Source organism: Mytilus californianus, unplaced genomic scaffold (genome assembly GCF_021869535.1).
Source record: "Mytilus californianus isolate M0D057914Y unplaced genomic scaffold, xbMytCali1.0.p SCAF_14, whole genome shotgun sequence".
Classification (NCBI taxonomy): Eukaryota; Metazoa; Mollusca; class Bivalvia; order Mytilida; family Mytilidae; genus Mytilus; species Mytilus californianus.
Genome location: NW_026262626.1, coordinates 6,505,749 through 6,577,837, shown reverse-complemented (window position 1 = coordinate 6,577,837; position 72,089 = coordinate 6,505,749). Strand labels below are relative to the sequence as shown.

The following is a 72,089-nucleotide window of genomic DNA, read 5'->3' as shown; positions in this document are numbered from 1 at the left end:
CCTGTTATTAATTTTCATGTATTTTTTACCATTAATGACATTAACGGTACCAATTTTAATGCACCAGATGCGCATTTCGACAATCGATGTCTCTTCAGTGATGCTCAAGGCCAAAATATAAACTAAAGAGGACAAACATATAGCCAAAGCCGGACTTAAAGTATTTATCTTGTCATAATATTGCTTTTACCTACAAAAACCATATGCAAATTTTGAGAAAACATTGCTCCTTCCAACTCATTTAGGTTTTTGTGTATTTCTATACATCGTTGACTCCTACAGGTGGAAACATTAGACTCGCTGTTACAGCAACTTTTATTACTCACCCCTGACGGTGAGCGGACAGTTAATTCTTAAGTTCGATAAGTAAGCGTAATTTTGAATCGTGGAGATGGTTGTGATCCTAAAACAGGAAAGTTCACTGCTCCCAATTTCGACCTCTATCAGTTTCCATTTATAATTATGTCTAACGATCGGTCCGAATTGAATATGGCTGTGGCAAAAATGGAAAATTGATAATGTTTTTGTATGGGGCAAAAAATCAGGGTGGGACTGAAACTGCAAATCCGGTCTTGGAGGTAAAAGAAGGCGACCGCGTGTATCTTGATACATGGGTCCTCTACAACGCAGAACATGGCTGGTCATCACTTTTCTCATATGTCTGGATATTACATAGGCGAATGAGAAAAGTGGTTTTTGGTTCAATAATTCAAATAAATAATAATGTTGTTATTGTCTTTTTCTATTATTTTTCAACTACAGACAAATAATAATTATCATATTTGCATCGATATAATTTTACTGGCTATTTAAAGAAAGAGTAACTTCAATATTTTCATCCTGATGCTTCTGGTAATGTTTTTAATTTTTGTTGGATAATCTGGTACAATGTAGAACCGCAAAAGCTTCCAATATTGTTTTATTTAAAGTTCTATAATGTTCATAATAATAAACATCAAAACGTAAATTTGATATATTAAATTAAATTTAAGATTGATTCAAACACCTGTCGTAAATTTTCAGGAATTTTTTACCATAAATAACATAACGGTACCAATTTTACTGCATCGGATGCGCATTTCGACATTAAGTGTCTCTTCAGTGATACCCAAGGCCAAAATATAAACTAAAAAGGACAAACATATAGCGATAGCGGGACTAAATGTATTTATCTGCTTATAATGTTGCATTTATCTACAAAAATCATATGAAAATTAAAAGAAAACATTCCTCCATCTCATTTAGGTTTGTCTATATTTCTTTACATCGTTGACTCTTACAGGTGGAAACAATAGACCTGCCTTTACAGTAACTCTTAATACTCACCCCCTAACGGTGAGCGGACAGTTTATTCCTAAGTTCGATAACGTAATTTTGAATCGTGGAGATGGTTATGATCCTAAAACAGGAAAATTCACTGCTCCAAAGTCCGGTCTCTATCAGTTTTCATTCACAATAATGTCAAATGGTGGATCCGATTTGAATATGGTTGTGGCAAAAAATGGAAAATTGATAATGTCTTTGCATGGGGCAAAAATTCACGGTGGGGCTGAAACTGCAAATCCGGTCTTGGAGCTAAAAAAAGGCGACAGCGTGTATCTGATACATGGGGCCTCTGCAACGCAGAATATGGCTGGTCATCACTTTTCTCATATGTCTGGATATTACATAGGTGAATGAGATAAGTTGGTAAAATAAATATTTATGTAAATAGTGTCTTTTTCTGTTATTTTTCTACTACAGGTAAATAATAACTATCATACTGCATCGACAGAAGTTATGTGGCTATTTAAATAAGGCGGACATACAAAATTTTTCATCCCATCATGCTTCTGGTATAAAGTGGTACAAGAATCTTATATCTTTGATTCTTTAACTTACAGAATTTTTTTATTCCCTTTGATCATGTGAATGTTCCTTTAACACATTTTAATCGTTAAGAAAATAGGGTGATCCAACACCCTCAGATAAAGGTGACCTTATTTTGATTTGGCTATTGTTTGAAGGTTCTTATTGGTTATATTGCTCATCAAGTATTCAAGTCTTAAGGATGTTCGCTACTCTGTTTCAAAATAACAAGCATTTTAAAAGACTGTTATAAATTGATAGTATGTAAATAAATGAACTTAAAAAGCAGAAAAAATGAGAGGTCCGTGTGCTTGTTTTCGAGATATAAGCCATTGAAAATTTGGCGGGAAATGATTCTCTCTAGATTTTTCATTCATTTAACAATGGCACCTTTTGTCTTTCAAAAATAGTGAAAAAATAACAAGGATTTTATAAGATTTTCAAATATGGCTTTTTAAACTATATGTAATAAAATTATGAAAAGAAAAGTAGCGGTTAGCGGGGAAAATTTTAATGGCACTACATGAATAAAACCATAGGATTCCGAATATCTGGCAAAAAATCAAAAACAATAAGAGCGAACATCCTTAATATATCCTTTGCGGTCAATTTATAAGCGTTCCTGCTGAAGATAAATCAAGAACTGTGTTATTTCAATTTTTAATGAAATTCAATATTGATCAGCCTAAAGTTCGTTTCCTTTCTGTTCTAAGTTATATTGACAGTTGAAAGTCACAATCATTGGTTAAATCGTTTGAACTTAGAATATAAAACAAAATGGATTAAATGTTTTCTTTATGCTGACGATGTTTGCAATGTGAAGCAAATTGTCTAGAAATCAATTGTTAGAAAAGATAGCTATCCGCCAAAGACCATACTGATGAAATAAATATCAACCAAAGACCAAATGATAAGGATGAAAACAACTACAGGTCACCATTTTAAAAATTGAAATATGTACAAGTCAAATATATAGATTAAGTTCAATGAATATGAAACCATCATATAAAAGACAATTTATTTAAAGTACATGAAGTACACGGTATCCAAACTAAACCTGCCCAAAATATTACCAAAAGGGATGAAAATTAATGTATATATGATAATTATAGTAGGGTAGGACGGAGTGGGGGTAGATATAATAAGATTAGAAGTATAAATAGTGGATACTGTGTACGTTAGTAACATTGCATTGTGTGACCAACATTTCTTGAAAAGTTTGACTCATTATTAGAAGAGAAACCTATTTAAAAATATCGAAGAATATGTTCTTCTCATATTTTGAAGTTAATTTATGATAATTGTAGCCACTTCATGTTTTTTTTGTTTTTTTTTAATAATTTTGCCAAGAAAACTTCTATGTTTCGTAATGTTCAAAATAATATATAAAAGGAGTAAACTTCAACTTCAACATTATTAAACGGCTACTAATGAAACATGAAAACTATATATTCTGCCCCAAGCTTACAAAGTCTCTATTTATGATTTTTTTTTATTCTTCTTCCAACTTTTAAAACCCTCATATATAGTGACTAAGTGTATAAGGGCGATTTGTATTTATTTTGTAGAGCAATGGATTGTAATTGGATTTCAAAGTATATTATTCGTATGCTACTGTAGGGCAACATATTGAATTATAAACAAATCTCTCATCCCTCACGATGATATCAATCATGTTAAAAATAAGTCAAGTGCTTATCCACGAATAACAAACATATACTTACGATTTTGTAGTATAAGGCAGTATGAAATAATTTTGTATTGCGATAAGATTTTTGAGCATAAGAATTGAAAATTCGACACAGAAGTAAATAAAAAAAAAAACTCGTATGCTAGTGTAGAGCAATCTATTGAATTCTAAACAAATCTCTCGTCCTTCACGATGATATCAAACATGTTAAAAAAAGTCATGAGAATGTTGCACGAATAACAAACATATGTTTACGAATTTATAGTATAAGGCCGTATGAAACAATATTTTATTGCGATTAGATTTTTAAGCATAAGAAATTGAAAATTCGGCACAAAAGTAAATAAAAAAAAAGTGTGTGTGAATAAGTAATCTGCGAAAGACTAGATGACATAATGTTATAAACTACTTGCCATCGTACGACCTTCACAATAATAATGAAAAGTTGGTATCTAATGTGATTTTAGTATATTGTGTTTCTAATTTATGATATAAAAGTGGATTATTTTCGTGAAATGTTTCGCGAAACTAAAAAAGAACAAAAGTGGAGACTGGATATACAGCTACCCAATTATACATTTTTTCACAATATTCATGACGGGGCTTGAGTGTTATATTTCATGATTTAATAAAACTTTCTGTAACTTTGAGCATTTTTATACTGTCTTATTTAGTAATGTTTTACTTGTTTTAATATTTTATCGTCGTTTACAATTTTACGGATTTTTTTTTTTTTTTTTTTTCTGCATTAAATATTGTGTCCTTTTACGTGCCACTTTTTACAGGTTGTATATTTTGCAATTCTGCCGATCTTGTTTGTAATAACGATTGAGAATGGAAACGGGGAATGCGTCAAAGCTTGAGACAATAACCCGACCAAAGAGCAGAAAATAGCCCAAGGCGACAAATGGATCTTCAATAGAGCAAGAAAATCCCGCACCCGGAGGCGGGCTTCAACTTACCCAAATAATAATGTATACTAGTTCAGCGAAAATGGGCCTCACACTAAATATTTCGGGTTATTTTATAGCTTGCTATGCGATATGGGTTTTACTCACTGTTGAAGGCCATGTGGTGACAAGTAGTTGCTAATTTCTACGTCATTTGGTCTCTTGGTAAGAGTTGTCTCAATGGCAATTATACCACATCTTCACATTTGTATATCAGACGACTGATCCAGCAATCTGAAAAGGGGGCTTCTAATCCCCGGAAAACCATGAAACGTTCACAGAATAAAATAAAAGTGTAAAAACAAAAGGGGGGTCCTACTTCCAGAATAACACCCCTTCCCCTCCCCAGGATCCGCCAATGTATATTATATATAGTTATTTTTATCTAGACAGATGATTGTTGTACATAAACATACTTATTTGTACCATAATTTTTCTGCTGATATACATTTTTGTACAGAAAGGCTTCAGTTCTAAGAAAAATAGCGGCAAGTTTTCATGTATCTAGCACAAGTCAGGAACCTAGGCAATTGTTGCACGTTTTCGTCTTTATTTTATAATTTTACTTTTACGCATGCATGCATGCGATTTTAATGTCAGCTGCTTAATTCATTGATAACGTCTTCAGATTTTTGACGCTTCAAAGCTTCCATATGGTTTCGACATTTGTTCCGTCTGTTTTGCTTTCCTTGGTCTTGAATAAAATAAATGGGTACAATGAGGCGAAGTTTTATACCAGTATTGTATTTAATGTCTTGCAAAAATGGTATAAATGTATATAATCTTCGGTTCTTTTTGCTTTTTAACCTATGTACGTGCAATTGGTTGCTTTGGATGAATACGATTTTTTTTAAATCACTTACCAGAAAAATGTTAATGGTGTTCTTGTAATAGGGTTGCTGTCTCATGTTCTTTCATTTATTTTTTCAAAGTAATATTTTTCTTCCAGAGCAGTTAGTTCGTGAGTATTAGTACTAGTGCACAACCCTTTCCAAACCTAAACGACCTTCAATAATAGCTATTAACTATAAATTTGACAAAACAGAGTGGCTATCAGTGATCTTGGATAACTCACTTATAGGCACCATTCTCTGCAAATTAATACATAAAGACTGGTTTTATAATTGCATAAGTCTCTACATGATGATTAATCAACAGACACGTGCAGTTATGAGATAATACTTAAAGGCTTGGTAACTTATAGACAATTTAATAGCCCGTTTTCTCATACTGTCTAAATCAATTTTGTATACTTGAGCTGTTTCAGAGTTTTATTACATTGAAGCTTGAATCGGGCAAGAATTGGTTTTAAGTTATTTTTGTATGTTCAGTCTAATTATTAAACAAATTATTCCTTAGTACAAACACGTTATCACGTGTGCATATTCGTATGCGCAGTTTGATATAAAGTTGGCACAAAATTAACAAAACTTTGGTTTAAACTTATAAAATTATGTATGCTTACTGTCTGTAAAATTGTCTTCAGACATCAACTTCCGTTTCCTCATTGAATCAGTGATGTGTATAGTGGATAATAATTGCATGAAAACATTGTAATAAACAATCATCATTAATCATTAAACGAAATGCGAATTCGATCAGTAACTTACCGTTTTAAACGACGAATTCAGAAGTATGGACGGCCGGACGGACATGGGTAATAACATACGCCCTACTCACTGAGTGGTGCTGCATAAAAAGTGTTACTTAATTGATTAAGAAATAACTAATATAAATCCAAGAGTTGACTTGCGTATAGAAATGTGGCAACCTTGATTTTTCGCGTCCGTCAGTAAAACTCGTGAAAAAGAAGGGAGTCCATTTTTAACAACACTCAGAGGGGTCCAAATGGGTAGGCACATTTCTGTCCTTATCCAACTTCGATATCCATTACTTCAAGTAGCAGTCCAGATATCCCCACTTCTTTCCGATGGAACACCAGTACAGATCCAACCTTTTGTTGTATTGAATATTCATGAAATATTTGCCCCTGAACGTTCGACAAACAGCAACCAATCCATTAACCTATATATATATATATAATAAATTAAGTGTGTTTAGCCTTGTCTACGGGCAGAATATTTCACTAGCAGTATTACAAATGAATCAACTCGGTTGAAGTAGCCTCGGTAGAATCAGAAAGGTACATGTATGACCTTATCCCCTGTTTTTGTTTCATTCAGAAGTTCAAGCAACTGTTACAGACAAGTGATTAAACCTAGTTAAATTTGAATATCGAAGAGTCGGTAAGAAATTCTTTGAAGATTTTTCAAATAATTTTTAATGTATTCGTGTAATAAGCTCTAATTTAAACATTTTATTATTATTTTTTGGGATAATTGTAATCCAAATTTGTAGTTGTTATTTAACTTGATACATTTACATTTTAATAGCATGTGTATGATTAACATAAGATAAAGTCTAACAAATAATTAGATATGTTTGGACCATTTACATGTCCTATTAATTAAATATCAACATCTGCTAAATACATAAACCCCAAGGCAAGCTATACCATCCTCACTTCATCCTTATACACAGGGAGAGAAAACTGACAAGCTAAAGATATTGAGTCAACTAACAGTATTATTGCAAGGAAAAGACGTCACTTTTTTGTGGTTACTTATATCCTCATGATCGATGCAGTTTAGATAAAAAGTTAAGAATGAAGTACAAGCATGCAAGTATATATGTTTTGTAAAACTTGTCTTTTAAAGCTGTTACATTTTAGCTCACCTGGATCAAAGCTTACTCGTCACTTGACATGCGTCGTTGTCAGCGTCCGTAAACTTTTTCAAAACTCTTCTATACAACTACTGGTCAAATTAAACCTAACTGGGCCATAATCATCATTGGGGTATTTAGAATTAAAAAATGTGTCCGATGACTCCGCCTGCCAACCAACATGACTAGTGTGGCTAAAAAATAGAAGATGGGCCGGGTAAAATTCATGCTTTGTCTATTATATTGAAAATCTGACAAGGACATTGCTCTTATGACGATTTTCACCAATTGTTTGCGTCTTTGCCTATTATCTTTGAAACTTAAATACATTAATATGGAGAAACTTTAAACACCAAAATGATCTACATGTACAAGGCAAGATCTACAAATAAGTCAATATTACTGAAATCGGAGTTACTAGTAGTGTCCTTAATGTATTTACCATTTTATGCGTTTATGCTTATTATTTTGAAAACTATAATAGATAGATAAAAGTTTAAAAAAAATGATCAACCAGAAAAAGATCTGCAAATAGATCAGCAAAGATGAAATAGTCAGTTGTTTTCTTATAGGAAATAAACTCATCATAGATACCAGTGATCACTTTAAAAACTTACAACTAAAGTTGATCGTAAGTCATGAACAATTCAGTATACTTACGATCAACTTAAGTCGTATTTTTATTGGTGAAACTGATCACAGGATAAAAGTTACATATATTACCCTTAAATGACGATGGTTAGCCCCCCCTTTTTTTTGGGGGGGGGGGGGGGGGGGGGGGGGGGGGGGGGGTTGGCAAACGCCATAGAAGATTCGGAGAAATTGTAAAGATATAAAAGAGATTTTAATCATGAATTAACTTATCTACAATGTCGCAGATATAATATAAACTGTACCAATTTTAATGCACCGAATGCGCATTTCGACAATGAATGCCTCTTCAGTAATGTTCCGAGGCCAAAATATTTGAATATCCAAATCTAATACAAATGTTGAAGAGCGGATCAAACCAAAAAGGACCCAAAGTATAGCCAATTCTGGACAAGAAATCAGAGCTTTGCATGATGGAGATATAATCCTTTATTTACAATTACTGCAGAGTGTCCAATGTTGAAAATGTAAATAGACGTAGGTGAGTGACAGAGTCTATTTAGATCTTCTTGTTTTTAATCTTTTTGAATACAGCTAGTGCAAAAATTATTTATTCAAATTACGAAAGCTCAAAATTCAGTAGACTTTAAATCAAATTTAAACCAACACAAAAGTTAGAAAATTATCATTTTATTGAATTTGTTACTTTGTAAATTGTTATTAATGAAGCAAAAGATTTCATTAAGATACATTGGTGAAAGTGACATATATTCAACTAGTAGTACTCGTTAAAATGCGTTCAAAAGATGTAGATTCTTAATATTTAGCAATACATAATATAATTTAATTTGTTAGTCAATAGAATTGCAATATCGAATACGAAACTGCTATACGAGATAAATCATAATGAAATTACAGTTGTAGAATCAAACAAGATTAATTCAGAGCAAAGTGACACTAGAATTTATGATACAGCATTAATTTAGTTATTATGGCAAGCATATGGTAAAAACATTCTGAAGGAAAACAGAACTTACAAAGTGTGCAATCATAATAACATATTAACATGAAAATATTACTGTCGTCTTGCATATATATTTTTCACTGCAGATCGAAATATAGAAGAGCTTGTATTAACAGCTAATATGTATTCAATAAATGAGATACTTTGAAGTAAAGAATCTTATGACTTGATGCAAAAAGACAAAACTGAGAAAGTTGTTTTAAATAAATCATTGTGTAAATATAAATGAAAGTATATAATGGTTTACTTTTTTAAATTTTGACTTGGATGGAGAGTTGTCTCATTGGCACTCATACCACATCTTCTTATATCTAATGACTGTAAATCTGACATTTTTTGTAACCACTATGGTGTAAGTGATTTGTATTGTATTGTTTGGAGGAAACCACGGGCTTTGTGCTTATTCTAATTTTATCGTTGGGTTCTAGTCTTCACGTTATGGGTTCCGGGCTCCTTTAAGTAATATTTGGGTCTCCGGGCTCTACTGTTATGACATGGGGCTCCACTTAAAGGGTTACAGGCTTCAATTATAGGACTATCAGCACCGTACGTATGGATCCCGGGTCAAGATAGGTGGGCTCCGGCTTCTAAGGAACTGTGGGGCGCGTGCTATTATCCCATATCAAATATCATTTTTTTAATTTTCTACTTTTATTTTAAGTTTCTTTGCATGGTCATCTGAAATTCACATGGACTTGTTGTCTCTTTGTCACATTCCCCGTTTCCGTTCTCAATTCGTTTTTGTGGTTTGACTTTTCTATGGAAGTTTGGGATTTAGAATTGCAAAACAATAAATATAATCTAGATATATATGTTTTTCGTGTTTGGTACATGAAGATCTCATTTTATTCATTGGTTTCCTCATTTTAAATATTGAACAGTCTGTTATGTAGGGATCTTTTATAGCTTGCTATGTGGTATGGATTTTGCTCATTGTGAAAAGCCGTACGGCGATCCATAGTTCCTAACATCTTCGTCATTTGGTCTCTCGTGGATATTCTGTCACTGACACTCATACCACATCTGCTTATTTTAATATTATATACATAACTGTGCTAAACAAGACCCTATGGTTACAATCTATGTCCTATTCGCTCTGGGGTAGACTGAATATAGCTACACATAAACTAGTTATTGTGTTAGCTTTTTAAATAAAGGAAGAAATAAAAAATAATACATTTTGAGTTTTATTTTTAAAAAGTGACTGATTGAATTAATGTAATTGAAAGATGTACATTTCTCTAGATTTATTTTCATTCAATTCCCTGAACATAAAGGACAGTTTCCTTAATTTAAATGATGTAAAATACAATAATCCAAAACCTCCAGATTACTTGAAAATAGTTATGATGTCTTATAATTTTTTTATAGTATAATATGACTGTTAATATGTAATGCATTTAACACGCATTCAGGAATATTGAAGGAAAATCTGTTGTTTATAAAATGAACCATTTCTCTGATTAAAATACAAAATGGTGCTTTACAAGGATTCATTAATACTGCTCCTTTATTTTGTGACAGCCTTCCCGATATAAAAATCATGTTTCGATTAACTTCCAAGTCATTTAGTAGGTGCTCAGTCTAATCTTTTAGAGGTTTCATTTGGTAAAAAAAATCTAATTTTGTATAATTTCTAAATTGTGGTTTAAGCCGCTCTGAATTTGAATAAAAATGTCTCAATCTTAGCTGCTTTAAGTTTTGATTTGTATACAAAATAAAACTGTGACAAACAAATTGCTGAATTGTTTACCTACGAAAAATAATCCACCTACATGAAAATAACACTTTATAAATTTCGTGCGTCCGACGCCGAGTTTTTCTGGATTCACCTTCATCAAGAACGCTCAAACCTTAAAATCTTGAAGCCAGGGATGTATAAATACGTAGAAACATTATGTGTGTTAACCTGTACGTTGTTCTGGTAATTATTCATTTAAAAAGTTAAAAATAAATTATTCTCTCTCTCTCTCTCTCTCTCTCTCTCTCTCTCTCTCTCTCTCTCTCTCTCCCCCTTTGCTGATAGATTTAAACCGTACGCAAACCCCTTTAAAAATGTTTCAAAAGCGATACAATTTAACAATCATCCTTTGCATTCGGTCAATATGTATGACAATGGAACCATGAATCCGGGGGTTACACATTATCACATCTGGCAGAAATAGGGTTACTTTATATGTATTGGTCCAGTGGTACAGGTATCACATTTTATATGAACAATATTTTTATGAGTTTTGCTTTTTAACCCGATGAGACTTACAACAAATTTTAAAACTGAAAGAATAGATGCGAGACCACACGTTGAAGTAACGTCTAGCCTTGTTTGGAGGATTGTCCGATAAGACCATTGTTTGTCAAAACTGTCAAACTTGGAGACTAGAGAGGATTGAAATTTGACGTGTTGCGTTTCTGTTGACACATTGTTTATATTTTAGTGTTTTCTATAAGAAATATCTCCCTGATTGAAGAGTCAGACAAACACTGGGAAACATTAACACGACGCGTACTATGGATTAGTGTTGCTCAGTCTTTAGTTTTTTATTTAAGGTTTGCTACTTTTGTTTGCTATTTGCCGTTATTAAATGTATTGGAATTTTGTTTTGCAAATGGACGTCACACTAAACTCCAAAACATATAAATGAACTAAAATTGAAAAACATACAAGACTAACAAAGGCCAGAGGCTCCTGACTTGGGACAGGCGCAAAAATGCGGCGGGGTTAAACATGTTTTGTGAGATCTCAACCCTCCCCTATACCTCTAGTCAATGTAGAAAAAAGAAACACATAGCAATACGCACAGTAAAACTAAGTTTAAAAGAAGTCCGAGTCCGATGTCAGAATAGGTAACAAAAGAAACTAAGAAAAATGACAATGATACATAAATGAACAAAGGACTACTAGCAGTTACTGACATGCCAGCTCCAAACCTCAATTAAACTGATTGAAAGATTATGTCTTCATCCTATGAAAATCAAGTACAATCCCTCCCATTAGGGGTTTAGTATCATACCATCATAAAATATATGAGAAGAACATAACCCGTATCATGCCAACAACTGGTTTTAGAATAAATGTGTTTTTTTTCCGATGCAAAGACCCTATGAGTGAATCAATATTAATACCAAAATATGCAATCCTTAATGACTTGACAACAGTATCGTAACTATATCCTTTCCGAATAAGTCTGTTTAAGGGTTTGGTTAGCTTTTCATGTGAATGCCGACACTTTTGTGCTTTGTAAAGAATATTACCATAAAATATTGGATGTGAAATACCTGAACGTATAAGATGTCTGCATGTTGATTTATATTTACGAATGATGTCCTTGTACCGATGATAAAATTTAGTAAATGTTTTGACTAGTTTGTGATATTGAAAACCCTGGTGTAATAATTTTTCAGTAATGCAGAGATTTCTTTCGTTGAAATCAAACACGTTGTTACATACACGAGCGAATCGAACAAGTTGAGATATATAAACACCATAAGATGGCGACAAAGGAACGTCACATCTAAAAATGGATAATTAACAATAGGAAATGAAAAATAGTCTCTTTTATCATAAATTTTGGTATTAAGTTTCCCGTTAAAGATAAAGATATCAAGACCCAGGAAAGGGCAGTGTTCATTGTTAGTATTAGCTTTATTTAAAGTCAGTTCGGCAGGATAAATCTCTTTAGTGTACATACTGAAGTCGTCATTATTGAGAGCCAATATATCATCTAAATATCTAAAAGTGTTATTAAATTTTTGAATCAGATGTTGTTTCGATGGGTCTTTGCTTATTTCAGTCATAAATTGTAACTCATAACAATACAGAAACAGGTCCGCAATAAGTGGTGCACAGTTAGTCCCCATGGGAATATATGATATACACGTAAGTATATTATGTTAATTAATATGTGTTATAAACCACAGGGACCTAGACGCAATATATAAATTTAGCATCACGACAATTCTTTCAGCATGACAATTTACTTCTTTACTTCGGTTGCAGTTTACAATCAAGAAGGTACCAATTTATAATAGCAATGCATGGTGTATGGGGATACACATTAATCCATTGGTACAATTTTAAAATGCTTTAACATTTGCATAACAAACTATTGCGTCTTCTTTTTTGGTTAATGATATGATGTCTAACTTATAAAATTATACAAAATTTAATGCTAGAGTATAGAACGACATAATCTGAGATCAGCAGCTTTGAGTTTGCTTTCGGTATCTGCAAAAATTCTTTAATACGGCATAATTCACGGACTGTTGTTGAACACAGCCTATTGGCCTGAAGATGTCTTTTATTGGTTAATTCGGTCGTGACGTATTACACACATCTCCTTTATTCAAATCAATTGCTGTTTTTCTTGTACTTGTACTTGTTTTTTTTTTTTTATTGATTTCAAGAGATTTGTGCTTTTCTTGAGATATTATTTTACCTTTCTTTTATGTACCATTTGTGGTTTTAATGGATGAGATTAATAGGAGGAAGTAAGAGATATATAAACAATCTTGTTTAATTTAAAAATAAAGAGATACGGTATGATTGCTAATGAGAACATTCTCCTCCGAAAAGGACAAATGTAAAACAAATTAAACCAGAAAAATAGATTGATTTAAGTACAAAACAATAAACGATAAACAATCATGATATACATCAACAAACGACAGCACTTTATTACAGGCACCTGATTTGGGACAGGAAAATGTGGCGGGGTTAAACAAGTTTGCGAGAGCCAGACCCTCCACCTTACCTGGAACAGTGCACAATATCAACTAACAAAATACTATAGATAGTATATTTACAGATCTGTCAGTACTCGCAGTTACTTAAAGCTAGTTCAAAGCCAATAAAAATTAATAAAGAAATCATGTATCTTAGTCTTAAATCTCAATCAGTTCACATCCAACATCCAATGGAGTGAGTGTAAAGACGTCACTTACAGTCAGTGAAAAACATGATCTAGTGCAATGCCAATATATAGGAATCGACAGAATGTAGAACCGTGATTTTTCGTAGTTGTATAGCAATAATATTTCGTTGGATTTTAATTTATTGATAACAACATCACATGACTTGCCTGTTTCAAGTCAGAGATCTTGTCAATGGCTGTCTTTTGTTTAGACATAATATTATTGAATTTAGGGAATTCGGCATTGATGGCAGATCTTTGATAATCTCTGTTACACACAAATGTTTTAGACACGGTGCGATTTTGAGCATGAAATATTGTATAGACATTTACCTACTTGTTGGATATCATATGTGGACCTCTAATGTTGTAGATGCCTTTTATTTTGTGTCGTTTGGTTTCTGTCGTAACGACGGTTGCACTACATGTACGTCTTTTGTTTTCCCATTTTACCTTTGCAAATGCAAAAAATGTAAAACCTTGACCCCCTCCCCCCCCCCCCCCAAAAAAAACCCCCCAAAAAACAAACAAAACAAACAAAGAACAACAAAAAAAAAACCCATTAACTACCTTTTCTTTTTATTCGTTTTATGTTGTTTCAGGTATTTGAATAAATGAACACAGACATATATATATAAAAACATGTTTGGATATGAAATATGAAATAATTAGCAAACACTACTTTACTGGTTTAATTTCAAATAAAATGCAGGCTTTCTTACAAGCGCATTTGCAATTCTCGCTTTTTCTTATTCCGAAACGAATTTAATGTACACTATTGAAATGAACTTTTCATATAATCAAAATTCTTTCACAAATTGAAATTAAGCCAGGCAAAAAATTAAGAGGACAATGACAATACCTAATCAAAGATAAAATTATATAACATTCAATCAATCAGTTCAAATTATTCCAATGATGGCTTATTTTGGAATGCAGCATGTTACCCAATTAATTTTTAAATTATGTAAACACCCGTTTCATGACGTCACCGGTATGGATTTGCTGATGAAAGTTTTGATGATGGCATAATTTAAGTGTATTTTAATGGAATTATAAGTAATACAGATACTATGTAATTTATCATTATTTGTATTTAAACTATTAAGGTTTACTGATTATGTTTAGAGACCATTTAGTCTGTATGAAAATATAGCATTGGATATTTTAAAATGTTACCAGTTATAAGCAAAAGAAATAATAATATAAGTTTTAGAAAACTTTTTCAATTGTAATGAGTATACATATGTAATATTGAACAAACATACATTTAAATTATCGTGCAATTCAACTAATCAGAATTATGTTATAGATATTACAAACTGATCATGAATTCATGAAACTGAGTTTATCTAAAGGCAAGTTTATTCGAATGAAAAACATGATAAAAGTTAATTTTGTGCCATTCTTGCTTGGTGTTACTTTCAACAAATTTGTCTTATGTCATGGCCGTAACATCATTATTTAAAAACTGATTTTCCATCTTCTTTGAGTGAATAAATGTCATCAAAAACGCAATATTTCTCAAGCATCCACACCATACTTTGCACACGAACATAGGAAATTGAATTCAAATTTACATGACAAGTGGGCTCAATCGTTAACCTCAGTAACAGATACTTTAATCCTTTAAATCCATGGGACGTTTCCACTACAATAAAACACGAAACTATAGTCGGACATTACATTTCCTGTGTAATTCAATAAGTTGAAGTAGAACGCCTCGTGTTCGTTCGCAACCGGAAATCTTAATCTCCAAATGGTTTTAACGTTTATGTTTATACGCATTTACAACAAGGTTTGTTCTTGAGACTGACTGTTGGCAACCAAAGTTCGTGTTATATTTATAGTTTGCTTTGCCTTTGAAATAAGCTCCTTAAAATGATACCTGAAAGACCTGGAGACAATCATATAGACCAATGGTTTGACGGCAAAGTAAGTGTAAAATATATATTGGATGAAATTTTCGATAATTATATCCTTGAAATTGTAAGTTGGAGTTTTATCATGTGTCATCCGGAATAAAACTAATATCTTTGAAATACATCCCGGACCAACAAATATATGAAAACAAATGGAATATGCAAAGATCACTTTGAAATAGTCTCTGCAAAGATATGATCTTCCTATACTCTTGGTAACAACAGTTTTCAGGATGAAATTGATAACTGTAAGAATTTGAAAGAATATCAACAAGAAAAATGGCAACAGGAGTAGAACAACCATGTCCAAAATGTTTAAGATGCTCATGGCTGCTTCCGTTTCCGGTAGAATCGTACAGAATTTTACTCCATTTACGCTTACAACTCCGTTTGTCCAAGTCTTATAGATGTATATAGTAAACGTAAATATCGAAAGAGAAATTACCAATGTTCTTGCTTTGCCAACATTGTTGCAAGTATGTGTCAAACAATGATTTTTAGGACATATCATTATAATGAAACATGTAGCAATCATATGCCAAAATGACAAAAACGGAAAGAAATGACTCATGAATATGACCATTTGACATAATCCGGGAACTCTGTATATTTCAATACCCTGATCCTTAATCCAAATAAATAGCAAAGCCACTAAAAATCCAATGTCGCAAATTGCAATGGCCGCGACAATATGTGAGTGAAATCTCTTTCGTAAACGTGTTTTCAATAACACCAGAGTAATGAACAGGTTTAAAAGCGTCCCGAGGCAAATGATAACTGGAACATAATATATGTATAAATCATGTGCAATGGTCAGCAATGGTAGGATGGAATCGTCATATGCTTCATTGTCGTCTGCTACTGTGAAATTCCCGCTCATTCTTCTGCGTTCATATTCTCGAAGTTCTGCTAAGGAAACCCATAACGGCGTCATTGTTAATTACAACATGAACGTTGCTGTTTTCTTCTGTGCAGTTTATCAAGTTCTTGCCATTTCTAAAACAGATAATACACATTGAAATAAATATACAAATGCTACTACAATTTGGAAGTTTTTACAACTAATATGTTGGATACATTTTATAGTAGTTAATTTGTTATTGTAATTTACTGCGACTTAAAATATGGTCCTGGTACAAATAACCTCGCTACTGTCTTTATAAAAGTTTAGCTGACAATATTTGTTTTCAACATATACGAAGAATAGACAAATATTAATGAAGGAATAACACTGAATAGGTTTTATTATGGTTGATGAAATCCTGCTTATTACATTCAAAGAGCAGAAATAGATGTCATTAACCCATAGCTGTTCGTGCAAACTTTCAATACAATGTATGAATGGATAAGAATATCATACCTCAGGGAATTAAGATACTTAATTGAATTCATTACTGCGAAGATAATTTTCTTGTAAAATGAAAAAGTTTAATTATATATACTATAATATCGTAATAGATTAAATGGAAATTTCTTGATATCATATTTCAACCAGGTGCAGGTCACAGAAACTCTCCCAAAAGCGGCAGTTTGTTTACTCAGGTCGGATTTTAAAAACCCAGGATTGGCTTGGGTAAAGAAATCGGACCAACTGTACAGTTCTTCTCCCTATAGACAGTAACATTATAGTGGAAAGGGGCTCTTTCATTGTTTGTGGTGTATTAATACACACCAAAATTTGGTCCAAAAGGTGATGCCTCGTGTAGAGAGGGTGCAGTAAATACGTCAGGGTCCTTAGGTCATATTTAAAATGTTTCCCGCTATTTCAAATATACTCCCACTTTCAAGTTGTAGTCAAAATGTCACCCGTAATTCAGTTTGACAGACTCTGTCCTGACATTACATGAAATATTGCTACTGAGGGTTATAATTAAATAAACAATAACCCATCAATTCACACCGTTGTTCCGTTTGATGTATATAGTTAAACTAATAAACAGTTCAGAAGCATAATAATGGTATTAAGGTAGATCGGGTGTCTTCCGCCATCTTTTATTGTAAAATAGCAGAACAAAATAGGTCTAGATATTTAATCAAACATACAAAAGTTGAGAACAGAAATGTATTTTATTGGTAAGACTTTCATTCAAATGAAGAAAATTTAGTGTTTTCTGTTATTATTACGACTGTTAAAAAAATACAGAACATTTGTTGTATGATCCATTTATTTAGCGACTAAGCCTAATAAGGGGAGATTACTCAGATAACCTCACTTTTATGAACGAATGTGTAGGGAATTTCCTTATTTTCTTTTTAATGCACGAATATAAGTCCTGTGGCACCAGTTTTCTATTCATTTTCTAAAAGGATATCATTGTATTTTTTTCATATTTTATCTTACAAGTATATCATTTGCTTTCTTTTTATCAGACAAAATTGTTTTGCATGTATACTTTAAACAAAATCTGACAATTTTACACTACCTGCAGCTCGAATAAAAGCTCCGTTATGCATAGTAATTATTATATTTAAATAAAAATTCCGCAATCTTGTATCGGTCTGTTGGAAAATTATATATAAAAAAATCTATTGATTTAAATTAAAATCCCTGATTCACCTTACAATATTGAATTGTACTTTACCTAATGCATTCTGTTTTCACAATTGTTATATGCACACAAAACAATACAGACAAATTAATATTTCTTTATATTTCGTTGCAACCCTCACTGTATACACGTATTTGATATTTAAGAGTATTCTATAAAAGCTACATGTTTCATAAATTCGATTACATTAACATAAATAAATAAATATAAATATAAGAAGATGTGGTATGATTGCAAATGAGACAACTCTCCACCAGAGCCCACTTGACGTTGAAGTTAGCATACATATAGGTCACCGCACGACCTTCAACAATGAGCAAAACATATACGACACAGCAAGCTATAAAGGACAAATTTAAAACAGTTGAAACGAGACATTTGTTTATGTACAAAACAATATACGAAAAACAAGTATCATTTACAGCAGCAAACGACCACCACTGAATTACAGCCTTTGGACAGGCGCATACAGAATATGGCGGAGTTTAACATGCTTGTGGGCGCCCAGCTCTCTCCATAACTTGGGGCAAGTGTTTAACAGTAAAGCATAAAACAAACTATATAAATCAGTTAAAAAGGGTTTAACTCATCAGAACGATACAAAGCACCAAAAAATAAAGACAAAAAGGACAGATCTGAGAGCACTATCAATTTACGGAGGTTATTTTAAAGTCAGTTACAATTAATAACAAAATCATGTATCCTGACAAAGGAAAATTAACAGGGAACGAAAATTGTCCCTTTTGTCATAATTGTTTCTTGTAGAGTTTTCCGTAACGTGAAATATCTACATGTTATAAGGAAAGGACATTTATTACTGTTTATATTTGATTTATTTTGAGTAAGTTCCTTTAGGTTAATTTCGGTAATATATATTTACGGAATTCTTGATTATTCTTTATAATTTAAAAAAAAAACGTATTATCAATATAACAGTAAGTGTTGTTGAATTTATCAAATAAATGAAATTTAGACGCGTTTTTACTGAATTTGGCCACACACCGTGATTCATAATAATACAGAAACAAGTCTGTTATTTAAGTGGTACAATTGATGCACATAGGAATGCCTACAACCTGTCGATAACCACTTAAGTAGTATAAGAACTTCAGCAGAAACACTTGCAATCAGTTTTTTCCAACGGTCCATATAATATAATTCAAAAGAAAAATTTTTAGTTGATAAGATTGTATGGAAGTGTAGTGTCGAAAAGTCAAAATCAACCTAATTAAAAGGTCCACCACTTAATTATCTACAACATTCAACGATTGTTTTACGCTCCAAAAATAATTAATTCCACTTTTTCATATGCTTTATTACTAAAGTTAACGATACGTTATTTGATTGTAGTTAAGGAACTAGACAAAAGCACGGAAAGATTAGTTGTAGAACACTTACTAGAAATCGAGATGAAATGTATGTGCGCTTTTCAACCCTAGTGTACCTAGTTTAAAAATTGATTTTGAAAAGGCCTCGTAATAATATCTATAATCGTAGATTCTGTCGGGAAAATAGGCAACATGGAACATGGGCTTGATACAAATTACCACTTTTACTATCCTCTTTAAGGTTGTTTTGTTATAATTCTTTTCTTCACATAATTGGGAAAAGCATATAACCGATTGAGGTCAATTCAGTTGCACCGAAAAAGGAATAAAACACTTTCTAAATTAAGTTCGTATAAAGCGCTGTCTGTGTATACCTTAGTACTTCATCCATTTTCTCGGAGGAGACGGGTGTTGATTAATTTGGTCTTTCATACTGTCCAATTTTTTTTATTGCTGTTGGGCTTTTTACGTATTATTTAACTATGATGTTACAATTTTCCTCCCATTTCGAACGTTTTTAAATAAGTAACACTGGACACTTTTAATTTGCAAAACACTCATTTGCAAATCCGCCGCCGCCTCTCCTTAGAGCTTCAGTGTCGTGTATATAACCAAAATGTGCGGAATTACATGGGATTCTATAAATTGATTGTTTTTCTGCTGTTATTATTATATATATTTTGCAATTTGAATTAGAAAAACATGGGATTTTCAATATCCCATGGGACAGGGTAAAATCCCATGGGACTATAATTATCTCATGGGAACCCCAAAAAAAATCCCATGGAACTACAAATATCCCATGGGACCCAAAAAAATCCCATGGGATAATGGTTAATCCCATGGGATTTTCCCCTGTCCCATGGGATATTGAAAATCCCATGTTTTTCTAAATCAAATTGCAAATTAAAAGTGTCCAGTGTTTAGTGTTCAGTTATTGGACTGAACCTCTTTGTTCTATTCTATTTTAACAGATTAAAAAATTATTCTGCAGAATAAAGGGTGTTTATCTTTCAGACAGAATTTCATTAATTTCTCTATGTCATAATGCAAAAGATACATTATCAATAGATAATCAAGAAAATGGAAATAAAAGACATTAAAATTCAATGTGAAATCTGATAATAATCTACAACAAAGAAAAGGATCACAACAAGTAATTCAAAAGAAGAAACTAAAGGGAAAAATATCTTTAAATGCTGTTTATAATGAAAACAAATTATAAAGTCGTGAATTATTTGTTCTTTTTTGCCTATTCTCCTGGGATATGATTTGACAATGTAAACAAGAAACCCCCTTTATCATATTCGTTATGAAAACAATGAATTGCTTTTCTTTCTCTACATGATTCTGTTCGTACCAAAGATCGATCATTATATGGATATGATCTATTTTATGGACACCAGAGAAGACTTAATCTGACCATTGCAATCACAAAGTCTAACAAATGTATTAAAATATTCATTATCTTGTAAATTTCCCCCTCTGGCCTTCACAATGAGCAAAACCTATACCGTATAACACATGCACGCACTTCTAACATTAAAAAATTAAAAACAATTTTTACATAAAAAAATACTACACCGTCTAACAGTTCAAAAATGCAAATTACATTCGAAATAATAAGACCAATACTACATCCGCAAATTATTCCGAATATGCACTGAAAAATAAAGTTAATTCAAATAGAGAACTAGAAATAATAATTTAGCCTCCTTGTATATTCAGTAATGCTCTTGCACCTGTTGACCCTAACTGCCCCTTTCCATGACTGCGCGGTGATGTATTACACTATTTTGATTAACTTAGGAGGATTCGTAGACATAAACAGATAAGGTTAAAGATACAAATTTATCTAACTCAATCAAATCTTGTTACAAAATAATCAAATTTCAATCTAAAATTTCTCTCTTTCTAAACTAACAGAACAACAACTGTTCAAGTGGTATTCTTTTAAAACTACGTCAGAAGACCTACCTCCTAAATGTTTCTGTTAAATACTTTCAATTTGTTTTCGTAATTCAATATTCTCTGATAATTACACAAAGTGTCATGTTTAGCTTTTCTGCAATGATATTGATATTGCTTTAAAATCAATACAGTTTCAAGATTTATCTTAAAGATACAAATTTGGTAACCTTAATTAAAACAAGCTTAGCCGACAAAAGCGGTTTTATAATTAATTTCAGATTCATTTGAAAAATATACAATTATGAGGTGTTTTTTCTTGTCGGCTGTTACCAGGCTTTTCCCTACCGCTCAAGTTTCTATTAAATCTTAACTGGTCTCGATGTGTTCTTCTTCGAAAAATGACTGTATTTTTATCTTTTTGTTGTTGATTTTTTGTCATTTAGAGAATTTTGTACAGTTTGCACTCCTTTGATACTCTCTGATTTTGATTCGCATGGTGGGTAATGCGTGCATAGAAGAAGACGCTTACCCTGTCAACGTACTCGGTCTCGTTCCTTTTATAGTACATGTGATTCCCTCTGTAATTGATTTTTACCTTTTTTTGTCTTTGTCTTATATGTATATCAGTAAACTACTATTGGATACATGATTAGGGACTTTCCTTTTTGAATTTTCCTCGGAGTTCAGTATTTTTGTGATTTTGCTTTTAACTTGGTATGAAGTCTCCTTATTGTCATTTTGTTTATTTTCTTTCGTTTCCTATTCTGACATCGGACTCGGACTTCTCTTAAACTGAGTTTTACTGTGCGAACTGTTGTACGTTTGTTTTTTCTACATTGGCTAGAGGTATAGGGGGAGGGATGAGATCTCAAAAAACATGTTTAACCCCGCCGCATTTTTGCGCCTGTCCCAAGTCAGGAGCCTCTGGCCTTTGTTAGTCTTGCATCATTTTTAATTTTAGTTTCTTGTGTATAATTTGGAGTTTAGTATGACGTCCATTATCACTGAACTAGTATACATATTTGTTTAGGGGCCAGCTGAAGGACGCATCCGGTTGCGGGAGTTTCTCGCTGCATTGAAGACCCATTGGTGGCCTTCGGCTGTTGTCTGCTCTATAGTCGGGTTGTTGTCTCTTTGACACATTCCCCATTTCCGTTCTCAATTTTATTATCCTTAGGATGTTCTATATCGTTGAAATACCATTTGATATAAGTACGTGTGTACCACCACATCTTCATGTGCTTGGTTCTAAAAGTTTGTAAACCTCGTAAATAAATTCTATCTTCATAAGACTAGAACATGTTATTAACTTTGGTAGAGAAAACTATAATTCATCACACAATGCGTTAATAAGACCAGTAAATTACAACCAACTGTCTCATGGTATCTTAATGTTCATTGCATGAACAAATAAGGTGGTAGTCACATGCTAAATAAAAAAAATGTAAAAACAATGTTTTTCGTTTTTCTAACAAAGGTAACAATCTATAAAATGTAAAAATAAATATTCTAAAGGAACAAACATTACGTTATTTGGTGATTCCAATAAAAAAGAAATGGATCTGCTTACCCTTCCCGAGTACCTGAGATCACCACGGTTTTTGGATGGTTAATTTTGCCCAGGCTGTTGATTTCTATTTTGTGTTTTGTGTACTGTTGTTTGTTTGTTTGTAGTCTTTTTATTTTTTTTTTGCCATTGCATTGTCAGTTTATTTTCGACTTGTGAGTTTGAATGTCCCTTTGGTATCTCTCTACTCTCTTTAACATTTTTTTTCATAGAATACTTTCATATTCATAGCAATTTGCGCGTTTTTCTTAGTGATTGTAGTTAACCGTTGTGAAAAAAATATAATATGAAATAATAATATATGTATATATATATGGGAAAAAAGATGACAATCTAAACCGCTAACTCGCACATTTCCGTGTTCAGTGAACCGCAAAATCTGGTTCAAAATTCTTAAAGTGGATATTTTGTTTTAAATTGAACATTATGATTAACATATCTAATAAAGTTAATGTCACCAAAACGTCACGATACTAATACTACCTTTATCTTGACACAGAACGGACGGACTGCCGCTCAGACCGGGATAAATATTGACACTACTATCGTAAGTTGGGAATAAACAGGGCAAATGACATGTATTACAACACACTCAACTGTATCAATAAAAACATAAAATATAAGTATTTTATATATTATAGTTTTTTTCTATGAATGAATAGTCTTATACTTGTTATTGAATAACGATGTTGACAACTATATTTTTAAACATTGACTGGAAATGATCATGTAGATTAACTGCACGTCAGATACATATTATCAACGAAAAAACAATAAGAAAAGCTTTAAAATGTTCAGATATGTATAAGTAGTGTAGGAATTCAACAGAAAAAAAAATCAGAGACGAATTATGAAGAAAGAGTGGCAATTACGGTTGGGACAAATTACATTTAAAGGAATGTCGTTGTTGAAAAGACGCAGAGACGACTATCTATTTAAATATACCCAAAAGGCAAGCAATAATAAGAATTCAAATAAGAATTGAAAGAAATCACAAAGTCAAACAGCATTCTAGAGAGCATTACACAGAAAACTACATGGTGAAAAAAATAAATACCCAAGAGCTATACAAATTACCATTAGACACTGTATAAGGGGTAGATTTTATACTCTAGTTAAGGGACAAGAAATATATTTTAATATAGTATATTATAAGTAAGAATAGATTGAACAAGGCAAACAAATATAAAATCGGACAGAATAAAATACTACAAGATTTTAAAGGTTCAAAAACATGTTATGTTATCTGTTTTATTGTGTTGAAAGGTTGCTGTCTCCTTGACATTTGTTCATCATTTCGCTTTAATCATATACGTACACTTGAAAGGACGAAAACACCGAAAATAAATGAACATCTTGTTTGTATGGTACTTAAATGTCTTTTTCAGAAAAAATACCTTATTCATTATTGAGGTAACCAAGCCATTTTTCTATTTTTGTCATACAGACATAAACCATTACATAAATAATTGGAAGAAAGTATCTATTTAATCAATCGCTAGATAATAAATTGTTTGGTGACCTTTGGATTCTGCATCATTTCAAATCAATCAGTACACATCTGTAATCAACCTGTCAAACCTGGTCTCTTCGCCTTTATAAAGATTCTCCTAAATCACATTTTTAATATAACAAGAAATGAGATCGATAATTGGTTTTGTTGGTGTCTTATCCGAGATTCTTGGCGCTTTCATATCAAGACATTAAAACAGATATAAAAGACACAATTCTGTTTGTTACAAAAAAGTATTAACTAAACTACCGAACTCCAAGGTTAATTCAAAAAGGGTATTTCACAGAACCTGACAAGATCAGACGCTTGACTATATCAAACAATGGAACGATATAGAATAGAGGAAGAAGATACCAAGAGGCCAACGACTAAACATAAAACTACACTGAGCAACATGAATCTTGTTATGAAATACAGTATGGTTTTAATGTGTGTGTGTAATATTTTTTCATGTAATTCAATGATCCAGACAAATGCATAGGTCCTCGTTAGTAATCTCAGGAAAGACCTCTATTTATACAGGTAAAGGTAAGAAAGACGTACTCTGCTTTATCTACAAATTTCCAATAGGTTTTTTTTATCTGATTATTAATTGGGTAAGAATATTCATTTAAAGACACGGATATTGCCAACAACTACTTCTCAATTTTCTATGTCATTAAGCCCCAACTTTTGCAAACGTTGCACAACTGGAACGAAACTCAAACTCGATCTGTAACTTATAAAGATATCTATGACCAAAGATTCTTACTATGAACATAATGAAAATCCTTAATATGGACAAGCAACAATTTTCTAGGTCAAAGGGGCACACCTTTATTAGACATTACTGATCTGGAACTAAATTCAATTTGTAACTTCTTATGGTATAATTGCTTACCAATTATCTTATAAATTAATTTAGGTATTACAGAAAAAATGCATTTGACTGAAATTTCCAATCAATATTCTATAGATTTCAATAAACTTCGGTAAAAAACCGAGACGAAATTATTACTTGATCTGTAACTTCTCATGAAATGACTATACACAAAAAATGAATCTAATAGATAGATATAGGCAACAGAAGTTTATACCGATGTTCAAATCTCATATCTCGATTAATAAGAATAAATCAAGGCAAAACAAAAATTTAAAAAAATTAACAACCAATTGTTCAGAGAACAATTGAAGGTCTTTCCACCCAAAGCGATATATTTGATATGAAAATAATAGATCCAGTTTAACATGTCATATATATGGTTTCTATACACTTTTGTTTGAAATAAGAAAGATAATATGTTACTTCCGGTTTAAAAAATGTAATTTCCGCTATTACTTGATAGTTAACGTGACACTGATTCCAAAAATATCTGGTTCTAAATACTTTTACATTAAATAAGTACAAAAAATAGCTACTTACGGTTTCGGTAAGTTGATTTGATGTCCTTGGTTTATAACCTTGAAATTGAAGTCAAGGTCAAAGTTGAATTTGACGTTCTAGATTTTGACCTTTGCTTTGACTTCATATTCACACATGATAGGTCTTTATTATTTTTGGTTAATGAGTTATATCACCACACGCGTAGTTTTAAATATCAAAGGGGAGAAAACTCAGCGTACCCTTTCAACCAAAATGTATGTGTTACGACATGTCGCAACTAACAATTTAGTAAAAATATGTTGTCGATATCTTATACGGTTATTAAAAAGAAGTGAAAATAAGCCAAATCAAAATTTAGAGTATGACGATGACCTTTGACCTTGACCTAATTTTCTTTTTTTTTTGCCAAGAACCTCAAATCAAAAGACCCTAGGTCGCTATCACTAATGGTTTACCAGTTAGAAATGCATATCACTTATATCAAATACATAAGGGGGAATAACTCTCATATGGAGTCTCCGGATAGCTTCAGTCAAAATTATTCTCAACATCCTGAAGATAAAACGAGCAATTTGGTAAAATAAATTTGTCATAATCTCTTACGGTTGCGAAAGAGTAGTGGACACAAGAAAAACAGTGTTGGAGGAAATGACTCTCACAATTAAAAGTGTTCGGTTCAACAGGGTCAGTTTTAAAAGCGTATAAACTGTTCGATATCATATTTCAAAAATCTTAGCGACATCTTCAGAAATAATAATACTGCACCAGAAAAAAATTATGCGGAAGAAAAAAAAAATTATAATCAGAACCAAATCAATAGGTATTTCCACGGAAAAGTGGAAAGACCTAAAAAAAAAAACGAGGGAATCATTCGAACTCCAGACAGATGGACGGTAGGAGTCTTGAACGAATTTTTCAAATTTGTACTTTTAATTCACTTTTACATCAAATTTATAATTTTTCAAAAAAGTCTAAATTTTACAGATATGTTTACCATATCTCATCAACTATGATGAAGACTCACATTAATTAAATAAAAGGCGAATTAAGATAGCTTAAATTCGTAAGGGTCAACTGTGTCCGTCCCACAGTGAAACGCACCAAGTCAAGTATACAAACTTCTAACATTACAAGTATGCAGTTTGCTTATAATTTTTATATGAATCGCAGAGAGTGAATGTATACCGAGTAAATGCTATAATGCATGTGCTTCCCTAGAAAGCGTACTATTCGAGAATTTTAGCTCCCGTGGTACTGTAAATTCAGAAATTATTGCGATGTTTTTATTATTGCGAAAAATGCGACAGGGTTATAATCGCAATAATGTAAACTCGCATTTTGAAATTTTTGATATGAATTTAACAGAATTTTTCTCAATATCGCATAAATTAAAATCGCATTTTAGTCTCAAAAGACAAAATCGCAATAATAAATGCACGCAATAATTTCTGAATTTACAGTATTAGTCTTGAAAGAATAAAAAAATTATTCGAGCTATATGTCTCACAAATTCAATCGCATCATAATCAGCACTTTTCGCCTACGTTCGAAAGTTGATTAAACGTCTTTGGAAATTGGCGAATGATTATCCAATTTTAATAAAGTTGGAAAAACAGATTATTAAAGACTTATTATTCTTCATGGATATTTCTTGCATATTCATTTTGAAGTGGGCAATAACATTTAGCAAGTGGACAGAAAATTTTTATTCAAGTAGATGTTTATGTGTTCCAAGAGGGCTCCTAACATCTACAGGAGACCAGTTGTATACTGTCAAATCGTTAATTGAGTACTTTAAGATAGAGATAGAGAAGTAACAATAATAAGCGTTATAACGGGTTAGTATAACAAGGATATATCTGATGAATGTAAGTTGATTGTACCTGTACTTTTAAGCTAGTGCAGGAATAAAATTGAGTAAAATATGGCGGCGGTTAGAAATTAAAAATACTATAACATGCACTTTATGATTGTTTTTTTTTATATATCTACTTATTTGGACAACGACAAGAAAACAGTTGTTTAAAACAAATCTTAAAAAAACATTGAAAACATAAATATTTACTCCTGAATGTATTATAGTACTAACGACAGAACCCCATTCTTCTTGATATTTGCGAGGGGGAATATATTACATATCTACAGTGTAAGACGTATCATACAATAAATATCCCCGAACCATTTGCACGTAAGCAGGTAAGGTTTAGTTAATTCCCATTGTATTTATTTATAAGCATATTAAAATCAAGACTATGTTGCATCTTAAACAGAATTGTTCTTAGTTACAGAACCTTTCCTGATTTCGTTATGTTCTTTCAGTAAGAACGATAAACTAATTATTCATATACCTAAGTTGTTTATATTTAAAACGTTTCGATGAAATTACACCACGCTTTTATAAATTTGAGATGTGGTGATGTTTTAAGTCTCAGACAGCTTGCGTCAAATTATTAATATATATAGCATTTTCGACAGACTATCCTTTTAGTGATAGTGCATTTTAATTTCTACTTCCATTTAGATTTTTCTAAAACAGAATGTATAATGACAATTACCAGAAACTCCGTATTCATATGAGACCTTGACCGTCTACTTACGATCACTTCCGTGTGTTCAAACGTCTGGGTTATCCCAGTGGAATCTATTATAGATTAGTTTTCTAGTATTTTCTCAAGACCAATTCATCTAACATCTTCGGTTATTATAGTATGCAATGTTATTTAGTTCTAAAATGACAGTTCCAATCTTCTGCTATTTTTGTCATGAACATCTTAAATAACACATCAATTTGTGGATTTGTCAGTTTTCAACTCGTAATAATAATACATCTGAAAGCCTTTTATATAATTCCAATAAGATGTTTGACATAAACAAGAACTGAATGTAACTCACATAGGATATCCCGCCGCGTAAAATACGATTATCTCCCCTATTGTTTGAAGGAGTTGGATTGTATTTCTGTATTCTTATCATCTGGTATTATTTGTTCGTTAACTGAGTAAAGTTTCATCGTCTTGTCATTTAGCAGGAGTTACGCTTACAAGACACATGACCAGACAGACAGAAAAACGGACGGAAAGACATGGTAATTCCAACATGTATATATACGCACCCCAAAACTATGTTTGCCGGGGTATTAAAAACGAACGTCGTATCGGTAGTAAATGAATAAGCATATAATCGGCGTGACTTCATGAACAGGACGACACAAATTTATACTTTGTGAACTAGTACGTTAAACATATGACTCAGCGTGCAGTCTAGTAAAAATCTGGTTTAATATGCATATCTCAATACTATTCTATCTTCCTGATATGCATGTTATATTTGTCATTTAACGTTAAACACAATCCGTGATCATTATCATTTAGCAAGCGATCTATATCTTCATAATTACAATTTTGTTCTTAGTAATTATGTTTCGATGAACAGATACTAATAGTCCATCCCATAATAATTCTAAATTGATATTTATATAGGAGAGTCGGTATGATTGCCAATGAGACAACTATCCACAAAAGTTCAAATGAAGTGGATATAAGCATTTATAGGCAACCGTGTGGCCTTTAACAATGAGAAAAACCCATACCGTACATTTGGCTATAAAAGGCCCTGACATGAAAAATATGAAACATGGACTAACGGCTATACTGTCCAAAATGGGACTATACTTGTAAACAACGAAAATCAAAGATATGTTCATCATCAACATCAACATCTAATAATAATGAAAATAACAATCTGAAGCTTTGTCTATTTTATGTGTTTGTACTCGTACAGGTAGGATACCCACTTGGAGTACACAAGTAGTTACATGTTTGTTCGATAGAGTCAAAACAAAGACTTACGGACTTTTGTTCGTACGAAGCATTTTAGAGTAAAACAATGACTGTTCGGCTCTCAGTCGGAATTATTTGTTTGCGTAAGGTGATCTTTATTCCTGTAAAACTAATAATTGCGGTCACGAAAAAAACCCAAAATATAATACTTTGATATGTAATATTTACAGACGCTAAGTACAACTACATCAAGCTTGTATTATTTTAAACATGTCATTTCATCCAAATTAAATCTGAATTTTATTATAGTATTTTTAAAGTTAATAGGACAGTGAAACTTAACATTGAGCTTTGTTCAAAATAAAAACTGTAATATGATAGCTTTTATTACATATTACATCTATTAAGAAGATTTAATTGGCTTAAAGAATATAACATTTAATGAGATTTGAATTACACGAAATTGATAACATCGGATACTTATTTTGCTTAATTGAAAATATTTAACATTTTAACTGATTGCACATTTTTTGTTTTAAAGTTTCTTCCTGCATCATTCTTTCCTTTGGAAAAAAAGATTGAGGTTTTATTGTACAAAATGATAGGTTTTATGTCAATGGTTTAAAATTTGGGTTGGAACAACTTCTGCATTAAGAGTTTCGATTGAAGGAAATCGTTTTCGGTCAATTTCATGTCGATCAGCCCTGAACGTTTTACTCTGATATGTCTATTGGGATCAGAAATTTTATGAAAATTTGAAAATAGATTATTTATATACTAGTGTTTAGCAATAGACTGATAACCAGACAGAGCAACATATGTTTAAATATATTGAATTAAAGTTTATATGATGTCATCAAAATGTTTGGTAAAAGGAAACAAAAAGCTATAATTTGATAGACGTTGGCTTACTTTATAATAAAAGAGGGACGAAAGATACCAGAGGGACAGTCAAACTCATAGATCGAAAACAAAAAATCCAAAAATAAAAAGACAAACAGACAAATAATAGTACAGATGACACAACAATAACGGTTAAGAACACTTTACAGTATACTGGTTAATTTCTATTAAAAATTCCTATGTAATTAAGTAACAAAAAAACCAATACATCACATTTGTTCTGGAAGGCAGTTAGAAAATACCGCCAACCTACAATTAAAACTTGTAAATGTGGGATGAATATAGTGATTTGCGACATAGTAAAAATGAAATTAAGTTAAAAAAAGAAGTCCATTCTTTCCATGATTATCAGTCTCAGATTCATTCTTCCCTAAACTTTATTTCCCTTGTGCTTTCGTCTAAGGGGCTACAAAAGGGGAAGACATAGAAAAGAGCGATAACTCTTTAAATACTCTTCTAGTTATAACAATTTCAATCTTAAACTTCTGTCTTTTTTATATGTTTGAACTCGTACAGGTAGGTTACCTGAATATTAAATATATCTCGATTAAATCAGTAATGTGACCATAAAAGTCAGTTTTAGCAATGCTTGTTAAATATTCTTGTGATACAGAATCAAAATAATCTGCGTTACTTAGAATCTAGGAATATATTTATGTAAATGGTTGACACAAACGGAGCAGTGATTTTTAAGCGTTTTGTCCCTTAATCTAGTAAATCCCTGTTTAAAGTAACAAGTTATAAAGAATGCAAAGCAGGTATCAAGGATCAATACAACCCTTAGTCGAAGAAAATTAGAAAACAAGAGGCTCTCAAGAGCCTGAATCGCTCACCTGTATTTTAGAGGAGAAGATTTTTAAATGTTAGCAAACTTGATGAACAAATTGTGTAAAATTGTCTTTAAAGGGCAATAACTCCTTAAGGGGTCAATTGACAATTTTGGTCATATTAACTTTTTTGTAGATCTTACTTTGCTGAACATTATTGCTGCTTACAGTTTATATATATCTATAATAATATTCAAAATAATAACAAAAAACTGCAAAATTTTGTTAAAACTACCAATTCGGTGGCAGCAACCCAACAATGGATTGTTCGATTCGTCTGATAATTTCAGGGCCGATAGATCTTGACCATATAAACAATTTTACCCCATGTCACATTTGCTCTAAAAGATTTAGTTTTTGAGATATAAGCCAAAAACTGCATTTGACCCTTATGTTCTAATTTTAGCCATGGCGGCCATGTTTGTCAATGGATACAAACTTTGGATACAATTTATAAACAAGATACCCTAAGGAACATTTAGTTAAAGTTTGAAGGTAATTGGCCCAGTAGTTTCAGAGAAGATTTTTAAATGTTAGCAAACTTGATGAACAAATTGTGTAAAATTGTCTTTAAAGGACAATAACTCCTTAAGGGGTCAATTGACAATTATGGTCATAATAACTTTTTTGTAGATCTTACTTTGCTGAACATAATTGCTGCTTACAGTTTATATATATCTATAATAATATTCAAAATAATAACAAAAACTGTAAAATTTTGTTAAAACTACGAATTCGGTGGCAGCAACCCAACAATGGGTTGTTCGATTCGTCTGATAATTTCAGAGCTGATAGATCTTGACCAATTGAACAATTTTACCCCATGTCAGATTTGCTCTACAAGCTTTTGTTTTTGAGATATAAGCCAAAAACTGCATTTGACCCCTATGTTCTATTTTTAGCCATGGCGGCCATGTTTGTCGATGGATCAAAACTTCGGATACAATTTATAAACTAGATACCCTAAAGAACATTTAGTTAAAGTTTGAAGGTATTTGGCCCAGTAGTTTCAGAGGAGAAGATTTTTGAAATAGTTTACGACGACAGACGACAACAGACGACGACGACGACAGACGACGGACGACGACGGACACCAAGTGATGGCATAAGCTCACATGGGGCCCTTCGGGCCTCGGTTAGCTAAAAAGGACCAAAAAATTCAAATAAACCGACTGGAAACCTAATTTACCTCAGGTGCTTCTGAAATTCACAAATTCCTGTTTAAGTTATCATGATACCAATCGTGTTTCTAATGACATGTTAAAATCTCTTGACAAGTCGCATTTGTTGGCAGTCGTAAACTGTAAACAATGAAAGGAGAATGGAATTGTAGCTACGAGAAATAGGACATATCGGGGATTATCTGGAACATACGCTAGTGACTGATTTGATCTAAAACAGTCATTTTGATCTGAACAGATATTGAGAGACTAGACAATTTATATTAAGAAATTTCCAGTCTTTCTGTCAAGTTTTATATCTATCCACTGCAGTAAAGTATTTACTGTTCAGACAATTCGCTTGCTGTCAATTAAGAACTGTTCAGTGTATCTTCAGACTGTTGAGGATATTTCGTATATCTGTACACATCAACAGAATACTGAAATGTCTGAAAAGGTACTGGACAGTACTGAATTGACTGCATGCTGATTGTCTGCAAAGTACAGATTTTACCGCAGCGAATGATATAAAAATAAGAAGATATGGTACGATTGCCTATGAGACAACTCTCCACAAGAGACCAAATGGCACAGAAATGAACACTTATAGGTCACCGTACAACAACAATGAGCAAAACTTATACCGCATAGTCAGCTATAAAAGGCCCCGAAATGACAAATGTAAAACAATTCAAACGATACAAACTAACGGCCTGATTTATGTACAAAATAATGAACGAAAAACAAATATGATATACAGCAACAAACGACAACCACTGAATTACAGGCTCCTGACTTGGGACAGGCACACACAAAATGTGGCGGGGTTAAAGTAGTTTAAAGGCGCCAACCCTTCCCCTAACCTGGGACAGTGGTGTAACAGTACACCATAAGAACAATTATGAAAATCAGTTGAAAAGGGTTTAACTCATCAGATATATATAAAGCAGAAATACATCTACCAAAACACAGAGTGGACATGGCAGGATCCCCACAACGAAAAGACACTAAGTACAGATCTGAAAATACTCGCAGTTACTGACAGTTAGTTCAAAGGCAAATAACAACAAATAAAAAAGGCATGCATCTAAGACTAAAATATCAATCAATCAGTACACATCCAATGGATTTAGTGCAAAGACATCATTAACAGAGAAAAACATGACTTTGTGCAATGCCAAGATACAGGTATCGACATATTATAGAGCCATGAATGTGCATATGAATATAAAAAATATTATTTAGTTTGATTTTAATTTACTGAAAACAAAATTAATATCAATACCAATATAAGTCTGGAGATTGATTGAAAGACTAAACATGATTTATTGATCTATTGTTCATACTTTTCAGATAAAGTTAAGACCAGAATTACCGTTTCAGATGAAAATAGGTTAACTAGTGATATATATTTCATGATGGTTTCCTAAATCATAATGACATCCTTACATTTTAAAACAAATTGTGTATTTTTATATTCAAACGGGACGATATGATCATATAGAAAATTGCAATGACAGATTTGACCGCCATACGTATTGTTTTTTTAGGAGAAGCGAAAGATATCATTGGTATATTCAAACTCATAAATCGAAAACGAACTGACAATTGCATGGCAAATAAAGAAAAATTATTAAATTAACAGTCACAAAACACAACATACAGTTTGGTGCAGACCAATCATTATATGTAAACGGTGGAAAACGTTAACGCGGCGTTCACTCACGTGGCATTACAACACAGGTTTACATTGAATTTATAAGATTTCGAGAAATAAACAAATCTTTCTGCAAAAGATTTTTTCTACGAAATGAATTGATGGGTTTTTTTATTGTCTTTCTGTATTTGTTTTTATTTCTTTTCTCGAATCCTAATTTATATCCAGTATATAGTATCAATGGCAAATCCATATCCAGAATGTAGTACACATTGCAATCTCTTATATTTCAAATTAATGACGAATTAAAACCTTGATCTTTTAGAAATGATTGTGCCAAGCTTAAGACAATATGCATTAAAAACCCTCAACCGCAAGCACATATTAAATAACGGTTTTAATTAGCATGCATTTTGGAGTGAGAAATCGTTAATTTTAACTGTTTAAGTTTTGCTCAAATTAATTGCATTTTGTTTTTTCTGTAACAAGATTTATTACGGATGTAGTTTTGGATGTTTACAATGAAATCATAAAGAAAGTGTCTAATCGAAACAGCTTCTAATGTCATTACATTGCCAGGGGTGCTAACAATACGAACAAATGATAAAAACAAGATAGCTTACATGCCCTGCCAACATCATGTTTTAAACCGGAGTCACCGGTAGCGGAAATATTACTAAGCTTTGAAATGAAAAAAAAGTTTGTAGGAATGATTGAAAATGCCATCACAAGTTTAGTTTTACAATGTTTATTTTCTTTTTTAAAGCTATTTGTAAGTTGTCTGCTTCATTACAATTGATTAAACTATTATCAAAAAAGATATGTGCGAAATACACCAAGATGAGAGCGACCAAATCAAACCTTATCACCTTTATTCTTCGAAAAAACAGATAAGCAATAGTAATTCACTGATACTTCTCGGCACCATAAAATGTTATGTTTACTTGCTTTGGATGTTAAGCAAGCAACAAGCAATTCATCAAATATGATGGATGTTTTTAAAAAAAATTGTGCTAAGTTTTATAAACCTTCCACATAGGAAACTCCATATAATAATTAATTGGTCTAACTTATCGTTTTCAAGAGGTTATTGTCCGCCTCTAGTTTTTTCTCTCTATAAAACTGATTGATGAGCAAAGGAATAACTGTTATTGCAATAACTATCAATAATAAAGAGGACGTATGCTCAACTAAATCAGAAGACGAAAGCGTCGAGTCACCTCGGATAAAATCATTCCAAAAGACTTTCATTGAATGTGTCATCACCGATTTATTGTGTATCAAAGTGTTATGAAAAACAAGATAGTATATGTCAAAAATCTACAAATATATTATTCAATTGATTGGTTGTCGATTGCTGAACATTAGCTCGCATATTTTGCATGCTGAATCAGAACGAAAATGTATATTGTTTGTTCCGATTTGCGTTTCTACAAACAACATCTCTTAAAGATATTTACTATTTAACTCGGCAATTTGAGATAGTATTTAAGGGTGTTCTTGAGCTTTAGAAGCTGTCCAGCAAATAGATAGAAAATACATTATAGAGACGATTGTTAAAACTCATCGTAATAATAACGAGAAAAGATCCATATATGATTTTTATAATTCTTACAATCGTTAAGCTACAATTTAACAAAGTTTGCTGTTCTGTGGTTAGCTTACTGTGTCGTTGACGTTTTTGCTATGACTTGTTTATTCAAATAGCACGATCAAGAAAAAAACATTACAGTCGAGTAGTCTCATTGAAATTCGCAGATAGGCATACTCTTACATAATACGAACAGATAAAAGATTTATAAGTCCCTGATTGATCAACACCTACCTTTCATTCGCTATCGCTTTCTTGCTCTAATTCCAACATACTATGGTATATCGTTTGATTTAAAAAGTGAATTATATCATGCAAGTATTATCTCAAAAGTCATGCTCATGTTTTGATTTTTATTTCTTGGTACATGCAAACTTAAATATCCACTTTAAATTCTCATAATTCTTACCTTGTTTCCTGCTTGTGACTTAAATTATAAATCAATCTCCTTAAAATTTATTTAATGATTGTTTCAATCAGTTTTAAAATTATGCAATTAGAAGGAGATATCTGCTATACTTCAATTTTTATATTTAGTAACTTAATCGCAATTATATTGGCCGTCTTTTTTCATAAAAAGTTTTTTGAGAAGTAAAAGTGTTTTGAGCATTCAATAGTTTGGAAAATATCAATACGAATCATATATTTTTTTAGGTAAATATAAACATCTGTGCTTTTGAATTTTCATTGACGACAGATCTTTGCATTGTCCATTTAACTTGTGTTCACTGTTAACTCGTGTCCGACTGAGACTACGATTTAGAGCGTATTGTATATGTACATTATTATATTGTAAATTGATGAAGTTGAAAGGTTTAATCGGAATCAGTCAAGCAAATCAGTATAACACACAATGCATAGACAGGCATACAAAATGTATTAGAATTGATTCATACTCAATCGGTCCGTTTTGATGCACTCTTATCATAATTTTATACATTTTTCTTCAAGTTTACGTTTAGAGAAATTTTACATTCCGTCACTCGTTCATAGGTAGTTCTTGAATGTCTGTAATTTTTTGTATTGTTTTGCAGAAAAATTATCGATCACGTGATTCAATAAAACAGCTGTCTGTGAATGACAGATAAAAGAAATTTAGAGAAAACAATTCATTATTATAATTATTGATTTTATTAGCTAATCTTTAATCAAATGATGACTTTACAATGGTTTCATTGAACTTGTTACTCTCTGTATAAAATAAAGAGATGTGGTGTGATTGCCAATGAGAAATTGATCCCAACAAAGATCAACTGACAAACATGTTAACAATTACAGGTCACTGAATGGCCTTCAACAATGAACAAAGCCGATATCGTTTAATAAGTTTAAAATAATCTAATTCAAAACATCAAAAGATGAACACCAACAGCCTGCGTTGTAGAACGTTTTAAAGATACAGACAATATTGAGGTATTATCCATCATGCAAACAATATTCAAAATGTTTTTTTTTTAATTTTCGGTTGAATAGGAAATATAAAAAAACACAATGTAAACACGCATGAACAACTATAATGGCCAGTTTTTCACATTGGAAAACGAGTGCTTGACAAGTGGTACATCAACCACAAGATTTGGTCTCGGAACAAAATTTCACACAACATAACAAATAGAGGGACCGATCAGAACGATGCTAGCTCTGATGTATGAAGTGCACTATTGTAGGTCAAAGGAGCAACAATAGTTTCATGTTTTAACACATTTTGGGTATAACAGCTTTAATGCAAGATAAGTTATAACTAAATACTTGACCGAGCTGACACGGGTTATTTGGAGAATAATTTTTTATTTAATTTCACAACCACATGACAAACTTGTTTCTTCAGATCAGACTCCTACTCAAATTCATAATTCTTACAAATATCCAACAAATAACTTGGCGCAACATAGGATGTGTCTCTTATTATCTGATCTTAAGTGTTCCTATTTCGATTCATGGTATTCAAATTCCGGTTTTAAAATAGCAGTATAGTAATACGCTACTAAGTATTGTGCAAAGTGTTGTAATTTTCATTTATGTGTCAGTCGAACATTAGCCTGACCATACTTTATCGCAAAACATTAGCCTGACCATATTTCATCGTTGGCGGTTAATGTAACTTCCTGTAAATAATAAGTATATAAGACTGACTTGGCTTGGTGTAAACTATGTTGCAAATTAATTTACGATATGATTGCCTGTCGTGTAGATATGGTTGCCCTTTAAGGGTAACACATTATATAATCCCTTGATCGTTTTTAAAAAAGGTAGAGTTTATAAATAGAAAACTTCCTTGATTTTTTAAAATAAATTCCAAAATAAGTAAAAAGAAATTAAAATCAAAGTATTACACCAGAAACAAGTTTCCGTTCCGTGTTTAAATTTCAATTTTATGTCTTTATAACGACATCTAGTATTTTACTAACAGAGTAAGTCGTCTTCTAATTATGATAAAAATCTCTATATTGAAAAATAAATGTTTATAATTAATATTAGAGTTTACTTCTCCGTACACTTAACAATTCTGAACATTTACGGTCTTGTCGATATTTTAATATTCTGGTTTTTCACATCGTTGTGTTTTTCAGACTGCTTACGACATCTTTAGACGTGTACTGGTTGATTTTTAGACTGTGAAACATGCTTTATATATTAGTTGTAATCTTCTTTAAAATAGCTTCCAGTAAAAGAGAGGCGAAGGATACCAAAGGGACATTCAAACCCAAAGGTCGAAAATAAACTTACAACGCCATGGCTAAAAAGAAAAAGACAAACAAAAAACAGTACACAAAACACAACATAGAAAACCTAAGACTGAACAATACGAATCCCTACAAAAACTAGGGGTGATAACAGGTACTCCGGAAGGTTGAGCATATCCTGGCGCACAGGTGGCAACCGTCGTGTTGTTCATGATAGTACAAATCCGGTGATAACTCTAATTCGGTAGGTCACATTCGGCGAAAAGGGGACGGGATTGTAGTTACGGCAATTGGAACATATCCGTTGTTATCTGTGAAACGGATATTCCATAACGGTCAACTAACTCGCGATGGCGTCCGTAAAATTTACGAAGGAAAGTTTTAAACTTCATCACTTGGAACTCTTGGTTTAATAGCTTCCGTGTGAGCAGCAACCCTCTATAAAGGAAATCAAGATAGGAAAAACAAGCCCTGGAATATCGTATCAACTGGGAGATATATTATGTATGCATGTGCTGCTGGAATGTTGCTACAAAGAAATGGGAAGTTCACAATTGGGAAGCTGTAATGATCTCTTTTCTCGTAAACTTTTGTTTTCGACCGACCTTCATTATCAATTCAAGATATAAGGCCGACTTAATTGTGTATCTGTTGTATCCTGCGAATACTTTAAGATCGGTACTTTGTGTCGATCTGATGAGCCTAGTCTTTTCAACTGATTGTTACAGTTTGTTTTGTGTAATGCTGCTAAACCACTGTCCCATGCAAGGGGAAAGTTTGGGCGCCTGCAAACTGTTTTACCACCGCACATTCTGATTGTGACGGTCCCAAGTCTTGAGCTTATGATTCAGTGGTTGTTGGTCGCTATCTATCATATTTGTTTGTTACTCATTGTTATGTGCTACATCAATCTTGTTTTCTTGTTTGACTTGTATTACATTTTGCCGAGGCCTTTTAGAGCTCACTATACGGTATGAGTTTTGCACATTGTTGAAGGTCGTACAGTAACTTATAGTTGTTTACATCTAAGTTATATTATCTAATTACCAATTAATTATCAACTATTTTATTTATAACGACTAAATAAGGAAGAAAGAATGTGGTAGAGATAAATAAAATATTTCATATAACTATAGTGTACCATGTTATATCCATATTCCAAATTGAACAATACGTAGTTTTTTTTAAATACAAAAAAATATACTTAGTTTAGTGTGACGTCCATTATCACTGAATTAGTATACATATTTGTTTAGGGGCCAGCTGAAGGACGCCTCCGGGTGCGGGAGTTTCTCTCTGCATTGAAGACCCATTTGTGTCCTTCGGCTGTTGTCTGCTCTATGGTCGGGTTGTTGTCTCTTTGACACACTCCCCATTTCCATTTTCAATTTTAATATTTATAAAACGATTGCACGTATATCTACTTGACTTGCCGCTTTAGGCTTATATTGGACTTTTGGATCCCTTTCCACATTTTGACCCAAACTATATGTCATTGTATCCAGATACAAATTCAAATGACAACCTTTAAAATTTTAATCAAAACGAAGGATCTTTTCAAAAACTAACAAACACATAATATATGAATAAGTAAATAGTCTGCTGCTGGACACAGTAGACTTTAGCTCGAATCCCGCTGATTAAAATAAATCAAATTGAAGGTGCACTTAAAAAAAGCACAAGTAGAAAATTGAATGAAGAATGCACATCTGACAGATAATTGACGTTTTGCGGATATCAAACATGTTTTACGTACGTTGAAAAACATATTGGTGACTAAAAATATCATACAATTTATTGATGTTAAACAGACGTCCAAATAAATCAAATTTTTCAACGATTTCGATCTTAGTTTACACATTTAATATGTAGTATATAAAATTAGGGATATTTAATGTGCTTGCCAATGAGACAGACAATATCCACCAGAGACCAAAAGACGATGATGCAATCAATTTATTTGGCCTCCGTACGGCATTACAATTGTTACTACAGTTTGTAATAGATTCTGGTACTGAGATGACTGTGTATGTCAAATTCGAGGTATAAGTCTAAAAATGAGGCGGAGGAAGCCGTGTCTGTTGTTTCTTCAATTTCTAGTTCGAGGGGATATATTGATGGAACCCAATCAGAAAACCTCGGATTGTTAATGGAAAGAACATCATCAATATATCTGAAAGTGAAATTAAATAATCTGGCTTCTTTGATCTTCTTGTTTTTGACAAATGTCTGAAGGAACTTCGACTCATATGAAAATAAGAAGAGGTCGGCAAGGAGAGGCGCACAGTTCGTTCCCATAGGAATGCCGACAATTTGTTGAAAAAGTCTACCTCCAAATTTAACAAAAATGTTCACTGATGTTGTCGATAAGAAACTCCAGCATACTGATCACTTGTTCCTCTGTGTAGCATGATTTACCCTTTTGTTCGATATTAACAAAATATGCCTTATGGTATCCCAAAGAAATAAATTTATAGCGTATGATACCATTTTGATGTTGAAAGGCATTGTGGATTATTTCTTTGAGGCGATTTTTCAATTTCACATGGGGAATGGTGGTATACAGGGTTGAAAAATCAAAAGTTTTGATAGAACTAATTTCAGAAAAAGACCGAGACTTAAAATTATCCAGAAATTCTTTAGAATTTTTAAGAATCCACGTATGATTAATACCACACATTGCACACAGTTGTCAAAATAGCAGATCGACACTTCGAGATGATAATGCAGATTTTGCAATTTTTGTACGAATCAAGTAGTTATTTTGAATGACGGGAACTACTACTTGTTGATATTTGACACTAATAATAAATTACCAATTTTCTAGTTCTGATTCGCATGTACTTTGGGATAACTGATTTATTTTAAACATTTTAATATTGCTAGAAGATCGACTTTTAAGACCCACTTTCAGTAAGTCATTGTCTTGTTTTCCTGTCTTCGGGCAACCATACAATGTTCGAACGATCTGTAACAAGGTGATTAAGTTCTTCATTGATTGCATATACTATATAAAGATATATGGCAGGTGTCAAATACTGTATTTATCAGTTAGATATGATAGCATTATAATTGAAAAAAAAAAACAATAATAGAATGGAAATAGATTGACACGTATTGGCAAGACAGTTATCATAAGGTCGTGTCCAAGTACTTCATAGATTTCTATTGTCCTTATGTTGTGTCTCTTTGACGTAAACCACGTAGATCCTGTTATTCGTTATCTATAAATCTATTTATGGACTTCCATCTTAAATATTTTGGACTTTACTATATATCCAAAAGTTCATAATATTGGAAACTGTCATATATTTGTTGTTGTTCTTCTTCTTCAAAATGAATTTAAAATAGCTACGGTTATTCAGGGTGCATCAAATTAACGTTTGTTTCATTTAAATTGAAATTTCTACAAAGTTTCCAACAATTCGTCATTTGCACATTAAAGAAACACTTTACATTATAATCAAGCATGGAAACCTCACAGTGTTGGTTGGTTTTTTAGTGCTGAACGTGTCCAAATCAAAAATAGTTAAAACGTTTGATGATTGAACAACTGTAGTTTTCTAAACGTCTAGAGGCAATATTTCAAGCATAAAATGAACGACCACAAGACGATTAAATAAATCCAATGAGTAATGACAGCAAAACACATCTGGGAACTTTGATTGTCACCGGAAAAAAGGAAACTATGATTAGGGCATAAATTCGTACTTGCAGCATACCAACGTCAACCCCGAAAAAAGTCAAGGTTTTTTTTTAGAAAATTAATAGCTAAATACAGTTAATCTACCTTAAACATCTTAATTTCGACCGGGCATAGCAACGTATTTATACATCCTACACAGACAAACGTTTTTCCCTCATTAGCATTGTTGTACTGTCAGATATAAGTCCAGGTAACCATATTTCTATACCCTAGTAAAGCAATGGTCTAGATTGTACTTTACAAAATTTGTTTCTCTCCAGAAAAACGTGTCATGCGCACTAATAATGAGATGGTTATCAAATGTTTATATTACTCACTGCTTTACCGTAAAAATCAACTTGCATACCTACATTTATAAGACATATTAATTACATCGAGACTGTAATATATTTAATTTTAAGATACCTCCTATGCAATGTTAATCTTCTTTAAAATTGATATATCGCTGTTTAATGGAAATTGTAAATTAAATACATAATCCTATTTAAGATAATGCCAAATCGGCTACAGACGCATAATGCCACAAGACACGTGACAGTTTATGCAATAATTGCATTAATTTGCGGTTTTCGATACTTGGTTTTCTCATCACATTACTTATTTTGTGCTGATATATAAAGTTTCTAGGTAAAATAGTTTACCTAACAGCAAAAAGCCTGTGCACTCATGTCGTCAAATCCTAAATACTTAAATAATTATACATTTTTTTATTTTCTTTCAATCATATAACATCTTTTTTTTTTTGTAAATGGTTTATGTTTTATAAGTTATTACTTTAGAAGGACACTTTTTGTTTGATCTTTTTGATATCAAGGTAACAACATACCACTAACATTACAAAAACGATTCTGCTGCGGAAATTTGTACGCAAATCTTGTTTAATAACTTACGTGTCAATTACAATACGTAATATGCCAATTAATAATTCAGATAAATATATTTCTAATACAATTATGACACACAAATAAATCAAATATTGTCAAGGGCTTTATTTGATTAGCTGGTGATTTTATAAATCTCTTATGACTGACACAGGTCATGATTTAATTGTTAGCTTTTTTAGTTTAAATAGCATTTTAAAAGACCTAAAATTTCCATCGTTTTGCACGTCGTGACAAGTCAACATCAGGTTTTTAGTGCATTTAGGGACGCATTCAAATCAAACCAGTCGACATTTTTGTTACGACATTTCAACCGGTTGCTTTATCATTTGTGAAATGAATACCCCATAATAACATTATCGGTACCAATTTTACTGCATACTGAAAAAAAAAGTCGACTAGATGGTATAATTGCTTCCTAGAAAACAGTTATCTTCTTTCGAGGAAACCATAAGTGTAAACGCACGTCCTAGACCTTCGAATGCATCAACTGGGAGATACATACTTCACACACATACACTGTTGGATGTTGCGAACTTTAAACTTTCAATTTATTATGTTTATGAGAAATAAGTGTCTTGGTTTCTGTGTTCCCGATAAAGATAAATAAAAAAAAAGCACTTCTTGTGGACTAAACGCTTGTGGATTGTTTAGTCCACAAGGGTGCCTGCTTTTCAGTTGTGATTAGTTTGACACCGACAGGATTTATAAAATACTTTATATCAAGTCACGTCCCCGTAGGAAAACTTAGAAATTATTAAGAAACCATGGTTGTAACACCCTCATGCAAAGTTGACCGTAGACGAATTTTGGTTGGTCATAAAGCTTCTCACGTATTCAGGTATCTCATCGTTGTTGGCTATCGGTTTTTATCATTTCTGGTTGATGGTAAATCCATACAAAGCGTTTCGATCATATTATTTTCATTTGCTATTAGAATTTGGAATAATTTTTACATCACATATTCCTCCTTCGAAATTCCTGTAAATTCTTAAAATGAAACAATGCTTCAGACTTCTTTTTCTGAAAAATAATCTTTAAATTAACTTAATTTATATAACAAATTTTTCAATCAGATGTTCCTTTTTTTTTTTCTTATTTGGTTTTATCTACATGTACCATTGACGTGTTTTGCTTTGCAAGAATAAAATATAACAAAAATATCGAGCTCAAGGCTAATTCAAAGGGGAAGTCCATAAAAAGTTAAAAACTGACAAAATCAAACGCTATCAATCAACGGAACAAGTAAAAACAACTGCAGTATTCCCGATTTGGTATAGGCATTCTCCGAAGAAATTTGTGTGTTAAACCTAATTTTATAGCTAGCTAAACCTCCAATTGGTATGGAATTTCCGTTAAACGGATATTCCATTACGGTCAACCAACTCGTGATGGCGTCCGTAAAACTTACGAATGGATGATTTCAACTTCATCACTTTGAAATTCTGGTTTAATAGCTTCCTTGTGAGCAGCAACCCTCTATCAATGAAATCAACTGGGAGATATATACTCCATATGCAAGCGCTCCTGGAATAATGCTACATAGAAGTGGAAAGTTCACAATTGGGAAGCTAAAATCATCTCTTTTGTCGTAAAGTTTTGTTTTCAACCGACCCTCATTGTCAATTTTTAGATGTAAGTCAAGATATGAGGCAAACTTAACTGCATCTGTTGTATCCTTTATCTCAAGTTCGATGGGATAGATGTGTTCAACATAGTCACCAAATTTTGAATTATTAGTGAGAGAACAACATCTATATAGCGGAAAGTAAAACTAAAGGATACTGCTCACTTCTGTTCTTTCTTCCTGAGAAGATATAGAAGAAATAATGAAGTGAAACGTTGCATGTCTTTGTCACATATATTGTATCAACTAATAATTCTTATTTCGTTATATACTTGCATGATTGTATTCAAGAAAAAAATATCATGCAAAATGACATGGATATCTATTTGAAACTTAATTTGTCATTCAAAATTAAATGACGTGTTCAATGTGTAGATATGTTTAACTAACGTCTAACTAGTCACGTTTCGTTTGGTGTTCAGGTGAAACCCCCAATTATTTGTTTTTGTATCTTTATTTGCATAATAAAAATGGATTGAAAGGATTTTAACATCAATGGTTATTTTAAATTTCATAAACAAAACTGTGTTTAATGAAGTGATGGAAAAAATGGTACATTCACGTATGGAATTCAATCTTGTTTTGAGAAGTTGACAAATGTTCCATTTGTCATTAATTTTTAGTGCAATTCTCATTGTTCCTCCAGGTATATGTTGAAGTATATTTGAAATATTTAGATACATTTAGAACTATATATTCTCTACAGCTATGTGTGATTAATTATGAAATGGTTCCCATTGAAATGACAAAAAAGACTAAGAGTAAGACAAGCTATATATCACAGAGTGCAAATCCATTTTTTCTATTGACATTTGATTTGCTTATTGCAAATATGATTGTTTTAATTATTCGTCATATAGTCGAACAATTCCCATGTATTACATGACATATTATAATTTTTATATTCAAAGTTATCCTACGCTAATTTTTTAACAAAAATGAAAAAAAGTCCAATGAGCTACACGACAGTTGCCATACGTGGAGCTGGAACTGCAAATCCTTACAAAGCAAATGAGGACATAGCCGGTTTCTGCTTGGGTTTGTGTCTTTTTTGTAATGATTTGGGATTGTTGTTTTTCTTTTCATCGTTATTCTTTCAGGCTGTGTTGTTGTCTGTTTTTATTGAACTTATGATTTTGTATTACTCCCTTGGTACCTTGTATCTTTTGTCAAAGATATCAGGCATCAGGATGAAATTCAAGATTACAATTTGAGGAAACAAATTACTGCTTTCCGATGGCAAATAATAAAAACATAAAACAGTGACGGGCCTTAACACATCCACATTTCTGTCAATGTAATTATTGTATAATAAATAACAAAACATTTGTTGTTCTTTGTGCAGTATTTTTGACGTTTTTCCTCAATTTACTCCATAATTTCTTGATAAAAGAGTGGTACTAAAATAAACTGAATAAATCAGAAAAACAATTTTTCGAAATTTATGAAAGCACAGATCAAATTGTCAGATTGGTTAAGTTAGTCACCAAATATAAATTTATCTAGATCGTATGTTTTTTGTACATTCGTACTGCATTTTTTTTCCGTTTCTATATGTATTTTTAGTATGACAGTTGTTTTCCATTCGTTTGATGTTTTCGAGCTTTGATTTTTCCATTTGAAAAGGAACTTTCCGCTTTGAATTTTTCTTGTAGTTCCGTATTTTTGTAATTTTACTTTTTTCATAACAAGTATTTCAGCTGCATCAGTTCCATAAACAATCTTTACGCTTGTAGAATTAGTTTGATAAAATGTATGATTTGTGGCAAGTTTACACGTCCCAGGGTCATTGTGTCTGAACGAATTCCAAAAATATTTTAATTATAAAAAGTGTTTTTGCACGTATTTCCTATCAATTGAAGTATTTTTAAACACTTAAAAACACTGACTGTAACGCAAAATTCTATAATAAAGTCATGGAGAGGAAGTAGTGAAATTTAATTCTTGCAATTATCTAACAACGAAGAAAATGCAAAAATAAATGCAAGAGAAAACTGCTAGATGCAAAATATTCCCTATCAGCGAGACAAAAATAGCTTCCAATTTCAAGCACAGTGGATACATTAACAATCATTTCAATTAACCAAGGAAGACACGGAAACACATAGTGTCAGCAAAAACTGTAAGATGCAAAATGTTTCCTTCCACCAAACTGAAAACACCTCTTTGTTTCTTGATTAATTGACACCTTTTCTTATTAGGTGTGGCCCATTTTCAATATGTATTTTAGATAACTGTACTCACATTCAAACATCACTGGAGAATAGTTTATTAGTTCATATTCTTTATAACATTGGATCGTTTAATATGGCTTCATACAAGTCAGTAAAAGTGACAAAATTAAAACAATTTGATCATGACATGAGGGGGTACTTTATCAATGGCAAACTTCCCTCCATGCTGATTATTCTATATTCATGCTAATCTTATACTTAATGTCAAACATATCAATTTGATTAGTGTTACCAAATCATATTCTTATTCTGACAATTATACGACATGAAATTGTATTTTCACGGAGAAAATATTAACTTTACTAACGGATCTTGTATCACAATACTAACACATTACGTACTCTTGATTGAATGAATAGAAGATTCTTGTAGCTAAAATTAACCTTTCATGTGCGAAATGTTTCAGCCGTCAAAACATTTTTTTTATATATTATTGTTAGAGGTATATTGCGATAATAGCCAATTATATATACCACTGATTTAATCATAATCTGAATCTAACACGCACAACACAAATTATTCCCTTTGTATTGATTCACTTTCACTGTTGGGGACGACATAGGTATGATCAACCCATTACTTTACCCATAAATTGATGAAATAAGAAAGTGCGCGATATTTCTTACAATAATCTCAATTTTAGTGACAAATAAATAAAACAAAAATGTAGGTTTTGATTTCTAATTGATTTCATACTATTTTCTATACCGGTTTTGCTGTGTAAATAAGAATTTTCTTAACCGCTGACTATGAAATATCTGGGTTTTTTTTATTCTGCAAAATGAATCATACTTCCAGTATGAATTGATATATATGTAATTAAGATAGGTAAACCTTTTGAAATTATCCTCTTTTTACAGACTTGTCTTGTTGTCCTGTCTAGAATATAATCAGACAATCATTGAACGTATTCATGAGCGATTTTGCATTGTGCACAGAGAAAATTATTAACCCGAGGTTCTAACAAACAAAGTCCTGGAATCCTACACTCATATAATTTTGACTTCATAAATTTAGGAAACATTAGTTTATCGATGTTCAAAAACATGAATCGATTATGAATACAAATAGAGTAAAAAAACTGAGGGAATCGCATGAACTCTTAAAGACCAGGTGCGTCAACAGGGTTAGCGTCTGCTGCTTTGCATGGACCATCATCTCTTAGTCAAAATATTCATTTTTTTTAACAGATGACTCCCAATAAGCTGAATGAAGAAATCATCATTTTATTTAAAAACATTTAATTAATAACCATGGTCTCTCTTGACCTAAAATTAACCCCATGGACGGAATGCGGACTCATAAAATCATAAAAAACACTTTCAAACAAAACCCGATCGCAAGCAGTGTATTACATATGAGTATGATGAAGGCGTTTTGCAATTGCGGACGTTTTGTCTCGGGTTAATTTAAGGAAAATCAGTGTAAAATAAAATTTACATTAGCTGGATATGTCTGTGCCCACTCATTTTGATTATATAGCTTCTTATGTATTTATCATTTTGTGCTTCTCTAGACATTATCGTCCGAGTTTTTTGATAGAGGTCAATCAAGAAATGCACCACACACTAGGCTTACTAGAATGCTTTTTCTTAAGAATTTACTACTTCAGATATGAAATTAAATTGCATAGGATTATTCAAATGTATCAATATTTTCAGCGAAAATCAGTACATTTAAACGATATTCAAACAACACTGAAAATGAAACATTTCGGCATTTCATACTATTTTATAAGACACATTTTCACCAATGATTGTTTTCGACCGTCTGTTTAAACTTATTAGAGATACCAAGCTATACATTAATTCGACATATATGCGTATTTTTGTCTACATATAACTCTGGCGCTAAAATCAAAACAGTTACATGTACATTAACAAAATTAGATGCTGAAATGTTCTGTCTTTAAAAATCCCATTTAAAATTTATTATATAATTGAATATTTACAAATAGTGTTCTCTTTTACAATCGTTCAGAAGTGGTTCGATGAAATGAATAATTTTAGAAACCAATAATTCACATATATTTGTAAATCATAAATATCTAAGTATTGTTTTGATATATATCGTCCGATTTCTGGATTCGACCTGTATGAAAACATTAATCAAATGCAACATAAATTCGTTCAATTTTAGTGTGAGAAAAACAAGTCGATAATTGCAAAAACAAGAGCTGATTTGTGATAAGATCATAAACTTTCACACGTTTCAGTTGCAGTCTTAAATGTAATTCATCAAATACGATAACTGTTTAACTACGTTTTCTGTAGTATTATGTAATAAAACAGTATGTTTTCTTTCCATTGCAGTTGGTACATTTGATAGAAATTGAATCATTTGTGGGGCAAATAAATAATTTTAGAAACCAATAATTCGTACATTTTTGAAAATGATAAATATCCAAATACGTAACATGTTCAAAGGAAGTAAAAAAGAGGAGAAAGATACCAAGTGAACGTGTGAATAAATAAAGGCAACAGTAGTATACCGCTATTAAATAGTCATAAATCGATTTAAATGAAACAAATCCTGGTCACAAACCAAAACCGAGGGAAACACATCAACTATAAGAGGAAAACAACGGAACAACATAAACACTGAACAGCTACAAAAACAAATAAAATCTTCAAGTGTAGAGTGGACCACAACTGTTTACTTAGCTGAAATTTGATATAATTTGCATAAATATAGATTTTTAAGATAGATAGTATAACAAATGTTTAAACCATCAAAATTATTGCAAAAAAAAAAACCGCTAACCTCGTATGCTTGTCTTTATTTTAGACACAGTTTTTTGAAGTGAAAAATAATCTTTAAATATCAAACGTGAAGTAAAAATATCAAGTGTAAAAGTCTTTTGTCAGAAATGGGAGGCGGGAGATACCAAAATAATATTCGAACTCATAAGTCGATGACATACTGACACCGACTATGAAATAAACGAAAAACAACCAAAGAACAAATAACAGTATACTAAAACACACTACTGAGTACCACGTACCCCACTTAAAGCCAGGGGTGATCTTAAGTGCTCTGGATATGTACGCAAATCCTGCTCAACATGTGACAGAAGTGTTGTTGAGATATTTCGTATTATTTTGTTTTATTTTTAAGGGTTGCCGGGCTATATTTTTACTATGGAAGAGCCTAAGGGATTACAGAAAAATGGTTCAAATGTGAGTATCGAATGTCCCTTAACGTGAAATTTACAATATTTGACTTGTTTCTTAGTCATTTAGTGAAAACTATGAATAAGAGGAACATTTGTATTGCACATGTTAGAAAAAATAAAAAAAAAAAGAAAAGAAAAGAAGACAGGATTCAATAATTGAATATCAAATTTAGGAGGATATATGTAAACATTAATGTGACAATATCGGGAAAAAAAACTATGAAGAAATAAAAAATAATGAAAAGTGGTAAAACCTATAAAAATTGGTAAAAAAAAAACCAAATAAAAATCAAATTGCACTGCATTTCCGTTTTTATCTAAGACATATGACAAAGACGCGATATATCCTCTACTAAAAAAAAATATATTTTATATCATACAATTGTCTGGAGTAGCTGGAAAACAGTAACATAGTAAGTTCGTAATCGATATATCTGACAAAAGAATCATTCTATATCCTTGCAAGTGTTATATTTTATAAAAGTTTTCTTTCGGCATTTTTTCCAGTTCCAATTTACAAATGTTGGTTTGTTAGTAGAATATTTTTTTCATTATACGATGAAGACAAAAAAGAGCATATACTTTCTGTTTAAATAACACGAATTTCATAAAAAGATTAAAAAAGATTTAGGAGATATATTAAATGATGAATTGATAAATTGATGAATTAGTAAATAAATGCATGAATAAATAAATAAATAATTTAATAAATAAGGTGTCGTCCTACCTTAAGTTCAGAATCCCTTTCTGGATATAGCCGCTCGCTGCTTTCTTTTGGAAAAAAGTAATTTCTTTTTATAATTTGTGTGGGTGACTGAAGAATTCCGAAGTGTTCGCTTTTGGAAATTAAGAGCTGTAATGAAGAATCTTCGATCGGATAGTGGAGTATATGCGATGACTAGATATTGATAAAATTATCCGGAAAATCAGATGTTTTTTTTTCGCATTTAATTGATAACGATCTTCTTTTGAAGCTATCTTCAACCAATTTAAAAGTAATTTTGATATAGAATGATATTATTGTTGAAAATAATGATAAACGGAGGATTTCAAGTAATCATTATGATGGAGTAAAGTTCTTCTAATTACGTATTACAAATGAAGTCTTAACGGAAATGATAATATTTTTAGAACAAATTTGTTGAAGTAACAGTTTTTTTCCGAAAATAGTAAGAAAAATATTGACTATGGAGTTAACTTTGAAAATAAAACTTTAAACTGTTTATTTTATTTTTGTGTGATTCAGAGATATATATGGTGGAAGATTATCTGAGAAAATGGTCCAAATTGCATTTTCGTTTTAGACCAGAGGGTAATTAAAATGACTTTATTAACGCTCTCTGAATTACCAGACCTTCAATAACTCTCGCAGAAACCATGCAGAGTTAAAAGAATGAGAGAGAGATTATAATTTGAAAGTAACATATAGGGAATAAAAATATCTGCCCTTCAATTATGTTAAAATTACATTGAACTAATAAGAGAATATATTTCTGCTCCGTTTCAGTCATAGGATTAAATGTAAAGAAAAAGACAACACGTGTTGATTGTTTTCCTTTCTCGTTTAATACTTTATACAAATTTTACAGCACCAGATGCGCATTTCGACAGAACGTGTTGCCCGAGGCATGATTTAAAAAAAAAAAAAAAATTGTTCAAACGTCGAAGTGCTGATCAAACTAAAAAGGACCTTAGGTATAGCAAAATCCAGAAAGGGAATCAGAGCTTTGCTCGATGGGGCTATATTCCTGAATATACTCAGGTTTTTTTCTCAGTTAGAATGTTGTTTTCTACTAAGTTTAAAACTTAATAGTTGACACTTCGTTAGTAAAATGTCAATCCTTACTTTTTTCAGAGTTGGGACAAACACCAGTTTTCATTAAGTGAAATAACAAAAATACTGAACTACAAGAAAAAATCAAAACGGAAAGTCCTTTATCAAATGGCAAAATCAAAAGCTCAAACACATCAAACGAATGGAAAACCACTGTTATATTCCTGACTTGGTACATGCATTTGCTTATGTAGAAAATGATGGATTAAACCTGGTTTTATAGATAGCTAAACCTCTCACTTGTATGAAAGTCGCATGAAATTCCATTATACTAACAACAATGTGTGAACAAAACAAACAGACAGAATAGTTAAAAATAGTAGGGGTACAGCAGTCAAAATCGTATCATAATCTTATTCACTATAAAAACAGTAAAGGTAATAATTTACAAAATCAAATAAAAGAACTCTATAACACGAAATTAAGACGATAAACAACGTCATTACCTAGAATCTATACTTCAAGACCATCCTGTATTATTTGTGAAGTTGATACGGAATATTTATCAACAAGGTCTTGATATCTTCCGATGAACTTTTTTAGAAAAAGGACGAGACGTTCTTTGACATAACCCTAGTTCATCAACTTTCTGCTCAGACACTGGTGACGTTTTATAAAGTTTGAGTAGCAGCTGCAAGCTCTTGAATACCGAATGAGTTGGGAAATGTATATCCCATATTCAGATGAAGTTGGTTTATTGCTGTTAAGGTGGGGGAAATGATATTTTTCAAAATTAAATCGTCTCGTTTGTCATAGTTTCTGGTACTGAGATGACGGCTGATGTCAAATACGAGGTATAAGTCTGAAAATAAGGCGGAGAAAGCCGTGCCTGTTGTTTCTTTAATTTCTAGTTCTTGAGGATATATTAATGGAATCCAATCAGAAATGTTTTGGATTGGTAATGGAAAGATCATCATCAATATATCTGAATGTGACGTTAAATGATCTGGCTTCTTTGATCTTCTTGTGTTTGACAAGTGTCTGAAGGAACTCCGATTCATATGAAAATAAGAAGAGGTCGGCAATGAGAGGCGCACAGTTCGTTCCCATAGGAATACCTCTAAATTCAACAAATATGTTGTCAATAAGAAACTCCTGCATACTGAGCACTTGTTCCTCTGTGTAACATGTTTTAACTTTTTGTTCACTATTAACAAAATATGCCGTATGGTATCCCAAAGTAATAAATTTATAGCGTATACTACCATTTTTATATCGAAAAGCATTGTGGATTATTTCTTTTAGACGATTTCATACGGGGAATGGTGGTATACAGGGTTGAAAAATCAAAAATTTTAAAAGAAATAATTTCAGAGAAAGATCGAGATTTAAAATTATCCAGAAGTCCTTTAGGGTTTTTAAGAATCCACATATGTGTAATACCACTACGTGAGTAAACAGTTTCACAGTATTTCTGAAGACCCTCTGTCATTGCGGATAGAATTTTTGTCAAACTAATGGACACTTCCTTCGTAGAACATGCAAATAAGCCGGCAATGTACCGTTGTTTGAACGGAATTTTGTGAAGCTTAGGTATCCAATACAAACAAAGTACGTCCTCAGATTTGCTGATCAATGTAATGTTCATTGAAGCCACGAAGGACTAATGATTCGCCAAAATCTCATCCTTGTCAAATGATATGTTTTTGTATATGTGATTACCTGAGTGCTCATTTATTCGTAATTCTTTTACAAGACACTCCGTAGTAGTACGATTTACATACACAGACAATATTATTTGAAGCTTTGTCCGCAATGACAACAACATATTTATCGTGAAGAGATGATAGACATTTAACAACTTCTTTGTCTCTGAAAACGGACTTTGGTCGATCATTCACACAGTTTTTTAACTTGTGAATTCGACGTTTTATCAAAGACTTGATTGCTTTGACCCATTCTGACAAAGTGTCCAGTTCAACTTTTTCTCGATTAGCCCATGCTCTGGCGTAATCCTAAATAGAATCCATAATTATTTTGAAGTTATGGTTCCAATTGATGTGTTGGGGTTCTCTAAACTTAGGACCATGAGATATCACCTTTTGGAGATGTTCATGTTGAATTATGTTTACATCCCCAGTAATAACATGGCCAGAGGGGCTGTAAATATAAGGCAAGTGGGAACAGTCACATGGCAGAGAGTTTTTTAGGTATTGTTCTAAATCAAGGTACTGCAGTGCTTTCTTATAATTGAATACTTTAGGTGCAATGGTTTGCTGTAACTGTATGATACAATATGAACAGACTGATTGTGAAAATAAAGTGGAATTTTAGATGTTACTGGTTTAAAAAGATGGGAAAGAGCTACATCACAAATTTTACTGATCAGTCATAATAATATTTGAGAAAATGTATTTGTGCATTCCTTGTCAAGTGCATAATCTCTCAAACATTTTAGAAAATTTACAGGCATTGAAAAAAGAATAGTTGTAGATGTGAAAAAAAAGTAAAATCACAAAAATACTGAACTCCGAGTAAATTCAAAACTGAAAGTCCCTAACCAAATGGCAAAATCAAATGATAAAACACATAATACGAATGATGAAGGTCACTAAAGCTCCCAGAGGGCGATCTCGATTTGGAAGATTTTTTTACATTAAACCGATGGAAATGTTTTTGTCCATGACTACGTTGGTGTCGTAAAGAAGTATTAAATAAGCTCATTACATTGACATCACTGCAGGCTCGACTTGACAAATTTCCTACTCATTTGATTTTATCATTGCAACCATATGGCATTGAAGTAGTAAGAGTTCTCTTATCCAGAAGTGTTCTCTATCTTTTCGGAAAGGAGTAATTAGTAAATGGCTATTGGTGTGGTTGAAAATTTAACGGACGTCATAAAGTTTTGGATAATCATTACTGAATATCTATACCACATATCTAGATGACCACGGATACATTCCAATTGTGGTAGCGAGAAGTTCATCCTATTGTCTACGATTATCACTAACTGCTGAATATCACTTATCTATATAATTTTACTTGTCATAACCAACAAGAGTAAGGCAGGAATTGCTTACCATTGTAGATCATCTGAGTTCAACAAGCAGTCTTTGTGGAGGTTCATGTTCACAAGTTTTAAGTTTCTTCTGAGTAGTGTTGAGAATATTTGCTGCTTCTTTTTCCTTAAGCAATGCGGTTTTCTGTTTGTTTGTTTTTTATAAGAAAAAAATATATTTTCTTTTTTTATTGTCAACCGCAAATCAAATGAATTTTCTAAGCTGTATGTTAACGTCTTAATGAAAAATCCTTATATAGCCTTTAATTCACTTTTTAAACATAAAAAAATAATAAATGAATAAAATGCATATATATAAATAAGCTATAAACATTAAAGTTAACAGAAAATGTATACATTAAGTACATTTAGCATTTAGCTCATGAACATAATAAATGTCAATTACATCTATTTTAACATTTTGAATAGCTATTAAAAATACAAGGATGATCATGTTAAGTTATTTTATCTTTAATTTGTCTTGACGGTCAATTAACGATTGGATAATGTTTAGCATAATTCATATTTAACTGGACTAGTGTGACATATACCAGCTATTCTCATTTTATGAGATGATTTCAGCTTCCTAATTGTGAACTTTTTATTTCTATGTAGCAACATTCCAGCAGCGCCTGCATACGGAGTATATATCTCCCAATTGATACGATATTCCCGGGCTTGTATTCTCTATCATGATTTCCTTGAAGCTATTAAACCAAGAGTTCCAAATGGTGAAATTGAAATCACCCCTTCATAAATTTTACGGACGCCATCACGAGTTGGTTTACCGTTATGGAATAACCGTTTCACAGATGATATCGGGTATGTTCCTTATCATGTTATGTCGTAATTACAATCTACTTCCTTTTTTACCACGAATGTGACCTACTGAATTAGACTATTTACCGGATTTGTAATAACATGAGCAACAGGACGGGTGCCACATGAGGATCAGGATCTGCTTACCATTCCGGAGCACCTGAGATCACCCCCAGTTTTTGGTGGGGTTCGTGTTGATTAGTTTTTAGTTTTTTATATGTTGTGTCTTGTATACTATAATTTGTCTGTTTGTCTTTTTATTTTTAGCCATGACGTTGTCAGTTTATGTTCGATCTATGAGTTTGACTGTCCCTCTGGTATCTTTCGCCCCTCTTTTATGTACAATAATGCTTCCGACTTACAAATGTCAGCCTTTTAACAAGACTATACCTATTAATTTTTCTTGTACACTGAGCGGAAGGTATATAGTGATAGTTGTGTCCGTCCATATTTTGTATCCAAAACTCCATCTTAACCAGGACTTCAATACGTTTTTCACAGAAACTCTAAACAGAATGGCATTTTACATTGCAAATTATATTTCATAATTAATTCTTTTTACTTTTAATGTCGTTTTCGGGGGAGGGGGGTACTTTAAAAAAAAGGATATCACGATAACTTATAGGGTATCTTGTATCAGGAAACTATTGCTTTCATAATGCATAAGTGCACCTGTTATTATATGATGTTATGTAAATATGTAAATACATATACAATGTTATTGAGGGTTTCACATAATAAACCATGAAACTTGTCATAACTTGACAGATAAAGACATGAATTTGTGTATGATTAGTAACATTTGTTACTCTTCGTTTTAGCTAATAACTTCTAGTATGTACATTTGGCCATACATTTATGTAAAATTCTCTTCTTTATTTGTCTTGTTTTTGAAGCATTTTGATCAGTGATTTGTTTTTACGAAATATGTCATCAGCAGCAAAATAGACAAACAATACTTAGATTATGTAAAGATGTATCTATACTCTAAATTATACAAAAGGTGAGGGTTTTGCCATCTTCAAATTTGTTAAAGTACGTTTTAGTGCAGCTGGTCACGTTATTCTTATCTTTTATTGCTTTACTTATAATACTTCTCACTTTTCCATTCCATGTTTGAGGGATACACAGCGTGGAGATGATTTATGCCTTTGTTTGGACGTTGTGTGATAATATCGTTTTCAAGTATTATATTTTAGTAGCATATATATTTCATTTCTAACAGTGACAGCTCTGGTGGTATGATTTATGAGATAACAAAACAATATCCATGCGGGAATACACGCATGTATACGAAATGATGTTTGACTTCAAGAACACGCATCCAATAAAACAAAACAAAAGATGATTTTCAGCAAGTTAAGTTGATTGACAATTATATAATTAAATTCAAGTTATAGATATTTCATGTATATTGATTCAAATACTGTGGTATCATTATTATTCGTGGTATACCAATTTTTGTGGCTATAAGTGAAACACGAATCTAAATGTTCAGCGTAGTACAAATTTTCTATAGGATTGTGTGGAAAATTTTGCAAAGCCACAAAATCAAATATCAACAAAAATACAATTTTCCCTCAATCCACGAATATTGGTACTCACGGAAAGGAATAAATCCACAGTAGGAGTTAAAGTAAGATCATTTCAAAGGGGCACCTGTATACTACGGGTGCCACTAGTAAAACATGAACTGTTTACTTGTACGGACCACCTGGATACATAGCCTGCTTTTGTACATTTCGTATTGTTCAGTTTTTGATTTTCTGCGTAGTGTTTTGTTGACTTGTTTCATTTATATCATTTTCCTTGTTCCTTGATGTTGCCTGTTTTTCTTCTAGAGAAATGGCTTTAGTTTGCCTTTTTGTATCTTTTCCCTTTCTTTGTACAAAAAAGAATTAAACAGTAAGAATGAATAAATTGAAATTATATCCTGTACCGAAAACCATGTTCAAAAAAGATCGACCGTTGTTTCTCATTGATCACGCAATATGTATGCAAAATATAAAGAAGGTAACTGGGGTGATCGTTGTTTTAGATAAGGCCACACCAATTTGATGTCTAGTTCTTCAGACAAATGCTCCAGAAATATGGGACGAGCGAGCGGAATTTTTGTTTTCTTTTTCTTTTTCACTTAGAAATGAGGTTTTTTTAGGCGAGTGCTGTACAAGTGAAGCAAACGGTATATATATTTTTAATTGTCAGATTTAGAAGTTGTACAATTTATGTACATGCTAAAAATGGGTTACTTCATCAAAAAAACGAGGAGGACAACCGATGCTCTAATGCAATCGTGTGTTTTATTGGTGCCTGTACCATACCAGACTTTCTTGTCTCACTGTGGTTTAGTTTATTTTGGTTATTTTTTTTAGAAAGCTTTGTCTGCGTGAATTTTCAGTTAAATCAATATAGATACTAAGGAAGCATACATGTAGCAACCACTGCAATTTTCTTTCTTTTTTTTTTTATCTAATAAAACATTTTTGTCATGCATTTCTTTTCATGGTACTCTTTTTTAGGGTGAAGGTTAAATGATAGAGATTCAAGAGTTTTACAAGAGGAATTATGTTAGTTAGTTATGTGTATGTATCAAAACAAATGCCCCTGAAAGATCATTTGATAGAAGTTGTTTTCATTATATGGTAATTAGATATAAGAAGATGTGGTATGAGTGCCAATGAGACAAATCTCCATCCAAGTCAAAATTTATAAAAGTAAACCATTATAGGTCACAGTACGGTCTTCAACACGGAGCCTTGGCTCACACCGAACAGTAAGCTATAAAAAGATACTAGTGTAAAACCATTCAAACGAGAAAACCAACGGTCTAATCTATATAAAAAACGAGAAACGAGAAACACTTATGAACCACATCAACAAACGACAACTACTGAACATCAGATTCCTGACTTGGGACAGGTGCAAACAAATGCAGCGGGTTTAAACGTTTTAATGGTACCAAACCTTCACCCTTTTTCTGAAACAATAGTGTAACATCACAACATAGAAAGACACACTATAAAACATCAACTGAAATAGCTTAACTCAATCAAAGGACATATTAACACCATTGAACATACACTGAACAAACAAATTTGACCTATGACACAATGTAAATACAAAATAAATAAACTAAGGGTACAATAATAAAGGTAACATGTTATATCGGTAAGAAATAATAAACAATTAAAGAAAAACAATATGCTCGAACAAAAATATCAGCCATTTGTAATAACTTTAAACACAGGTAAATGAAAATAATTGTGTTGCTAGGTATACGTGTACAGTACCAATAGAGAAAGGAAATATTTTTACAAAATAAATAATTTTGATGTTCATAGTACGAAGTGAAAATTTATAGTTATACCAAACACTTATCAAAGCTGGTATATAGACCAGATATAACCCTGAATAACATTAAATAACAAAAAAGCAATACAATTAGTATCAACAGGTCAAATAAACAAGAAAGTACGATTTGAGAGTACTCGCAGTTACTGACAGCTAGTTAAAAGCCAAAACAATTAATAATAAAAAATCATGCATCAAAGACTAAAATTGTTTATTGGCTGCTTGACATCCAGTTGGAACTATTCATTCATATTCTCAACTTAACTGTGCAGTGAATATCTACATGCATATTTCATTCCGTGGAAAAACATTTTGCAAAATTTCAGTCTGAATAAATGAAGCATGCATGACTATATAATTCAATGTGCAGTATTTTAATAGCGTGATAGATTATATCTAATTGACTATGAATTTGGTACAGAATCGCTACTGAATAATTTTACTAGTAATTCTAATAATATTACCGTTTATTTTACTACGTCAGTTTAATATCATGCACAATGTACTATTTTGATGATTTGAAGAGTGAGATTTTATCTTCTGCTGAATTTTCAAAAGATATGTATTCATTTCCACGTTCCAAATTTTTCATTACCATTTATATTTAACTATTTCCTGCTTTCTATATATTACTTTGCTTTCTGGAATAATTTCCTCAACATCTATTTGTTTTGTTCTGTACTGTCGCAGTCATGGAAATTTGTATAGATTTTCGACCATTTGAAATAAATTTCGACTAATTGACACCGTTTCGTCTGTACCCTTTTGTCTAATTAATCTATTGTATTTTTCTCACTTTTTGTAAGTTATCTGGACGTTAATCAATCAATTATATTTTTGTGCAAACTAATGTGTTTGTAAAATCAGCAGCATTTGATAATATCGTTATCAGACAATACTATGTTACAATCGTTGTCTGGTAACAAAACCAATTGACAAAAAATAATCCAATAGTACTTCACAATTCTCTCATATTGCGTTGTGAAATTAGCAGCTATTCACGACATAATTTCTATGTTTAAGTTTCTAAACATAGAATTCTAATTAAGAATCAAATGTTAACAACCTCTAAGAAAAAAATTTTTGTATGTACATACATCTGAATAAAACAAACGAGTCCCAGCTGACAAAATACGTATTTAGCTGCACATACAAATATCATTTCATTTATGTAAAACCTCAAACCGAATAGATACAAATACTTAAACATGATATCGGAACATCAGTTACAATATTTTTTTGCGTTATTGAAATCATATCAAAATCAGTTGCATATTAACGATTGTAAAAGTATCATCTAAGATTGCAATTGTACGTGTAGATATTAGCACATGCGATAGAACATATTTAGTAATTTTATTTAACTATGTACATATACTAACAATATATATATGAACAACATGCTCACGTATTGTCAGTATTTAAGTCTGACAATCTCATAAATTTATTATGGATGAGTCCGTCAATAACACATGAATGGTATTCTATGAATATGACAAATTAACACATGTTGTGACTCTAGGAAAAAGTTTGATACAGATACAAGATTAGTCTTGCTCTTTTAGAAAGGTCTTTGAAAAAGGTTAAATAAGTTTAAATAGTACACTACAAAAATGTTAAAATGTTTCAGCGTTTACACCATATACTAGTTACCACAAAAAGACATTTTTTTTTTCTTTTAGGAGAGCCCTATTGAGGACCGTACTCTATGAATTAACAAGTTTAGTAATTCTTAACAGTCAAGATAAACGTTGCGAGTTTTAGGAAACGGTAGACAGCCGATGTTAAAATCGTATAAACCGATTAAGAAGACAAATCAAGATAACATAGAAAAAATAGAAATCGCATGAACTCTGAACAAGAACCAGAGCAGATGTGATGACGAAGTTAGCGTCTCCTCCTATGCATGCGATACCCGCCATTTGAATACCACATCCAGAAATATGACAGGTGATGGAAATCATAAAACTTATTTAGTGTCAATTTCAGTCGTTCTTTTTCGTAACTGTTAGAGTAGTTTTTGTGTACGGTTCACACATCAACTGAAGAAGTTTCTATAACGTAAAAAAACACGGTCGTAACGTATCAATTGAAAAATTTAAACTCCATACGACGATGAACAGGGTATGTTACTGCTTATAAATGGAAAGTTGACATCACGACCTTTGTCATAAACTCTTTGAAGTCGTCCATAAGTGTCAACATCGAGGATAAGATGCAGATATAAAGCAGACCCTTAGTGTCTGTAATATTCGTAACCTCAAATTCACTAGGGATACAATTTATATGAGAGGCAAGCACTCTAAGAATGTGGCTTATTGAGTGAAAGGAAATCATTAATATATCTGAAAGCGAAATTAGCCAGTAGGTTATTATGAGGATATGGATGAGGGTTTATAGAATAGAGAATGATGGGTTAAAAATATAAAGAATAGAGAAAAATTGACCAAAACATAAAGAATAGAGAAAAATTGACCAAAACATAAAGTATAGAGATTAATGGGGAGCTTAAATATAAAAAATAGAGAATAAGGAGCAATAATTATAAAAAATAGAGAAAAATTGCCAAAAAAATTAAAGAATACAGAAATGAAGGACCCCTCATCCATACCCGCTATTATTAGTGCAATGCAGACATCTCTTATAACATGTATGAGCTGATGTTGTTGTTGCATTTATTTAAGGCAATTCTTGATAAATAAAAGAACAGAGTTCCAATGTTCACCGCGTTGCACATATTTTATCTCTTCAAGGTACAAGGTCAATAACTAAAAAAGCAATTTTTTGTTGTTCTTTAAACTTTTTTATTAATATCTTTGAGAAATGAAAGCTTTAAAGCAAACGTAATATGATTTCAATTATAATTAATATTTCCAAGGGGCATTACTTTTTAAAAATATTTGATCAGAACTTAAATTGTCGAATGTTTAATGACGTTACTAATATAAACCTATGATATAAGTTTCATAACATTCTGACAAGAACTGAACACATGCGAGCACTAACAATGCAATTTTCCATATAATCAATATTTCCAAGAGGCATTACACTTTTATAAATAATTGATCATCACTGATTTTTAAAGTTGTCAAACACATTGATGGTATAAACCTATTATATAAATTTCCTTAAAATCTGGCAAAAATTGTACACACTAGAGCGTTCATAAGGCAATTTTCCATATAATTAATATATTTCCAAGGGGCATTACTCTTTTAAAAATTATTGATCGGCACTGATTTAAGAACTTGTCAAAGACATCAATTATAAAAATCTGGCAAGAATTGTACACGTGAGAGCGCCAACGAGGCTATTTTCCATAAATATAATATTTCCAAGGGCATAACTCTTTTAAAAAAGTCAATCGTCCACCATTATAGAACTTGTCCGATATATTGCTAATATTAACCTATAGTGTAAGTTTTATAAAAATCTGGCAAGAATTGTAACTGTGAAAGCGCTAACAAGACCGGACGGACGGACAGACGGACGCCCGGTATTTCTATGTCCCCCGCAAAAGCGTGCGCGAGGGACAAAAAATAACAGCGATAACATTATACTGGTTTATCAAAAGTGATAGCGATTTGAATTTTCTTCGTTTTCAAAATATGCATCCCATTGGTTCGTTATCTTTCCCATTAACTCCAACCCATCCCAAACAGCTTCCATGTCCCTTTTCTAACAATGTCAAATCAATCAAAATAAACCAAGAGTTTCAAGTGATGAATTTGAAATCGTTCCTTTATAAATTTTACGGACGCCATCACGAGTTGGTTGACCGTTATGGAATATCCGTTTCACAGATGACAACGGATATGTTCCAATTGTCGTAACTACAATCCCATCCCCTTTTCCCCGATTGTGACCTTCCGAATTAGACCGGGTTTGTACTAACATCAGCAACACGACGGGTGCCACATGTGGAGCAGGATCTGTTTACACTTCCGGAGCACCTGAGATCACCCTCAGTTTTGGTGGGGTTCATGTTGATCAGTTTTTGGTTTTCTATGTTGTGTTTTGTGTACTGTTGTATGTCTGTTGGTCTTTTTCATTTTCAGTCATGGCCTTGTTAGTTTATGTTAGACTCATGAGTGTGATGTCCCTTTGGAATCCTTTGCCTGTCTGTTAAAAAAAAACCAAGTTTTATACTTTGAAGTTGTTGAAAAAATATAAAACCATAAAGAAATAAGGATCCTAAGTTTAGATTATATATGTCAGTAATGAATAGGTTCACCAATATAGAAATCTGATTGAATAGTCCTTCGAAGGAGTTTTCTATTAGGAATGAAAAATGTAAGATGAATAAAACGTGATATTGCGGAATTTATATTACGACTTGTTCATGTAAAACTGGAATATTTTAATGATACAATATGTTATAAACGACTGTACTCAACTAATTACATAAAACGCAATGTGATATAGAAGGGGAGAAATGCTAAATTATCCCAGAAAGGCTTAATTTTACCAGTCGTAGTAGTTCTCAACATGTTTGCATAGTATAATTCATGTTTCTATGAACCTTAATTCCAAACACATTGTTATGAATAAAAAGTAATAAAAAGTTCTTATTTTATTTTTTTAAATGACTGTATCTATCAATTTTATTCACTTTATGATTTCAACTGGATTTCTAGGACGTTTCACAATTGATCGATTACACTTTTCTGTATTATTCACCCAAGAGATTTTCGGTTTATTAAAAAATATTGAAAATCCAATTGGAAGCAATAATATTGACATATTAAGGTTACAATCTTGCAAATTCATCAAAATGTGTAGTACAATATACTATATTTTCATTTTTTAGATACTAGAAATTGAAGTAATCTGAAGTATAACTCAGCAATTTCCCTAGTATTCTACATTACGATCAAATCTGATCTTTGTGTGCTGTTTAGTTGAAATGGGCACTTATTGAATCGTACACTTTCTTTCTAATAACTACAGTAACTTTGGTTTTTAATGTTTCATGATATCATTCTAAAGAGTAATATTGATAAAAGGATATGCACGTTGTCCTACAATTAAATGTCAATCAATCAACACCATCGATCAAAAACGATATCTTTGGATCAAAACATCATTGTTGATGATTTAAAAATGTCACGCTTTAAATCGCTGCGTGCCTAAATATGCTTGAAATAAACTCATCAAAGATACCAGGATTAAAGTGTTGAACGCAATAAGTTTAAAAGAGCGTACACAAAGTGTTGCCTCCATCAAAATCTGTTTATTTAGGTATACATTATTTCATTTATTTAATTTATGAGTTTGTATACACTTAACTGTTAAGAAAGATTATGTTTTGTTTTTTTAATATCGGTAAACTAGTTTGAAGACCGTTGAATTTGTCCGTTATCATAATCCATGTTTTAGTTGGATGATTTAAGAAGTTTTATAAATGCTGATGATGTGTGATTGTACGCCTTTCTTTTTTTCATTTATACATAGTATAAGACGTTTCATTTCAAACGAAGGATTTTATGAACGGATTTTTAAGATGTAAAACAGCTAATAATAGAAAATACATGATAAATCTAAGGTACTTAACTCCGAACTAATTTTGAAAGTCAAAGATTTATGCAAAAATACAGTAAGACACAATCATGGACTGAAATAAAAAAAGGTAAACAATTGGAGGTTACCATACGATCCTTCAACAATAAGCAAAACCCATATCGTATAAGCTTTGAAAGGCCCCTGACAAAACTATGCGAAACAATTCAGACGATAAAACTAATTGCCAGATTTATTAAGAAACACTTTCATTCCATAACAAATTAGGTAGATCTAATAGAAAGAAAAAGTATTAACAAAGATAATGAACTTCAAGGTTAATTCTAAAAAAGGGAAGTCCATCAAAAACCTAACAAAATTAAACGCTCGACTATTTTAAAACAGACATAATTGGTTAAAGTGACACGGATTGGGATCAATAATATAATTTGTGTAGTTGATAGTACATAAAGTGTAGCAAAACCATACATCATACACACTTTCGTAATGGGGTAAATCCAGTAAATAAATATACGTCATCAGGGACCGCCCATTTGGGGGAGAGCTTTCTGTACAAAACTGAAGTCCTGTGCTCTTCTGATTGGTAGATAATGTTTGTAATAAATATTTTTTGATAGATGGATCAAAACTAGAGTTAAAAAAAAATTAAAAAATGAATGCTAAATGTACTAAATGTTTTTACTACAGGGTTTAAAAGTAATGGGGGTCAGTAAAGGAATTAAGTGCGAATCTACAGTGTTTGTAAACAAGGCCATGTGAATGCCCAAAAATGCCGCATGACCCTATGTTTTTATTCTTCCAATTTCTAAAGGTAAATCAGGTATACATTTAATTCAAGACATAGATTAGCATTAAAGTCAATGGGAGATTTTTTATTGAATTCTCACCCCTAATAGTCAAAGTACAAATTTAGTAAATTACAAATGCAAATGGACACTACAACGGCACTGTCATGATCATACAAATATTCTTGTACTGAAGTTTGCTTTTTCAATCTTAAATTTTAAGTTATGGAATGTATCACTCTCGTGCATTGCACTGATTCCTCGTCCTGGTTCGCCCACACATTTAATTCTTTTTTAATTTAATCAGCTCTTCAACGTTTCTATTAGGTTTTGATTTTCAAATATTGTGACCTCTAGTATCATTGAAAAGATATCAATTGTTGAATGTTTTCTTGCAGAAAAATTCTCTACGAATAATTTAACCAAGAAACCCTGTTGGTATGTATTCAATTTCAATTAGTTTTCCTCTTATTTCCGTTTCATCAGTTTCAAAGTAAAAACATGATAAAAGTAATTATTTGCTGTCGTAACAGCAGACAGAAAACAATAAATAATATTTTAATGGTATGATTTTATTTTGTTTTTATTTAACGGAAAGAGAGTGTCTTGTCTCTATGTCTATGCAACCTCCTCCCCAAAAATAGTCTGGCAGAAATTGATTTCATTAGAGAAATGCGAAATTCGGACAATGAAGTTAAAATTCATACCTCGAATGTGATGTTCTCTAAAAATAACATATGATACTGTAATAAAGATATTTATGGTTAAGTTGAGACATCAACCAAAAAATACAAGTGAAACATCATTAGTATACAGAGGTTGCCTGATGACCTTCAAACATTTGATAGGCGCTGTGAACTTTTGAATAACTACACGGAAAAGTAACCCCAAGGGTCGAAGCCGAATTCATCCATCGAAAGACAGAGAAAACATGCGCAATGTTCAAAATGATTAAATAAAAACAAGTTTCGGTCCTCAATACCATATTTTTCTATAACAAAATTTTGCTTGCAGGAAAATTTATTTACATGCTTTTCAGTAGAAATAAAATGCAAATAATATAACAACCAATCACAGACAGCCAGTTGTTATTGACTCTTTGTGTTCCTTCCACAAAATACTGTATCCATGTTACTCTACATGTACATGTATAATGTACTATACATTATAACCTTATTGAGTATATATTTTGTAGCTGGTTGGCTATACTCGTGTTTGCTATAATATCAGGGATTTCAATGAACGTATTTTGTTTTTCATTTCTAAAAAAAAATAATAACTTTAGCAGGAATTTAGATTTCATAAAATGATCAAATGTTACTCAATTAGATCACAACTATTTAGTTTTCTTGTGGAAGTACGATTCTACGTACTTAGATGCAATACAAAGTGGACTTCCGAAAATGTCTTGTTATAGTAATGTTGTCTATAAAGCTTACAAATTTTGCCTGTCCTTGTCCAATGTCAGATATCGTGTCACACTTTACGCTTGTATTCAACTTATTAGATGGGTGCAGTCTATTTTCATATTATTCAGTATCTGTTAGTTATTTGCCTAACTGTATAAAATATTAACAAACTGAATTGTCTGAAAAGATAATGAACCGTACTGGAATGACTTTGAGCAAAATGTCTCATCAGTATTGTATTTACATTACGAAATATCTGAAAAATTGTTTAAACTGTTAACAAGTCTTCACGTTTTCAGCTTCAGATTTTTCATATGATATTAGATCAAAGATACCATTTAAAAACTAAAGATATTAGTGGCATATCTTTAATTACTTCCGTTACAATTATTTACTGTTTTCATACAGTTGGGACAATTCACAGTTTTACATATTTCAATACAGACGGCATGTTGCCTTCTATTTTTTGTTGTTTTTTTTTGTCGTTCAGCTGCTTTCTAGTAGACGTCTAGCCCATATCACATGTCAACCATTAAATATAAAAGGAGTTAAGTGGTTGGCTATAGAATGACCCGTAGACATGAGCGGATTAAGAAGTTTGAAATGAAAAAAATAATGTTTTGTGAAAATAGCTTCCATTAAAAAAAATAGATTCTAATTGAATAGAGATGTATTTAGATAATCAACAAAAAAAAAAATAGTATTACTTAGTTGAATGTTTCACTACTGGATATAACGTGAAACAATACAATACACACTCAACAGACACAAATACATAACACCAAGAAGACAAGTGTACAAAAGACATGTAAACATCAACACTTCTGAAAACTGAAAAATAAATCCTAGACAAAATGATCTTTAACAAAAATCACCAAAGGGAATACGATTATGTTGGGCATGTGCACAAGTCATAAAAGCAAATTGTCAATAATTGATAAAAAGGTATAGGAGAAATACCACCATTGTTTCCCCCTATTAGTCTCTCTTAAATTGGCATTTTTCAAAAAAATGAGCAGAATCTATCTTTGTTTATAATACAGAAATTATTTGCATGAGTAAAGTTTCATACTGTGCAGTACTACAGTGAAAATTTCAAATAACATTTCAGTGCATACAAGATAATAACCATCACCGGAAGTAAACCAATCAAAATTTCACCCCTTTTCTCACTGTTAACAAGCTTTAGTAACCTAAAGGTTCCAAAATATGTTATAGGAACGGCAAATAAAAAAAGACTGGTGCTTTGAAACACCCAAAATATATGTTTATGACTCATATTTTTTTTTTCTGCAATGAAATGCAGGGTAAATGTCTGTCAAATTGAAGGGAAATTTTTTTTCGTTCGACCCTTTTCGTATGAAACCGGATGTGACGTACTATTTATTTAGTGGTATTACACCTATAGAAAAATGGAAATCATACGGAGTTTACAAGGATACCGGCAAAACTGGGAAAAATGTCAGAAACACAAAAAATTACAATATTTAAAAAAATAAAAGATGGACAGATATACATATAAATACGATCAAATGTTACTGAGCCAACGGTGAGATATATTTAACAAAAAAATATAGAACTAGAACATATCTGTCCCTTATTATGCAAATACATTGCAACTGTCCTATTGCTCTGTAGTCATTAGCAAGTAATGACAATAACGATAATGTAATGTTGTAACAATCGCAATGACACATCAAAAAACAGTTCAAGATGAAGTTATCCTGTAAAAAGGGGGACGAAACAATTAGGAGCATTTTATTCACATGATCACACATTTGATTCAAATATTTAGAGAAACAAATATAAAACGTTATGAAACAACTTTCTTTAGGAATTTTATAGTATTTGACAACAACATGAAAAAAGAAGTTGTCAAGATGTTAATATAGAAAAATTTCCTTGTTTCAACATGAGCCTTTTGTCACTATATAGACCAAAATGTTAAAAAAAATACTTAGTTTCATCTTTAAACATCTACACTAAAATGTTACCATAATTATGATCGTCATTTGAGTTCATTAGAGATGTCATAATAGTATGATTAATAATGAATCTTACCTTGACATTTTCCACAAGTGATTTAGTCCATTTAAGCAGAATGTTGTATGTAACTTCATTTTGAAACATTAAACAATTAAGACATGTTTAACCTTTTCGTAAAAGTTTCCTATATTAGAATTACAATACTAATTTAAAAAAATCTGCATCATGATTATAAAAATTAAAAAATTTGCCTAATAAAGTCACTGTCATTGTTGAAGTTTTCTTTTCGCATGCATTCACTATAGTATGTTACTACAATATAAAACAGTTCATCTCATCTGCTTCTATGTAAATTAAATGTTTGTAAATAAGAAATATAAGCACCTATTAACGTTGCACATTACTGAAATGTCATTAGCCAACTTCCTGCCGAATGTTTTGAATATTTTGCATGAGTTTTATTCATCTGTCTGGACGTTTGACATGTTATTTAGCTTTTGTTAGGATAAGTTACATAATGTTTAAAGCCATGCTTTTCTTTTTTTTTTTAATCTATGATCAATTTTGTTAAAGGATGTCAGACTTCCATATCTAATAGAAACAATGCGCCGCGAATGTCAAAATTGTATTACTCAATAACAAAAAACACATCATAAATACCAGGTTAAGAATTTCGTACGCCAGACGCGCGTTTCGCCTTCAAAGGACTAATCAGTGACGCTCCAATAAAAGAGGCTAAAAGTCGCAGAGCATTGAGGGCTATAAAATCGGAAATGTTTTGTCAAGTACAGATTAGTTAATCTATTTCTAGGGTAGTTAATCCTTCGTATTTTGAACAAGACAATATCATATGTATACTGAAGAATAATACAACATGCTCCGTATAAAAATGAAAGTGCAACTCAAAAATCTTTTTTACCAATTAAAATCATTGTATTGACCCCTTTGATAGAGGCATTTCATGAATGTAGTTGATGTTCTATTGACAGAATGATTTTGGAATCATTGACAATTTTAATTTTGTCTCTTTAAATGACATTATTAATAATTCTGAAAAAGGATGTCCTTAAAGTTTAGTTGACATCTAGTTAGCACAGTTCTAGAATAGGGGATTTTTTGGGGAATTCTTAAAAGAAGTAATGGTTATGTAAGGTAGCACAGACCATGTTAGACAGTCGACATGCATGTATGTGTATCATTTACACCATAAGGTATTTTTTGTCAAGGTTATCCCAGTAATGAAAGATCAAAAATATTCAGAAATCGTTGAAAATGAGTTTCTAGCCGTAGGTTATTATTTCAACATAATTATCATAATGGTTTCAATATTAGACAATTAGCAAAGAGAACATATTATATTGAAAAACAGCGAATTCATCAATTTTGTATGCAGTATAAATCTGACATGTTTGAATTTCTTCTGTCGTCTGTGAATACATTGTACCGACAAAACAATGAATATATCCTGATTCCTAAAACAGTATGATTAATCTTTGGCCATTAATTTAAAAAATTTATTACTGCTTCTCTGCTAATAACAGTTTGTTGAAATGTCACGCAAAGATACTTTTTAGAAGCCACATAGCATTTAAACAGATCTTGTTAACTCTGGTAATGCTTTAAAAGTGAGCGTTTGATTTGCATTTGTGAAGGCGGTGATCGAAATATAAAAATTTATGCACTTTTATCACTAACTGCATACTTCACTATTTAACATTGTCTTAGAAATGCAGATAATATAAGTTTGTATTGTTGAAAGTACGAAAAGATAGAACACAAATGTTGTATTAATCGGAAACCTTCTTATCAGTTAAAGAGGATTTCATAAATAGAAAAAGCTATTTTGCCTGGAAATTTCATTTAAGGTTTTTCTGATCGTCGAACTCATCTGGGGTATTTTGATGAATTGAAGTTTTTATACAAAATAGAAGAGGATTCGTTGAAAAAATGAAATCGCAATCTCTGCGTTAAGTCTTCTTGGTGCAAAAAAAAATGGTTATCACTTTTCAGATTTTACAGATTATCGAAGAAATCCGTAGTTTAATTTAAATCCAAATTTTAAAGTGCTTAAAAAAACGCAATTATGGTTACAACAAATGATAACTGACCGATCAAAAACATTATACTGACAGCAAATTTGAGACGTTATACTGCGATCATGTAACACTAGTTGTTTTAACTGTTCGTTTTTTAAAATCTAAAATGAGAATAACATATAAAACCCATCTACCTGCCCTTGTTTTCTAAATAACAACCAGAGAGCTGCTCCAATTTACGTCATTTAAAACAGATTCTGACAGTTCTACCCTAGGACAGATTTTGACAGTTATACCTTAGAACATTGTTTGCAAGTTCTGGCCTGCAACCGATTCTGTCAGGTGTACTCTAGAACTGAATCTGCCTGTTCTACTCTAGAAATAACTCGGATAGTTATACCCTATAAGGTATCCAGACAATTCTACCCTAGAACAGTTGTATAGTAGAACTTCGATGACAGACTATTCTCACAGTTCTAAATAGAGGTTAGAACTAATCGCAATTGTTTTTATTTCATGAACATTCAATGAGCACTTTGAACACAAATGTTTTATCAGATGCAAGTTTCAAGTAGTTATATGTTTCTTTTTTTTTCCATTAGTCTTTTTGTAATCAGCATGACAAAATGTTTTATTTAATGGGGATTTAATGTTATCTTAAAAAGTTTGCAATTACTTTACCCAGTGTTTTTACCAAATCTGGCTCATACAGCACCATATAAGAAAGTGTTACAAAAAAATACTGAATATATAATAAAACAATATCAATTTCAAAAGTCGGACTAGATATTACACAAACGATGGAACCATGTCAATTCTATAATCATGACAATTTTAAAAAAAAGAATTTAGTCATACCGCTTTTCCTTACAACATGTACAATATGCAGCTTGTATCGAATTAGGAATTAAGGAAGTATGTTTTTCAATATTCACAATTCATCAAAATTGTAAGAAGTGTTAATTTGACATTAGTTGAATTTCTAATGTCAATACATTGTACCGACCAAACACCATAAACCAATTCCTAAAATAGTATAAATAATCTTTGTCACCGGAAGTGATTCATTACATCTTCTTTGCTCTTAACAGTTGATTGAAATATCATGCAAAGATACTCTTAGGAGGCCACATAGCATTACAAAGCAGATCCTGTTAAATCTGATAATAACTTTGATAGTGAGATTTAATTCTGCATTCGCGAAGGAGATTATCAATAATAGATGCACTTGTAT

General features: G+C 31.8%; 1 protein-coding gene and 1 pseudogene across 2 annotated transcripts; one reads left to right on the top strand and one right to left on the bottom strand.

Annotated features, from left to right (window-relative positions):
* LOC127724879 (uncharacterized) overlaps positions 1-684 on the top strand; it is a 3,410-nt pseudogene extending 2,726 nt beyond the window's left edge.
* A 13,613-nt stretch (positions 685-14,297) lies between these two features.
* On the bottom strand, positions 14,298-69,146 carry LOC127724102 (uncharacterized). 2 transcript variants are annotated; one of them, XM_052230961.1, is made up of 2 exons: positions 68,895-69,146; positions 14,298-16,655 (listed from the first exon to the last, which is right to left on the bottom strand). In XM_052230961.1, exon 2 carries the CDS (start codon positions 16,591-16,593, stop codon positions 15,526-15,528), a length of 1,068 nt encoding a protein of 355 aa, XP_052086921.1. In that variant the 5' UTR covers positions 16,594-16,655; positions 68,895-69,146; the 3' UTR covers positions 14,298-15,525. The 2 variants fall into 2 exon arrangements, with proteins under 2 accessions (XP_052086921.1, XP_052086922.1); XM_052230962.1 differs by lacking the exon at positions 68,895-69,146 and adding an exon at positions 50,842-50,952.
* Between the last annotated feature and the right edge of the window lie 2,943 nt (positions 69,147-72,089).

Excerpts from the sequence above, each read along its gene's own strand:
- LOC127724102 (XM_052230961.1), bottom strand. The coding sequence starts at position 16,593 with ATGACGCCGTTATGGGTTTCCTTAGCAGAACTTCGAGAATATGAACGC.